Genomic DNA, 60948 nt, shown 5'->3' with positions numbered 1-60948 from the left:
AAGAATATTCAGGCTTGATTTCCTTTAGGATTGACTAGTTTGATCTCCTTGATGTCCAAGGGACTCTCAAGAGTCTTCTCTAGAACCATAATTCAAAAGTATCAATACTTGGGCACTCAACTTTCTTTATGGTCCAGCTCTCACATCTGTACATGACTACTGGAAAAACCATACCTTTGGCTATATGGACCTTTGTCGATAAGGTGATGTCTCTGTCTATGTTTGTCATAGCTTTTGTGTGTGCTTTTTGCCACAACAAGTGTGATTACAGTCATGGAAACAATTTGACACCTAAATGAAATATTTTATGTGCAAATAAACAGTGATTTGTTGCCATACTCGAGAAAAACTGGCTGCCTTGCTCCACAGGAGACAATATAGCAGTCTCTCAAGTGACATCTTCCTAAGGGATTTCATCAGGTAATTCGATCATAACTTTTGTCTAGTGCACAGGAATTAAAATGTAACTGCTGAATAAAGATGAGACCATGCAAAAATTGGCTAGTGAATACAGGGTGGGGGCCAGGAAAGGCTTTGCAGAGAAAGCTACATTGAGCTATCCCATAAAGGGTTACATAGGCAGACAATGACATGGAAAGTATTCCTACTGGTGGGGTTATCACACAGCCATAGACAAAAGAGGCTGGCTGACCTGGAGGACAAAGAGAATTTCAGGATGACTGAGAACTGGCTATTTCCAGAGCTACCATGAAGGATTTTGGCTTCAGGCAAGGACACACTAACCTCATCCTCAAATCAGCTTTAATTCGTGAACAGAACAGATGGGGGTTATCAATAACATACATTATCTGACAGTGTAGGTGGGAGGGTTTTTAATTGTGCTGCTGAAGGAGTGCCAATCAATCTTTTAAAGTCAGTGTCTCAATTTTTGTGCTAATTTTCAGCGCTTTCCTGCAAAGTCCCAGTTTTCTTGGTTACAGCTCTGGGCTAGATCAAAAGAAGGACCCAGAAGAGCAGAGTGATGTTGAAACAGGGCACAAACTTTAAAAGAATGTCCCGAGGACATGACATAAATTGCTGCTGCTGCTGCTAAGTCGCTTCAGTCGTGTCCGACTCTGTGCGACCGCATGGACAGCAGCCCACCAGGCTCCCCGGTCCCTGGGATTCTCCAGGCAAGAACACTGGAGTGGGTTGCCATTTCCTTCTCCAATGCATGAAAGGGAAAAGTGAAAGTGAAGTCGCTCAGTCGTGTCCAACTCCCAGCGACCCCATGGACTGCAGCCTACCAGGCTTCTCCATCCATGGGATTTTCCAGGCAAGAGTACTGGAGTGGGGTGCCATTGCCTTCTCCGTGACATAAACTGATTAGACCCAAGTAGGTCCAAGATGGTGGACAAGTCAACTTCCGCTAGACCTGGTGCCTCAATATACACTCATTTTAACACATCAGAAAGCTAAATGAACACCCACAGGCATCATGAGAGTTCTGAGACTGACCATCAAAGATCAAAAAGTGGGTATTGGCCCAATTCCTGTAACTCCTCACCCCTTTCCCCAAATAATTGGAATAATTCTCCCACTCATGAGCCTATGAAATTACCCAGCCCATAAAAAATAACCATGTCATATTTCAGGGTCTCTTGCTTCCTGAGATGGCCCAATCACTGTGTGTGGGGCGTGCTTCTCTCTAAACAAATCCATTTCTTACCTATCATGTTGTCTTTCACTGAATTCTTTCTGCTCTGAGACACAAAGAACCTGATCCTCAGTAAGTCCAGACACCAGGTAAGTGATTCTAATGAAAAGACCACGGATTCAAGTTCCAATCAGAGGTGCACCATTTCAATGTCAGGTAATGAAGGGCCTTAAATTTCATACCATTACTCTTGGAAATGGCCCAGTATAGGTTTTTAAACAGGGGAGTAACATAGATTTGGTAGTCTGTGCAGGAGACAGAGGATACAATGAGCTAGATGCAAAAGAAACTGATGGGGGTCACCTTGTTCCTGGCTCTCAGTTCCAGAAAAGATAGGTGATTCAACTACAATCATAAGAAATTGATACCAAATACTCTTTCCTAGTGGGGGAGGGTCATTCTTTTCTTGAGATCAAATCACTTATGTAAAATACATCAATTAAGAGATCTTGGATGCTTGGCAAGCAGAGAATCAAGGCAAAATAGGGAAAAGGTTTGAGAGCTACTTTACCATTCAGGTTAGATGGGGTACACGAACTACCTTAAACCAATGGCCACCACTCTAATAGAATCCTTGCTCACCAAATTCAGTCTCTCTGCTTTGGCAAAACCCAGACAACAGCCTGTTTTGAGGCTTCCATGTCAGTCTCCACACAGGCCAACCCATCTATTTTTTTTTTTTTTTGGTAGATGAAGGCTTGTTTTTTATTGATTGAGTGATCTATGCAATTGCTGAGGCCACTATGTACAGAGAAGAAGGGGAGAACTTTATTCCTTGGTCTCTTCCTTCTTGGACAGTCTTGATGATCTCCTCCTTTTAGGTCTGGAGATGCTCTTCATGGTGCTTGCAGGCTTCCTTGGTCTTAGACCTGTGGGCCTCAGCCTGGTTCACCAGAAGTTTCTTGTGAGTCTTATCTAACTTCAGCTTGTGGATATGTTCCATGGGGATCTGCTTATTTATGAACATGCTATCCTTCACCTTCAGGTCCAGGCTGTGATATATGTGGTGGTCAGTCTTCTTGGATTCACGGTATCAGCTGAGCAGCTGGCACAGAATTATCATCCTCCTCATCCAGGTTAGCTTCTTGGGCATTTGAGCATTCTTCCCATTCTGGCTCAGAGGGCAAACCATCTGCCTACAATGTGGGAGACCCGGGTTCAATCCCTGGGTCAGGAAGATCCCCTGGAGAAGGAAATGACAACCTACTCCAGTACTCTTGCCTGGAAAATCCCATGGACTGAGAAGCCTGGTAGGCTATAGTCCATGGGATCGCAAAGAGTCAGACACGACTGAGCGACTTCATTTTCAGTACCCTTTTGCTTACCTATGCCTATATGCTTGCCCTTCCAGCAAGCCAAGGTGTTTTTCCGGCATCAACCCCGGGAATGGACAGTCAAAGGCTTCCCCATGATCAGCCCATCTTGGATCAGCTTCCAGATCTGCTGATGGGAGTCGGCATTGGCGATTTCATTAGTCTCACTGGGGTCCAACCAGACCTTCTTTTTGCCACAGCAGAGGACCCTGGAGGCAAGCCTCTCCTGAAGTCTAAGCATACTCATGGCTGCAGCTGCAGCGGCCAAAAAAAAAGTATTTTTTTTCACTGATGAATTGACATTTTTGGAGCCCCTTTCTTGTGCCAGGTCAGGGCTAAAGTTACAAAGGATGAATAGGGGCTGCCTCATAGAGCTCTCCAGCCCATCTATCAATACTATTTTTCTGCAAAGGGGAACAAGTTATTACTCACTTTCCATGATTCACTTCTCTAGAGCTACACCCCTATCACCCAAGTCCCAGGCGCAAACATTTCTCACCTGGATCTTCTATGAATTGGGCTCCTAACTGGACTCCCTACTTTCATCTTTGTCCCCTTTCAATTTATTCTTTACAGAGTAGCTGAAAACGTCATATTACTCGTTTTATTAAAACTTTTAATGGCTTATTATTTCCTTCTGCGTAAAGGTCAAATTCTTAAGTGAAAGACTATGCATGATGGCATGACACACATTCCCCGCTCCTTCTTACTTTTCCCATTCTTTCCCCAGTCTCTTCCTTCTCAAATATGCTAAACATTGTCAGACCTCAGGGCCTTTTTGCTCTTGTTGTTCACTGTGCATGGCACACTTTTTCCAGCCCCACAGTTTTTCTCTTACTTTCTTTGGGTCTGTCTGTACTCAAATGTCAGCTAATCTTGTAAACAGATAACATATGGGGCCCTCAGAGAAAAAGAACCAGGCATGGCTTTCTTGACATAAGAGAATCCATTTTTGGCCTAAGCCATTTTGTGATCTAAGCCTGGCCAAAATGGTTGCCCTTAAACAGGTCTTGGTAATTAATGAGCTTAAGTCATGTTCAGATGTCAGATCTGGACCATAAAGAAGGCGAAATGCCAATTAATGATGCTTTTGAGCTGTGGAAAGTCCCTTGACAGCAAGCAGATGAAACCAGTCAATCCTAAAGCAAACTAACCCTGACTATTCACTAGAAGGACTGATGCTGAAGCTGAAGCTCCAATACTTTGGTCATGTGATGCAAAGAGTCAACTCAGTGGAAAAGACCCTGATACTGGGAAAGACTGAGGGCAAGAGAAGGGGGTGACAGGATTAGATGGTTGGATGGCATCACTGACGCAATGGACATGAGTTTGAGCAAACTCTGGGTAACTGTGAAGGACAGGGAAGCCTGACATGCCGCAGTTCATGGGGTCCCAAAGAATGGGACAGGACTTAGCGACTGAACAGCCACAACAAGGGAACAAAAGAAGGCAGAAACAAAGGAAAAGCAGTCAAGAAGCAATAGTTGAGTGCTAAAACAGTCTTTTAACAATCTGATATATATCTTTGAGCTATTCTTCAGGAACTGAGGTCTGCACCTTAGTGGCTTCTCTTGTGGATCAGATGGTAAGGAATCTGCCTGCAATGAGGGAGAGCTGGGTTCAATCCCTGAGCTGGTAAGATCCCCTGGAGAAGGTAATGGCTACCCACTCCTGCATTCTTGCCTGGAGAAGTTCATGGATAGAGGAGCCTGGTGGGCTTCAGTCTATGGGGTGGCAAAGAGTTGGACACAACTGAGCAACTAACACACAAGGTCTCCACCCAGGTGGAGGATGGTAACTGTCAATATATGCAAAGATCCCAAACTGGTTGGAACCCAAGGAATGATAATGTTGACCTGTTTTGACCCTCAATCAACTAAAGCTTGGGTTCTGGCAAGCTTTGCCCCAATTCTATGCTAAATTCTCTTTAGCTTGAGCCCCTTCATGAATATGCATGTTCCCATAGTTCAAAACTTCCCCAATTTTGCTGTTTGGGGAGATACTGCTGCAGGAAAAATCATGGTGTCCTCCTTACTTGCTGCAAGAAATAAATCATTCCTTCTCCCACTCTTTGGCTTGAAGTGAAGTGAAGTCACTCAGTCGTGTCTGACTCTTTATGACCCCATGGACTGTAGCCTACCAGGCTCCTCCCTCCATGGGATTCTCCAGGCAAGAGTACTGGAGTGGGTTGCCATTTCCTTCTCCAGGGGATCTTCCCGACCCAGGGATTGAACCCGGGTCTCCTGCATACCAGGCAGATGCTTTAACCTCTGAGCCACCAGAGAAGCTTTGTGTCTTTTTTGTTGTTTTTGCTTTTAGCTGCACCACATGGCTTGCAAGATCTTAGTTCTCTGACTAAGGATTGAACCTGGGTCCTCAGCAGTGAAAGCAAAGAGTCCTAACCACTGTGATAGGAATGTATGTGTGATAATTCACTTCAGTTGCGTCTGCCTCTTTTCGAACTTATACAATGAAGCCCTCTAGGCTCCTCTGTCCATCAGATTTCCCAGGCAAGAATACTGGAGTGTAAAAACAAACAAACAAAAGAATACTGGAGTGGGTTGCCAGGCCCTCCGCTAGGGGATCTTTCTCACCCAGGGATCGAACCTGCGTCTCTTATGTCTCCTGCACTGGCAGATGGATTCTTTACCACTATTGCCACCTGGGAATAGGAATGGAATAGAATAGTTATACAGGTAGCTGTGAAAGTTGCAGTTTCTCAGTCATGTCCAACTCTTTGTGACCCCCATGGATTGCAGCACACCAGGCTTCCTTGTCCTTCACTCTCTCCTAGAGTTTGCCCAAATTCATGTCCAGTGAGCTGGTGATGCTATCTAACCATCTCATCCTCTGTAACCCCCTTCTCCCTTTGCCTTCAATATTTCCTGGCATTGTTACCCAAAGGAGGTGTATGGGGGAGGCGGGCGGTGGCGGTCTGGTTGCTCAGCGCTCAAAAGCCAATAAGCAGACCAGGTTGGTGGAAAGTTAAGTTTGCTTTATTTCAGATGCCGGCAACTGGTGGGGGTGGGGGTGGGGAGGGTGGCAGACATCTATGCAAAGGCCAATTCCCCCAAGTTCAGTTCAGTTCAGTTCAGTCGCTCAGTCGTGTCCGACTCTTTGCGACCCCATGAATCGCAGCACACCAGGCCTCCCTGTCCATCACTATCTCCCGGAGTTCACTCAGACTCACATCCATCGAGTCAGTGATGCCATCCAGCCATCTCATCCTCTGTCATCCCCTTCTCCTCCTGCCCCTAATCCCTCCCAGCATCAGGGTCTTTTCCAATGAATCAACTCTTCACATGAGGTGGCCAAAGTACGGGAGTTTCAGCTTTAGCATCATTCCTTCCAAAGAAATCCTTCAGAATGGACTGGTTGGATCTCCTTGCAGTCCAAGGGACTCTTAAGAGTCTTCTCCAACACCACAGTTCGGAAGCATCAATGCCCCCCAACTCCCTGCCAATAAGGAGGCAGTGAGAGTTTTTATAAATAGAGTGGTTTGGGGGGCAGTGGGTTACATGCAGAAACAGCACAGTCATCTCTAACAGTCATGTTCAATTGGTCATCAGTGGTCTGACCAGCATCATCTTGGTTGTTTTAGGTATAGTTAAATCTTCAGTTCTAGGGTGCACTTGTTTCCATTTCTTTGAGGTCAGTTCTCAGAACTGTGGCAGCTCCAGTCCTGGGTACAGTCTGGTCAGCATGTAGTTAGCTTCTCCACCTGGTGTTTTGGTACCTGTAAGACAGCTCACGGGATATGGCTCAGAACATTATCTATAGCTCTTGAGAAAGAACTGAAGGCCCTTGACTATGCTTAAAGTCTATGCTTAGTGACTACATTATTATTAGTCTCCTTTGTTTTGTGTTGTTTCCACATTTCTCACTTCTCTGATTACACTTATTCTTTGGCTTAAGTTTTCCACAGGCAAAAGGCAGGCAGAGGACATGGTGTGGGGTCAAGGACCATATGGTCCTGCTCCGTTTCAACATCAGGGTCTTTTCCAATGAGTTGGCTGTTTGCATCTGTCGCTCAGTCGTGTCCGACTCTTTGCGACCCCATGAATCACAGCACTCCAGGCCTCCCTGTCCGTCACCAACTCCCGGAGTTCACTCATACTCACGTCCATCGAGTCAGTGATGCCATCCAGCCAGCTCATCCTCTGACGTCCCCTTCAAAGTATTGAAGCCACCTCCAATGAATATCCAGGGTTGATTTCCCTTAGGACTTTGGGAGACCACTGTATGTCAGTGATCGCTCAAGAAAGCTATCAGAACAAGGTCATGAAACTAAGTAGTCTTGCTTAACTGTAAAGCCAGTAAGAGCACAAGATATGCCTCCAGGTCATTAGGTGAAAGAAAAATGTCACTACCCTTCTACTGATTTGAGTAAGCGCTATGACAACCCTAGTTTGACCTCATAGGGTCAGACTCTGTCTTCTCAATATGAAGGAGGAGCTAATGGTGTAAACCTGATGTCAAATCAAACAAGGGGGTCTTTCCTACTCCAAAACTTTCATTTGATTATAAAATTGTAGCCCACTTAATCCTTGGGGCAGAGCTTCCTCGCCTGCCCCTTCATCTCTTGCAAGCTTCCTATATTAATAAATCTACTTCTTGCCTATCAGTTTGTCTCTCAAGGAATTCTTTCTGTGATGAGACATCAAGAACTTGAGCTTCACTAAGTCCTAAAATCAGGTGTGTGATCTTAGTTGGAAGACCATGGGTTTTGCCAGGGTTCAAGTCTCAATCTGACATGAACAGTTTCAACTGGACTGCCAGGGGATTCCCATTGGTTGTGTTCTTTGGCTCGATACCCACCATAAAGAGTGGTGACCCAGTCTTTTGCATAACAACCCGAGAGGTTATCCTTGACCATCTAATATGAAATAGTGCCCATCCCAACACACTGCATTCCTCTTTCCCTACTTTTTCTTCATATAACTTTTCACATCCTCAGCTTTTGCTGCTGTATATGTGCTTCTTAGCCATCAACTTGTCATCCACTTCAGTGCACTAAGAAAGTTAAGTTTCAAGAGAGAAAGGGGCTTTGTTTGGTTCACTGTAATATCCTCAGCACCTAGAACACTGTCTAGTACTTAGTAGACATAAATTTGTTAAATAAATGATTGCATTCCAGTTTGACTTTTAGAAACCTCATACCAGCTTTCTGATCCTCTGTCTACTCAGACTAATGGTGATAGATCAACTAAGGTGTGATTCTCCTAAGTATGGTGAGCTAGTAGTTAATCTTTATTGGGCACTAACTCAGGGCCAGATACATGACTAAGAGCTTTACATGATTTTCTTCATTTAATCCTCACAAAATGAGGGGGTAAATACCATAATTCTCATCTTACTGATAAGGAAATGATGCACACAGGTTTACGTTACTAATATGTGGTGTCGCTGTGAAGTCCTAGCATGCAAGCAGTGACTCTACATCTGTGCCCTTAGCCACACAGTCTTGGTGGCCGGGGCTTCTGGGAGGCTCTGAACTAAATGCAGCAGGCTGGATGGACCCAGAGAGAGGAGACAAGATTGAAGAGGACACAGCAATGAAAGTCCAAGAGGGTATTTTGAGAAAAATGTTTATCTCCTTTCATTTTTAAGTTGATATCTAATTTGTCTTCTAAAAGAAGGCTGACAACTGAACAATTGATGCTTTCAAACTGTGGTGCTGGAGAATACTCTTGAAAGTCCCTTGGACTGAAAGGAGATAAATTCAGTCAATCGTAAAAGAAATCAACCCTGAATATTCATTGGAAGGACTGATGCTGAAGCTGAAGTTCTAACACTTTGGCTACCTAACCTTGAAGAGCAGACTCATTAGAAAAGACCCTGATGCTGGGAAAGATTGAAGGCAAAAGAAGAGGGCGGCAGAGGATGAGATGGTTAGATAGCATCACTGACTCAATGGTCATGAATTTGAGCAAACTATGGGAGATAGTAAAGTAATGCTCAAAATTCTCCAAGCCAGGCTTCAGCAATACGTGAACCGTGAACTCCTTGATGTTCAAGCTGGTTTTAGAAAAGGCAGAGGAACCAGAGATCAAATTGCCAACATCTGCTGGATCATCGAAAAAGCAAGAGAGTTCCAAAAAAACATCTATTTCTGCTTTATTGACTATGCCAAAGCCTTTGACTGTGTGGATCACAATAAACTGTGGACAATTCTGAAAGAGATGGGAATACCAGACCACCTGACCTGCCTCTTGAGAAATCTGTATGCAGGTCAGGAAGTAACAGTTAGAACTGGACATGGAACAACAGACTGATTCCAAATAGGAAAAGGAGTATGTCAAGGCTGTATATTGTCACCCTGCTTATTTAACTTACACGCAGGGTACATCATGAGAAATGCTGGACTGGAAGAAACACAAGCTGGAATCAAGATTGCTGGGAGAAATATCAATCACCTCAGAGATGCAGATGACACCACCCTTATGGCAGAAAGTTGAAGAGGAACTAAAGAGCCTCTTGATGAAAGTGAAAGAGGAGAGTGAAAAAGTTGGCTTAAAGCTCAACATTCAGAAAATGAAGATCATGGCTTCCGGTCCCATCACTTCATGGGAAATAGATGGGGAAACAGTGGAAACAGTGTCAGACTTTATTTTTGGGGGCTCCAAAATCACTGCAGATGGTGATTGCAGCCATGAAATTAAAAGATGCTTCCTCCTTGGAAGAAAAGTTATGACCAACCTAGATAGCATATTCAAAAGCAGAGACATTACTTTGCTGACTAAGGTCCGTCTAGTCAAGGCTATGGTTTTTCCTGTGGTCATGTATGGATGTGAGAGTTGGACTGTGAAGAAGGCTGAGTGCTGAAGAATGGATGCTTTTGAACTGTGGTGTTGGGGAAAGACTCTTGATAGTTCCTTGGACTGCAAGGAGATCCAACCAGTCCATTCTGAAGGAGATCAGCCCTGGGATTTCTTTGGAAGGAATGATGCTAAAGCTGAAGCTCCAGTACTTTGGCCACCTCATGCGAAGAGTTGACTCATTGGAAAAGACTCTGATGCTGGGAGGGATTGGGGGCAGGAGGAGAAGGGGACAACCGAGGATGAGATGACTGGATGGTATCATGGACTCGATGGACGTGAGTCTGAGTGAACTCTGGGAGTTGGTGATGGACAGGGAGGCCTGGCGTGCTGCGATTCATGGGGTCGCAAAGAGTTGGACACGACTGAGCGACTGAACTGAACTGAACTGATGGGAGATAGTGAAGGACAGGGAAGGACAGCACACCAGGGGGTGCTGTTGACGGGGATGCAAAGAGTCAGATATGACCTAGTGACTGAACAACGTCTAACAGTTTTCATCATAAATTGAAATAGCTGCAAAGTATGTAAATCCTGGAAAAATGTCAGTCAGCTCAGTTGCTCAGTTGTGTCCAACTCTGCAATTCCATGGACTGCAGCACTACAGGCTTCGCTGTCCATCACCAACTCCCGGAGCTTGCTCAAACTCATGTCCATCGAGTTGGTGACGCCATCCAATCATCTCATCCTCTGTTGTCCCCTTCTCCTCCTGCCTTCAATCTTTCCCAGCATCAGGGTCTTTTCCAGTGAGTCATTTCTTCACATCAGGGGACCAAAGTATTGGAGTTTCAGCTTCAGCATCAGTCCTTCCAATGAATATTCAGGGCTGATTTGCTTTAGGATGGACTGGTTGGATCTCCTTGTAGTCCAAGGGACTCTCAAGAGTCTTCTCCAACACCACAGTTCAAAAGCATCAATTCTTTGGCGCTCAGTCTTTTTCAGGGTCCAACTCTCACATCCATACATGACTACTGGAAAAATCATAGCTTTGACTAGACAGACCTTTGTTCGCAAAGTAATGTCTCTGCTTTTTAATATGCTGTCTAGGTTGGTCATAATTTTTCTTCCAAGGAACAAGTGTCTTTTAATTTAATGGCTGCAGTCACCACCTGCAGTGATTTTGGAGCCCCCCAAAATAAAGTCTGTCACTGTTTCCATTGTTTCCCCATCTATTTGCCATGAAGTGATGGCATCACCGACTTGATGGACATGAGTTTGGGTAAATTCTGGGAGTTGGTGATGGACAGGGAGGCCTGGCATGCTGCAGTCCACGGGGTCACAAAGAGTCAGATACAACTGAACAACTGAACTGAACTGATGGGACCAGATGTCATGATCTTAGTTTTCTGAATATTGAGTTTTAAGCCAACTTTTTCCACCCTCCTCTCTCACTTTCATCAAGAAGCTCTTTAGTTCTTCTACACTTTCTGCCATTAGGGTGGTGTCATCTGCATATCTGAGGTGATTGATATTTCTCCTGGCAATCTTGATTCCAGCTTGTGCTTCATCCAGCCCAGCATTTCTCATGATGTAGTCTGCATAAAAGTTAAATAAGCAGGGTGACAGTATACAGCCTTGACGTACTCCTTCCCCGATTTAGAACTAGTCTGTTGTTCCCTGTCCGGTTCTAAGTGTTGCTTCTTGACCTACATACATATTTCTCAGGAGGCAGCTCAGGTGGTCTGATATTTCCGTCGCTTTAAGAATTTTCCAGGTTGCTGTGATCCACACAGTCAAAGGTTTTGGCATAGTCAATGAAGCAGAAGTAGATGTTTTTTTGGAACTCTCTTGCTTTTTCAATGTAATTGTAAATTGTAAATAATGACAATTTAAGATAAAATTTAAATCATTAGTCATAATATATCCAACAGGATCTACATAGCTGAATAACCATTATCCATTTAAAATTACATAAATGAGGTCGTCAGCATTCCATAATTCTACACTGTTTTTTTACAACTTATATTTATGTTCTACTTCCCCATAGAATGGTATCCAAATGTAATACATTTTATGTTTGAAAAACATTTTACTTATCACATCTTTACAATAAAAATATGTATATAGGTAAAATTTTAAAATATTTTGTGTAATTGTTTGTATTAAAAAGAATTCTTCTGAACTAATTATTATAGTCATCTTTAACATGTAACTGCTCAAAATGACATGATTACAAATTTGATAATACATAAACATAAAAGGTAAAATTCTACTGGAAATGCAACTCTTGGTGAGATAGATGGGGTTTCTCTACCAATTAATTCATGTATCTGAATGACTACTTCCTACTGTTAGATAAAAGGTTTCCCTTTCAATTTTATTTCTTCTTTGTTTTAGTTGATACAGTGCTGAGGAATATTACTCACAAAAATATATGATAACACTGGTAGTTTTGTTAGAAGATTATTGATCAGTTCTTTGGTTTTATGGACAAAAAAAATGCTGCCTGCTATTTCAGTAAACAAAGAATGTTACCTGTAAGAATTCCCTGCTGCCCCAGTGGTTAGGAATTTGTGCTTTCACTACAGTGGCACTGGGTTCAAATCCTGGTCAGGGAACTAAGATCCTGCAAGCTGCATGTGGTCAAAAAACAAGAAAACATCAACAGCAAAAACAGAGAATGTTGCCTGTCATCACATGATCAGCTACTGCAGCTGCCCCAACACTGAGAGGAATTTAGGATGGAGAAAATGAGCATACTGGCCCTAGATAGTAAGACATATAGCAAAAGGAATAATTACAATGAGCCCAGAGTCTTACATCTTCCCATTCATAGAGAATTGATGCTTTTGAACTGTGGTGTTGGAGAAGACTCTTGAGAGTCCCTTGGACTACAAAGAGATCCAACCAGTCCATCCTGAAGGAAATCAGTCCTGAATATTCATTGGAAGGACTGATGCTGAAGCTGAAACTCCAATACTTCGGGCACCTGATGCAAAGAACTGACTCATTGGGAAAAAACCCTGATGCTGGGAAAGATCGAAAGCAGGAGGAGAAGGGGATGACAGAGGATGAGATGATTGGATGGTATCACCAACTCGATGGACATGAGTTTGAGGAAGCTCCGGGAGTTGGAGATGGACAGGGAAGCCTGGCGTGCTGCAGGCCATGGGGTCGCAGAGTTGGACATGACTGAGTGATTGAACTGAACTGATTCACATAGAGAAGCACTGAAACCATTAACTTGAGATGCCTGCTTTTTGTGCTTAGCAGTAATCTTTTCGTGTTTGACTACATGTTTTGTTTTGTTTTTTTCTCCAGCAAAAACTCACTTATCCTGGCTTATCCCTTACTTCTTTGAAACAGTCCCTCAGTTTTGAGAGGCCTTCCCAGGTTATAGTCTTCAGCAATGTCCTCAAAAAACACATAATTCTCAGCTTTTAGGTTTTGCATTTTTTCTTTGGACAGTTTCCTTCTGACTTTATGTCAAAAATCCAATAGTGTTCCTTCATCAGCACAGTTCAATTAGCTCCACCACTAATTTTGTTGAAAGCAAAGAACTTATAACCATGTGACTTGCAAAAAAAATTGTTATGCTGTCATTAGATTCCTTAACTTTCTCAAGGGACCTTTAATTATACTGATCACTCTCACTGAGAGGCATTTAGGAAGAGATGAGAAATTTGAGAAACTGTTAATTGCAACACATCTTTAGCATTAAAATACCACTTTAAATATATCTTAGCTGCAGCTGCAGCTCAATTTATTGTAAATAAGAATCATGCAAATTAGCAAGGCCAGTCTCTTTGTCAAACTAGCTAAATCAGACTTCATTTAGAAAAATTTTCAAGTCAAATCAATGTGCTAACAGGTGTTACTGTGACCACAAGTCATTTGTAAATTTCAAGACACACATGGCACTGAGTTTTGATAGAAATCTGTTCTTAGATAAGGAGTAAAGCTCTTTCACTTTAGGTATTTTTTTTAACTTTTCATTTCATATTGGAGTATAACTGATAGAATGTTATTGACACTTTTGGAGGTGCACAGCAAAGCGACTCAGCTATATATATGTATATATTCTCCTCCTCCCCTGTAACCAATCATCAGTTTGTTCTCTAAGTCTGTGAGTCTGTTTTGCAAATAAGTTCATTTGTATCATTTCTTTTCAGGTTTTGCATATAAGCAATATCATATGGAAAATAGATGGGGAAACAGTGGAAAGAGTGTCAGACTTTATTTTTTGGAGCTCCAAAATCACTGCAGATGGTGACTTCATGAAATTAAAAGACACTTACTCCTTGGAAGAAAAGTTATGACCAACCTAGATAGCATATTCAAAAGCAGAGACATTACTTTGCCGACTAAGGTCCGTCTAGTCAAGGCAATGGTTTTTCCTGTGGTCATGTATAGACATGAGAGTTGGGCTGTGAAGAAGGCTGAGCGCTGAAGAATTGATGCTTTGAACTGTGGTGTTGGGGAAAGACTCTTGGGAGTCCCTTGGACTGCAAGGAGATCCAACCAGTCCATTCTGAAGGAGATCAGCCCTGGGATTTCTTTGGAAGGAATGATGCTAAAGCTGAAGCTCCAGTACTTTGGCCACCTCATGCGAAGAGTTGACTCATTGGAAAAGACTCTGATGCTGGGAGGGATTGGGGGTAGGAGGAGAAGGGGACGACAGGGGATGAGATGGCTGGATGGCATCACTGACTCGATGGACATGAGTCTGAGTGAACTCTGGGAGTTGGTGATGGACAGGGAGGCCTGGCGTGCTGCGATTCATGGGGTCACAAAGAGTCAGGACACGACTGAGCGACTGAACTGAATATCATATTAGGATACTCTTCTTTCTGTGACTTCAACTCAGTATGACAATCTCTTGGTCATGCATGTTGCTGCAAATGGCATTATTTCATTCTTTTTAATGGGTGCATAATATTCCATTACACACAGACACAAACACACACACACACAAACACACACACACACACACACACACGCCCCCACCATGTCTTCTTTATCCATTCCTCTGTTGGTTGATATTTAGGTTGCTTCCAGGCACTGCTGCTGCTGCTGCTAAGTCGCTTCAGTCATGTCCGACTCTGTGCGACCCCATAGACGGCAGCCCAACAGGCTCCCCCGTCCCTGGGATTCTCCAGGCAAGAACACTGGGGTGGGTTGCCATTTCCTTCTCCAATGAATGAAAGTGAAAAGTGAAAGTGAAGCCGCTCAGTCGTGTCTGACTCTTCGCGACACCATGGACTGCAGCCTACCAGGCTCCTCCGTCCGTGGGATTTTCCAGGCAAGAGTAATGGAGTGGGGTGCCATCGCCTTCTCCGTTTCAGGCACTGGCTATTGTAAACAGTGCTCCAGTTAACACTGGATATGTGTATCCTTTCAGATCGTGTTTTTCTCTGGATTATATGCCCAGGAATGGGACTGCAAGATATGGTAGCTGTTTTAAAAGGAATCTCCATACTGTTCTCCATAGTGGCTGCATTAATTTAAATTCCCAATTTAAATTTAAACAGTGTAGGAGAGTTCCTTCACTTCAGGTATGTCTAACCTAGCTCTTTGCTTTAATCCAGGGCACACTCTCTTTGGCAAAATGCCACCTCTGACTTCACTTGGGATGGGAGCGCTGAGATTTTTAAATGAAAATTCCCGCATGCTGCAACTACTGAGCCAGCCTGCTGCAACTAGCAAAACCCCCAGTTAGGTCTCAAGACTTTCACTGCTGTTGCCTGGGTTCAATTCCTCTAAGAGGTTGTTGTTTATTTATTTATTTTTTATTTTTACTTTATTTTACTTTACAATACTGTATTGGGTTTTGTTGTTTAGTCGCTAAGTGTTGTCCAACTCTTTTGAGACCCAATGGACTGTAGCGCGCCCCTCCAACCCCCGCCCCAGACTCCTCTGTCCATGGAATTTCCCAGGTGAGCATACTGGAGTGGGCTGCTATTTCCTCCTCCAAGGGATCCTCCAGACCCAGCGATTGAGCCTGCAACTCCGGTGTCTCCTACATCGGCAGGTGGATTCTTTACCACTAAGCCACCCGGTAGCCCATACCGTGCCTTACCACTTCCCATTTGGCTGTTCCTCAGTTGTATTCTTACAACAAACCTGTAATGTAAGTGAGGTGTTTTCCTTAATTCTGTGGGACGTTCTAGAAATTTTTTGAACCTAACCGGTACAAAGTGGCAAAAGAAAACAAATTCCTTACTACGGCCCACTCTCTAACATGCCTAAATTCAAAACAGCTCAATAAAGTAAAAATATTACACTTACAATGTCTACTCCCACTCTTAACTATTCCTTTAGTCTTAAAGTTTCCCCGGGATGAACACCATGGTCTGCGAAGCACCAGTTTAGAGGAATGATTTCTAGAGCCTGGGAAGCCAGCTCGTCTTCCGTTTTTCCTCAGGGCTGGAGCAGCGGTCCACTCTGTTCGTTCCCACTTAGCCCCAAATACAGTGGACCGGTCCTGGCCGCGGAAAGTACAGCAGAGACTGTAGCCCAACCAGGACAAGACCCGGAACAAGAAGTAATTTCCCCTCTGGAGGCTAAAAAGCGGAGATCCCACCACACTGCCTCGGATAGAAGGGAAACGGGAACCCTTAGGAGGCACCTGGCGTGGAATGGAGGGGGGAAATGTCGCGGCAGCGCAGCAACAGGGACGCTGAGGCTGGCGGAGGCCGGAAATCGGTATCTGGAGCTTCCTCGGGCCGGAAGTGAGAAAGGCGGGGCTTGTCCTTCTCCAGCAGACACTAGGCGGCCCTAGGGGGCGTCAGCATCGGGAAGAGTGTCTGTGTAACACTGCGGGCTGAGCGGAGGGAATGGGATGGGCGGGGTGTCGGTTTAGGGGCGTTCGGGAGGGACGCGTATTGCTGTGACACTGCGGGGACTCTCTGAGGGGACGGGTGTCGGTGTGGCACCAGTGCACGCTGAAGGAGCCGGCGGAACCGGGTGGCCGTGGGGATGTGGGCATTGCTGGACGCGATGTGGGAGATGCCGGCCGAGAAGCGTATCTTCGGGGCCGTGCTGCTCTTCTCCTGGACAGTGTATCTCTGGGAGACCTTCCTAGCACAGCGGCAGGTGAGCCTAGACAGGGCCCACCTGACCCCGACACCCGGCCTGCCCTAGGCCAGCCTCGATCTCCACTCCAAGTCCCTGGATGATTGCTGCGGCCAGAGCAGCAACCTTGACGTGATGGGTCCCTGTGAGCCTCCTAGCTTGGCCCGATGGCGGGGTAGGCCTTGAGAGAATCTGGTGCTTCAGAATGTTTTCCGCAACGTGGTCACGGGCCCCAGGCCGATTAGGGCCCGGTGAAAGGGAAATCAGGGCTTCCGCCTTGTCAGGCCTGAGCTCTTGTACCTACCCAACAGCTTCCTGAAGATTCTCGGACCTAAACTTACCTCCTTTATGTTTGGCAGCAACCCATAAGCCTTCAGAAGGAAGGTGCTAAAAGTTTAGAATCACAGCTTCCCCATGACATTTGTGTCTCGCTTAACCATAGGACTAGGAAGCCGTTTTTTGAAAATAAAGATTTCTCAGTCCTTCCAAGGACCTGAACTGTTCCCTTAAAAAAAGAAACAACTATGTTGGTTTTTGCCCAAAGAACAGTATTTTCTTAAAAGCATATTTATTGTTTTTGTTCAAACAGTAAAGTAGAAAGTGAAAGTTACCTAGTAACAGTTCCCTGGAGATAATCAGAATTAACAGTTTGATGGATTACAGATCAGAACACTTTTCTTTTTTCTGGCAGCACGGTACTGCTTGAGGGATCTTAGTTTCCCTACTCACCCTGGCAGTGGAAGGGCAGAAGTCCTAACCACTTAACCATCAGGGAATTCCTGAAATGTGAACTTTAAAATGAGATAGATTTTTAAGTGTAATTGACCATTTTAATTGACCTGTCTTTCACTGCTGGTTTTCTTCTATGTTGGCAATGAATTGTCAACTGTGATGGTTAGGAAAACCTTTCCTTTTTTAACTGCTGGAACCTTTTTCTTGAGCATTACATTCTTTTTCCTCTGCAAATTTTTCCTCTCAGATTGCATTCTGTATGAATCTTTAAATCGAAAATTTTAATTTTTCTATGTCTGTTAATGTCTGGATTCTATCGAAATTTCTTTTTTTTAGTCCACGATATTCAAAGAGGTGTTAAGCTGTATTGCACTAGATTCTCTGACTAAGCTCTTAGGATAGCTTCATTAGTACAAAATCTTTAGGCCTAGAGAAATACCTTTGCAGAAAGTAAGCACACAGAATGTAGTGTCTAAATTGAAGATAGGGTATTGAACATCTACCTATCTTTAATAATAAGCCTAGTTATAGTAACTACTTTTTGGCAGTCTTCTTTATTCAATTATGCTTTAATGTAACGCCAACTATCAAGGGTTTGTTAAAATATCCAACAATAAATAGAAAAACCATTTGTTATAAAACCATTGTAGAAAATGCTGTCCATTATATTATTTGGAATCTGTTCCCTCTGTTATGTACCATGGGCTGAAATGGCTTTTTAGAGTTTGGTATGATAAGAGTTTCTTTCTCGAAGACCTGATCTGTTTCTGTCATTTCTCAAATTTCCCTTAATTTGGCTTCTAGAAGCAAATTTAATGACTGGTCCCTGTAGCTGTTAATACCCGTGGTTAGCATATTTACTTTCTTCTATCTAGGGATTTGGTTTCTGTGTTATAGGATATATATTATTCCTGGAATGATTGGGAGCCTTTGTAAAGTTACAATTTTGGTTTACCTGTGCAAACTTAAGTGTGATGACAGCTTTGATTTTAATTTCACCTAGTCAACTAGTTTCAGGTTTTCTCCTTTTACTTTCTTCCACCAGTTTTTAGTGGTCAGTATATTTGATCAAATGCAGTATTTGTGCATGTATAGAGCAAATTCATCAGGCTTAAGTGGCAAGTTAATGTTATAAGCCAGTCAGTATTTGTAAACGACTATTGTAATAAGTAACAAGTTGGCTTGACTGTTTCCTTAAGGTGTTTTCTTCAAAATATTTCAGAGACGGGTATATAAAACTACAACTCATGTACCGCTGGAGTTAGGACAGATCATGGATTCAGAAACATTTGAGAAATCTCGACTGTATCAGCTGGATAAAAGTACTTTCAGCTTCTGGTCAGGACTCTATTCAGAGGTTGAAGGCACTGTGAGTACCTTACTTCTTGGAGAGACAATCTCTCAAATTATTTAATACCTTGTAATGTTTACTTTCATTTTTGTGTTTTGTGACACAAGAGGGTAGGTACCACACCTACAAATCCCAGAATACTTTCTTAACTTTTATTGTTGATAGTAATGAGTGGGAGCAAAGGAGGCAGAAACATAACTGTCAGCTGAAAATTGTGGAATATGGTAACTGTTACCCTGAGGCCACATACCAAAAAGACGCTTACATTGTAAGTTACTTTTGTAGCAATTTCTGCTTGTTTTCTTGCCTCACTCATGACTCTAACCCATCTTCCACATTGCAGCCCAAGGAATCCTGAAGCACCATTCTGATCGTGTTATTCTACGTAAAACCTTCTGCTGGCCCACTGTTGCTTTCAGAGTCAAGTCTAAATTTCCTGGCATGATTTAAGAGGTCCTTTTGACTGGGGCATTGCTTACTTGAGCCTCATCTTTTTATTCCTTCCCCCAGATTCTTCCCACTTCTTTATTGTCCATCTCACACCCAGATTGGTTTCTTATGACGAGTCTTTTCACATGCTGCTATCTCTGTCTGGGCCGCCCTTCCTGTCCCCCTTCATCTCCACTCTTGCACTGGGGCCTGATTAATCCCTACTCTTCCACTAGGATCCACCTGAGACATCATCTCTTCTGAGAAACTCTTTGAAATTTCCCCATCCCTCAAGTCTGCGTCAGGCAGCATCCCATCATTATTCCCATCAGAGTACTTACTTAGCACATTGTATTGAATTTGCCTGTTTGGATGACAGACTGGTAGTTCCTTAAAGACAGGGTACTTTAAAGTCTTGTTCATCATTTTATACCTAGTATCTGGCATATAATAAGCATATAATTCATATTTACTGAATGAAGTAATGAGTGACAGATAGTTTTTACTTAGTAAAACAGGGCCAGTCTTTCCCCATGCTAAAAGAAGAGAGGCTGTAAAGTACCAGGCCGTTTCTCTGTCTTCTTCTTGTGATCTTTCCTGGCCCCTGACCCTTGTGATTTTTCCTGGGTACTTTTTTAGCCAATTTTCCTAATTGCCCCTCCACAGATATCTGTATGTCTGTTTCTGTACTGTCTGTGTATATAAAACTGTGCTTTATACATAAAATGAGTAAGATTTTTTTCATACCGGCACCCATAAAACTAATTCTTGGTTTTCCACCCCTGAGAACCGTGGACCCTGGAGAAGGAAATGGCAGCCCACTGCAGTATTCTTGCCTGGAAAATCCCATGGACAGAGGAGCCTGACAGGCTATGTCCATGGGATCACAAAGAGTTGGACATGACTGAGCAAGTAAACAGCAGGAACAATGGAAAGTGCATGCTGTTGTGGTTAAGAGCTGACTGAACTGCAGTGGCTTGAGTTTGAATCTCAGCTCAGTCATACTAACTTTGTGACCTCAAGCAAGTCATTCAACATTTCTGTGCCTAAAATTTCCATTAAAATCGTATGGTAATAATAGTTCCTCATTCATGTGTTGTTGAGAGGATTGAAAATTAGTTAATATATGTAGGATGCTGAGAACAAGGCCAGATCCACTGTAAATGTTCAACACTGTGAGGGTTGTCTATTGTGTTTTTTATCATCATAGTCATGGTTATCACTAACCCCCCAGAACTCTTTTATTTATTCAGATTTTTATTATTTTTATTTATTCAGTTTTTTATTATTTTTATTTATTTATGTTTTAAAGACAGATCTGCTACTCTTTATCCATTTATAAAACTTAAAAACTCAGCACCATTCTGTTATTCTGAAATGTGACTCATTCTATGTATCTGTTAGGGACCAAACGACGGGCTCTAAGACCTGAGTCATGTTTACCAAAAAAAGACAGGATATGCGCTTATCTTGCCTGGCCAATCATGTAACGCCAGCTACTCCTGTAACTGAGACAAAGAACTGCCTGCATATAAGCCGCCATACTCCTTTGTTTGGGGCTCTTGTCGGATTCCCTTGTGTGGGATGAGACTTGGGCCCTAGCACGCTAGAGATAAACTCCCTTCTTGCCCTTGCATTACAGTGGTGAACTTGCTCTCTCTTCGGTCGGTTCGGAGATACGGGCTCGGAGCATAACAGTATCCATCATATATCTAACTGAGCCCAAACACCATACTCTACTTATTTCATTAGGCACAAAATTAAGTTATATATGTTAAATTTTGTTGAAGTTTTTAAGAACTACTATTGATAAATCGTACAGTATAGAGTGATATATACATGAATAGAATCCATAAGTTTATATTAATGAAAAATGGGTATATATTCTTTTTTGAAAAAAGACTAGACTGTTTTATGAGAGGAGTTTTAGGTTGACAGCAAAACTGAGTGAAAAGTACAGACATCCCCATATACCCTGAGCCCCCACATAGGTGCAGAACTCTCCCACTGTCAACATCCTGAGTCACAATGACATGTTCGTTTCAATGGATTAACCTACACTGACACGTCGCTATCACTCAGAATCCATAATTACATTACCATCGCCCTTGGTGTTTTCCATTCTGTAGGTTTGGACAAAAGTATAGTGACAAATATTCAGCATTACTGTACCATACAGAATAGTTTCACTGGCCTGTGCTCTGCCTGTTCGTCCCTGCCTGCCCTCTCATCCTTGGCAACAGCTGATTTCTTCTTATTCCCACAGTTTTGCCTTTTCCAGAATGTCATGAAATTGGAATCTTATAGCTTATAACCTTTTCAGATTGGCTTCTTTCACTTAGTAATAGGCACTCAAGTCTCTTGTGTCTTTTCATGGCTTGATTTTATGCTCTTTTTGAGAGAATATTCTGTCATAATTTCTCCAGAACTCTTTTAGATCCCTCAATATCACTAAGAGAAAGATTCCTAAATTGAAAATAAGGTTTTAGGTACTTTCACTGGTTTTAGGTACTTTCAAAGGTTTTAGGTACTTTCGTCTTTGCTGCAAACATTTTCTTCACATAACCAATTGACTGTAAGGCATTTTTGCCATAAAAGATAAAATAATGAAAAATAAAAGAGGGACATTAAAAAAGACATAATGAAGCATGTAAAATTGATACCAAAATTGAGAAGACATTATTGCAAAATGTAGAACATTTCAATGCATTTCAAATGTGTGTGAATTCGTGTCAATACTGTGTAATAACTAATATTTTGTAAATTGCACATAAGCATTTTTGTCTTCCAAGTCTTTTGTTCATAGTATTGTATACATTTTTTTCTTGTTAATTTGTCTAATTGTTTAGTGTTGCACTTTTTCACTAAAACTTATTCGTTTGTTAAGAGAAGTATTGGTTTACAAATACTAGGATGCATATTTGTAACTGAGCCCTGTACTGCTCTGTTAAAGACTCTATACTGTATTTTTTTCTGGTGTATTATAATATGTCCACTGATAGATGTTCCAAAATTCTATGGCAAATATGGGTTCAACTGTGCACCTTTGAGACCCTCAATGCCTCTTTCTCCTGTGAAGTAGTGTGTTTCAAAGTGAGAAGCCAATTCAGTAAAGCCATCAATAACATCACTAACTGCAGGTTATGGTAACTAATTTTGCAGTTGAAACCAAACTGTCAACCCCCAAACTGTCAACCAGTTGTTTTATCTTTCACAAGAAATTTCTTTACAGCCAGTTGGTTATGCAGTGAAAATGTTTGCAGCAACATATTTAAGGCAAAGAAGCTTATGGCAAAAATACAGACACGTGAAAGTAATTGAGATTGGCTACCATAATTGTTTCATCAGTTAAAGAAACCAGCTGTTTGTAGCTTTATTAAATGATTATAGAATTGTCTCAGTTCAGTTCAGTTGCTCAGTCGTGTCCGACCCTTTGCAACCCCATGAATCACAGCACGCCAGGCCTCCCTGTCCATCACCAGCTACTGGAATTCACTCAAACTCATGTCCATCGAGTCGGTGATCCCATCCAGCCATCTCATCCTCTGTCGTCCCCTTCTCCTGCCCTCAACCTTTCCCAGCATCAGGGTCTTTTCCAATGAGTCAGCTCTTCACATCAGGTGGACAAAGTATTGGAGTTTCAGCTTCAACATCAGTCCTTCCAATGAATACCCAGAACAGATCTCCTTTAGGATGGACTGGTTGGATCTCCTTGCAGTCCAAGGGACTCTCAAGAGTCTTCTCCAACACCACAGTTCAAAAGCATCAATTCTTCGGCACTCAGCTTTCTTCACAGTTCAACTCTCACATCCATACATGACCATTGGAAAAACCATAGCCTTGACTAGTAAGTCACAAAAATTGTGTTGACAAATATGTATTATTAAGACTAGTGTGGTTAGAACTGAGTTGTTAGGAACTTCTCTCATTTCCTGAAGATTATGGAAAGTGGCAAAGATTCTGGAAGAGGCATTTTAGAAAAATTAATAAATGGTCTGAATAAAATTATATTGCCTTTTGGGGTACACAGTGATTGTTAGTAATTAGTCTTTCAGAATTGACCTTTTATTATATTTTTACTAGTCCAAGCCAAGTTTATTTACTGAGATATTGAGGATTGATATTAAAACTCAGTGCCTTCCAGCCAAGCCAGGAAAGGTATACATGTGTGATATATGTGGATTGTATCTGGTTTTGGCTAATTTATCTGAAGCATTTCTTCTATTAGAGACATGGTCCAAGTAGGAAATCAGCCTTCAGATGCAAGTAGAGGGGTAGAATTAGACACTGTCCTCTTCCCTCACTGATGTTTGATGCTTTGAAATTCATTCACTTACCCCTACAAGGCCACTGTACAATGACAGGGAAAATATTTTCAGTCTCCTCGGCTGTCACGTAAACCATTCTAGGAAAGATGGGTGGTAGCTTGTTTATTATGCTTAGTGGCCATAGGAATGGCTCAGTTTGTTCTAGGAGATGACAGAGGTAGGGAGAATCCATATATAGAATGAGAGACCTTTGTAATGTGCTATGGCTCAAACTAGAAGCTGTACTGATGGGCTAAAGCTGGGGATAGTAACAGTCATCTTCATCATAATTGTATGAGTTGTGATTTTCACTTCATATATTGCTTTTATATTTATTGTTTTGTTTGATGTTTGCAACAGTGCATTGAGGTTCTAGAAGGGCTTCCCAGGTGGCGCTAGTAAAGAACTGGCCTGTCACTGCAGCAGATGTAAGAGACATGGGTTCAATCCCTTGGTCAGGAAGATCCTCTGGAGGAGGGCATGGAGCAAGACTACTCCAGTATTCTTGCCTGGAGAATCCCATGGACAGAGGAGCCTGGGGGTACAGTCCATAGGGTCACACAGAGTTGGACATGACTGAAGCGACTTAGCCACACACACACTGAGGTAGAAAGTATATAGGGGTTATTCTCTTTTTATGGATGAGAAAGCAAAGGCTCAGAGAAATTAAACAGCTTGACCATATAATGGCCAGGTGACCCTCACTGCCAAATGAGAGAACGGAGTTTCAGACTCTCTTCTTCTGAATCTAAAGAAGAAACCATTCTTGAAACTCTTGGACTGGCAACATGGATATAGTAAATTTATCCTTGGGGAATTAGTAAACTATATTTGCTATATTTGCCATTAGATAAGAAGCGTTTGTGTTACTTTGAAATCCTGTTCTGTTTGAAAGCAAGTTCATTAGTTCCCATTGTGTTGATTAAAATTAATTGGTTTGTAAGCTTTGGTCACAAAGAAAAAGTACAAAAATTAAATTAGACTTTTTTGCTGTGCTACTTTCTACCCAAGGGAACATAAGAGGCCCATGTGACCAATTACAGATGCCACTGTTCACACAAATGTGACAGAGCACCCAGATATAAAATGTCCCCCTCTCTGAGACGAACTTTCCTGATATCTCATAGGTGTCACTAAAGGGCCCTCTCAAGAAATGGAGTGGCTGGGGAGTAGAGTAGGGCAGAGCGGAAAATTTTCAAACTAGCTTCTCTAATTTCTGATCACTTCTGAGTGAGCAGTTCATCCTCTTTGAGTCTCATTTTTTCTCCTCTTTTAAGATGAGAAGCAGATAGATTAATATCGTATTTCATATGATTTGTGGCAAGGACTGAGTAAGATAAGATAAATGAAGCAATTAGTACAGTACTCAACACAAAGCAATGACTTAGTCACTGGGTTTCTCTGCGCAAGTTACTTTCACATTTCTGTGTGTCAGTCGCCTTATCTGTAAGACAGAGATTACTGTGCTCCCTAGCCTGGCTGCTTTTCAAGACTTTAGTGAAATAATATATGTGGAAGCAGGTGACTTGTCTTTCTTGGCATCTTTAGTTCTTTTTAAAGGACATCCTGTCTATACAGAGAAACTTTACTGTTGGCTGTGTTTTGTTTTTCGTTCCCCAAAGCATGCTAAACAACATTGGCAATAGCTGTTTCCAAATGCATTCAGAGTTCATATTAAAGCTACCCTTGATACTTACTTAAAAGCTGGGCTTTTAATCATAGGTGTTCCAGTCTTTTCCCCAAAGCGTTATAAATCCTTAATTCTGCATTATTTATTAGTATTGAGAAGAGGATGAAGGAAATGCCATTCCAAGTCAATTAGTTCAACAAGTGGAGCACATACCACACAGAGTGGTGCCAGAGCATGTCCTCTGGGAAAATAGTTTATATCCAGGATTGAGTGAGTTAAAATGGAAATGATGGCTATAGAGTTAAGGGGGCCTTACTTTTAAAAAGCAGTTTATTAAAATAGTGATTTTCAGACTTTGGTTGTATATCACATATAACTGGAGACTGACTCTTGGGCCCCTCTCCCAGTTTCTGATTCTGGTTCTAAGGTGGAGCCGGAGACGTATTTCTAACAGATTCCCAGACAATGCTGATGCTGTTCCAAAGACCATATTTGAAACCTGTGGTATTATATCAATCCCCTGCATACTGGTAAAACTCTAAAAGATGGGTACTTCTCTCGTGGTCCAGCGGTTAAGAATCCGCCTTGCACTGCAGGGAATGTGAGTTCGATCCCTGGTTGGGGAACTAAGATCTCACATGCCCCTGGGCAGCTAAGCCCATACAGCATAACTATTGAGCCCATGTGCTGCAACAAAAGATCCCACATGCTGCAACTAAGACCTGAGGTAGCCAAATAAATACTTTTAAAAATCTGAAAGATGAATAGATCAAGTATGAGAGAGAGAGTGGGGAAAACAGGAATGCTCTAATGGAAGTATAATTTGGTATAAACACTTTAGAGAACAGGCTGATAATGCCAAATAAAGTTAAAACTCACCACATATGGATCTAAAAAGATGTGGAGTGTAAAAAGCAAGTTGTAGAATGATAAATACAATATGATCTCATTTATATATATTCTTAAAAAGCATAGGTAAACCACTATATTAGGCTTCCCTGGTGGCTCCAGTGGTGAAGAATCCTCCTGCCAGGCAGGAGATGCAGGTTTGATCCCTGGGTTGAGAAGATCCCGTGGAGAAGGAAATGGCAACCCACCCCAGTATTCTTGCCTGGGAAATCCCGTGGACAGAGTAGCCTGGCAAACTACAGTCTGTGGGGTCAGACAGAGTCAGACATGACTTAGCAACTAAGCAACAATACCACTAGCACCAAACCACTGTTATTTATGGATACATATATAAAAATGGAAAGTGGATTGGAAGAACACCTGTGCAATATATGATAATGCCCCAAATTCTCAAAGCCACAAGGAACCATGTCTGAATGAATGGCAATATTGTGCTTCTAACCGAGGAGTATGATCATTGTGTTTCCAAGGCTTCATGGGTGAAAAAACAATATATTGACTCCTCTTGGCCAAAATGCTTCCACAAACTTGGTATCTGTTGTGAGAAGTCATGTTTCGTAAGCGTATATTCTTTTCACATTTTTAAAAGCTGCTCCCTCATTCATATGTCTTGGTTTGGTGAATATCTCTGTTCACTTTATCTGCTCAAGACAAAGGGTGGTGCTGAGAAAGGGACCTACTCCTGTGAAACCTTGATTCCCACCTCAGGATTCACTTTTTCCTATCCAGAGATGGCTCTGATAGCCTATTCTGTCCCCCAGTTTGGTAGGTGGACATGTTTAGTTACACCAATACTAAAACTTTGTCCTAACCAAGAGAGCTGTTTCCTTTCAAGGAGAAACCAGTTATGGAGCCATAGAGCCTGGCTTAAATCCCATTTCTGTCACTCATAGGATTTTTGATAAGTTGACTCAGTCATGCTAAGCTTAGTTCCTGATTCTTAAGATCTTTTGTGGTCTTTTGATAAAAGTTTTTTTTTTTTTTTCCTCTCTCTCTCTAAACAGCTTTATTGAGATAAAATAACATATACAATTCATCCATATAAAATGTATAGGTGAAAAACTTTTGCTTAATGGTCTAACCTTAGTATCTCAGTTGGTTTCTATTTGTCTAAATGTATATTTTATCCTAAATAAGATAAGTCTCTCTCTCTTTTTTTTTTTAACATACTCTCATATGGTAGTTTCTAGTACTGCTTGAGTGTGACCAACATATGCGTTGTTTTACAGCTTATTCTTCTCTTTGGAGGAATTCCGTACCTCTGGAGACTCTCAGGGCGCTTCTGTGGTTATGCTGGCTTTGGACCAGAATATGAGGTATGTCATTCATTAGCATATATTTGTCAGTCTTTTCTTCTTCCTTGGCCAGCTTTCTACTTAAGTTAATTTTTTGGCTTCTACTTAATGAAGGCTTCTCTGTGTAGTTCTCATCCACTTACATTAAGATAATGTACATTACTGTAGTAAACTCCAGAATTTCAATGGCTTATCACAGTAGTTTATTTCTCAATGACATAATAGTCCAGTGTGAGTATTTGGGGAGTCAACAGGTGACATCCTTTTATGTGGTAAGCCAGAGACCCAGTCTCTTCTTATATGGCTCTGCCACTGCCTAAGTGCACCTATGTTCTCTGCATCCAACAGGCAGAAGGAATGAGAGGGTGGGGAAGGTGCATCCCCTTCTTAACTCCCTTGGCTCCGAAGTGATACCTGTCCTTGGCATTCACATTTCATTGGTGAACCAGTCATTTAGTCTCAGACGCAAGGGAGCTAGGTACTGTAGCCTCTGTACTGTAGCTGATTCTTAGAAACTGCTCTGTGCAATCAGTGAAAAGTGAAGCATGAATTTTGTTGAACTTATGCTAAGCAGATCCCTGTGCTACACATGTATAGCAGATACTTTCAACAGAGACAGAATGTATCTCCTAGTATCTCCACTGAGCTCCTTGAGTTGGCGGCCCACTTCTGGGAATTCTAGGTACAGTGTTGGAATCAAAGCCTTAGACCTGAGACTTTGCCTATAACGGATGCTGGGACACTCTTTTTGACTTTTTCTCAGTTATTGGTCTGTTCTGTCCTTCCTGTGTATATGAAATGATGCATCTCTTCAACATGACATGTGTAGGTACCTTGGGCTTTAATTCAGCTCATCCTGCATCGCTTTTTGTATACCATTTTCTAAGGAAGCCAAACTCTTTTAAGACCTCCTCTTCCTGTGATATCTCTGTATTTTTGTAGACATGTCCTGACCTGCCATTGCACTATTGCTGTTTACTTGCTTGTTCTCTGCATTGTTTCGTAAACCGTTTAAGGTGGTTTTCTGTAAACATGACTGGTTCCTAAGAGGCCTTCTTTGACCACTATCAGCTATAACATCATCCTTCTGTCACTCTTTAGTGAAGCATATCACCTTATTTTATTTTCTTTACAAATGCATTTACCACTGTCTGCATTTATCTTTACTGTCTGAGCCACCAGGGAAGCCCTCCATTTATCTTATTGTTTATTTGTTTTCTTTTGATCTATCACCCTGACAAAACTTTTAGGTTATAAGGGGACAGAGACCTTACATATTTTCTTCACTGCTGTGACTTGTGCCTAGAACAGTGCTAGTCACAGTGTAGGTACTTCATAAATATTTATTGAATTAATGAACCCAATCTATATACATACATATAAAAATATTCCTTACCTTAACAGGAGGTTTTTTATATAATGTTCTTAGACATTATCTTTGCATTTAACAATGTTTTAGAGCTCTCTTTCTGTCTGTGTATATAGATCTTCATTTTCTTTGATGGGTGCCTGGTACTGGCAGCAGTCCTCACTCTGTACCATTCTGATATACACACATTTCAGTTTCCCTGGTTTAGTTAATAACACCAGCCCCTCAGCAGTTTCAAATTTCACTTACCACAATGTTATGTGTGTCACTGCATAAAGTACAAGTTCCTTGCCAGCTCTTCAGTTCACAAATCACTGTGCAAATAACAGATGCTCATACAGTGACTGATCACATCACTCTTCAAATTCTGCCAGTGGCTGGTCACTGCCCAACTGCTGTTCAGTGATTCGGAGTGTGCAGTTGTGTTGTCTCCTGTCTGCCAGCTGTAAACCCACCTGACATTTCACAAAGATGGATCACTGAAAGAGGGAGTTGGCCAACAAAGGTGAAAGTATAGGGACTTGCCAGGTGGCTCAGTGGTTAACAGTCTGCCTTCCAATGCAGGGGACTTGGGTTCCACCCCTGCTCTGGGAAGATCTCACATGTCACGAAGTAACTAAGCCTGTGTGTGACACGACTGGAGAGTCCATGTGCTCTGAAGCCCGTGTGCTGCAACTGAAGAAAAGCCTGCAGGCTGCAACAAAGAGCCGGTGGGCCACAGCTAAGACTTGATGCAGCCAGATGGATAAATACTTAAAAAAGAGTAGAGAAGGGAAAGATTGGTATTGAAATTCACATCTAATGTACATGGTATAGAGGAAAGAGCTGACCAAATTTTTACCTAAAACAACTCTTCTTGGTTTATGTGTTTTCATAGTGTATGAAGTACTAAAATACCTCTTTCTTGGATCCCAATAGTACTTATTATATACATGATATTCTTATTTTTGCCAGTTGGACAGGGAGAAAATATTATTGTACTATTATTTCATATAACTTATTGTTGAATGGAAAAGTCAGTAATGAAGCAGCATATGAAAGTAAAATTATGTGAATGTCCATACAGATTTTTCATATAACAACTGTCCTAGTGATGAATATTTAAGGTGGTTCAATTTTTCTTGATTGCATATAGAGGTGTCCGTTGTTGTAGACAGGTTTCACATCTATAAGAAACCTGAACTAGTACATACCAAAATTTGAAAAGTAGTTTCCTCTGGAGAGAATTTTGGCAATTTTTATTTCCTTATTTTTGCTTATCTCTTAAGAAAATTCAGTAATGAGCATGTAATTCTTATATAATGAAGACCAATTTCTTCACTAAAAAAAAGAAGAGAACTAAGTGGACCTCAACATATCTTTAGGGATAGGTAGTGTGTTTTTCGACAGGACTTTCTGCTTTCTGGGATTCCCTGATAGCTCAGTTGGTAAAGAATCCACTTGCATTATGGGAGACCTAGGTTCAATCCCTGGGATGGGAAGATCCCCTGGAGAAGGGAAAGGCTATCCACTCCAGTAAACTGGCCTAGAGAATTCCATGGACTGTATAGTCCAGGGGGTTGCAAAGAGTCAGACACGATTGAGTGACTTGCACTCACTTTTCTGCTTTCAAGAATACCAACAAGTGGCCTCATAATTTGCATCCTTACTTTTTGACAGTGAGATTTGGCCCAGCCTTTTCCAGCAAGTGCTCAACTTAAAGACTCAGAATGCTCCAGAGTTCCGTTCCCTTGTTATAAATATGAGCTGGAATGAGTAGGTTCATCTCAGACAAGAGATGAAGTGTGCCATCAGGCCATTTTGGTCTGGATCACTCCACCCTCGTGGCGCAGGACTTTATAATGTTCTGTGTCCTGGAACCTTAAGTTATTCACTTATGGGGCTAGAGCCCAGATCTTGTTGCCTTTGAGAAGCTATAAGTCAAAACCCTTTCCCCTCACTGCCCAGTAGATCTTGTTTCTAAGATGTTTTCTCCTTTCTGAGTTAGAATTAGGGTTCTTCTGAGAAAAGGTCCTGAGTGTTTGTGTATTCTCCAGTTTTCCCAGTGTGACTGTCACACCTCCTTTTTTCAACTAGAGCATTAATATCTTCCTTAACTCAATCATCTTTCTAAATGCTAGCTTACAGTTATCTGTTAGGAGTAGAAGGGTCTTAGAAAAGCGTAGTGAAAAGTAGCATTTGGGGATTGAATTATGAAAATCGTTAAAAGCGTGATGAGTTTGCAGTCTTTTAGAGCCATTACAAATTTTTTAAGTAGAGAAGTGGCATTTTTAGATTCATCTGATGTGTATATAGAATGGATTGGAAGGGGTGGGATTGATAATAGGCAGGGAATGGTGCTGACTGTTTTAGTGTTTAAGGCAAAATAATTTAAAACACACATGGAATCATAGTGTTTAAGGGGGAAATAAGCCCAGTGATTAGGGAATTAGACTTATTAATTAATTATTTGGTTACATCACACGTGGGATCTTTTTGGCAGCACCCAGACTCTCTAGTTGTGGCACATGGGCTCTGGAGCTTTTGAGCTTCAGAAGTTGCAGCAAGCATATCCTATACCAAGATTATGTTACACGCTGTTATTTAATATGGTTATGTTTTTTGAAGATGGGATTCTGACTCAGTAGTTTTGAAGAAGGTCCTGGAATCTGTTTTGTTTGTTTGTTTGTTTTTTAATATCTCATTTCCCATTTGGGGACAAATGCTGAAATGAATCACCTGCATGTTGTAGCCAAATCTCCTTTCTTCCTCTTCCCTTCTCCCTTTTTCTATGTTTAGAAACATAGTGGCTGCATCTTTACTAACAAATCAAATATGCTTTGGTGGTATACTCCCATTTAAAAGAATTCAGTTTTAGGGGCTTCCCTCGTGGCACATTGGATAAGAACCTGCCTGCCAGTGTAGGAGACCCAGGTTTAATCCTAGTCCAGGAAGATCCCACATGCCTTGGGGCAACTAAGCCCAAGTACCGCAACTCTAGAGCCAGTGAGCTGCAACTACTGAGTCTGCCTGCTGCAGCTGCTGAAGCCTGCAAGCCCTGTAGCCTGTGCTCCACAAGAGAAGCCCCTGCATTGAGAAGCCCACACATTGCAACTGGAGAGTCGCCCCTGCTCACAGCAACTAGAGAAAAACTCACGCATCAGTGAGGACCCAGCACAGCAAAAAATTAATTAATGTTTTTTAAAAAAGAAAGAATTCAGTTGTCCACTGGGGAGTAAGAGGGGGAGTGATAATGTGGTGGGAGGGAAAGAGAGGGTTCTGTTTGCTTCAGTGCCCTTTCCCCATCCCCACAAGTCCCTTTGTGCTAATTAGTCCTTGTCTTCCACTATCTTAGGAAAACACTTGTGAGAGAAATGAGGCAGTTCTTAGCTTTTGATTTCCTAAGGATCTGTTGTAAAGGCAATGAAAGGAATCCTTGAGAACAACTGTCTCTATTGGATTTGGGCTCTGTGAAAATTTCAGCACACTTTGCCCCACCTGCCCTGGCCCAGCTTTTCTGATGCCCCATTGTGTTTCTCCAGGCCCATCGTCTTGTCATCTTTTGCTTTCAGGGTGCTCTTTTCTTTCTCCTTGCTTTTACAAATTCTGTGGAATTCCTCTGTCTCTTCTGTTCCACTAATTTATCTCTTTCTTCAGAGTAGCACTCCCAGTCTCATCAGCTTTGTAAGCCTCTTGAATTCATCAGCATATGTGACTGTCTCTCATTTTTAAGTTCTTTTAACCATTTTGTCTGTATGACTTCAAGTTAACTTTCATATGGTGCCCGTGTAATTAAAGAAGTATTTTATTGCCTCCCCATCTTACAAATAAGCCGAGGGTGGAGCTGATGTTTTAGACCTTGTGTTAGCCATAGAATCAAGCACATTGCTCTAGTTATAGTAAGTACTTAGTGTATACTCATTGACTTGTTGCCTAGTAATTTGTTTGAGGAATCAATTAATATTTAAAAACTGCCTTTTTTCTCTTGTGTTTAGATCACTCAGTCCTTGGTGTTTCTGCTGTTGGCTACACTTTTCAGTGCATTGACTGGTTTGCCATGGAGTCTTTATAATACTTTTGTGATAGAAGAAAAACATGGTTTCAATCAACAGGTAAAATAAAGAATACAATGTTCTCTTTTCAGTGTGAAGATCTTTTGTGCTTTTGTCCTCTACTGGTAGTAATTAAAACATAATTTGCTATTTTGGAGAAGGAGATGGCAACCCACTCCAGTATTCTTGCCTGGACAATCCCATGGACAGAGGAACCTGCCAGGCTACAGTCCATGGGGTCACAAACTGGACCGCATTGGACACAACTGAGTGACTAACAACAACAACAGTTTGCTATTTTACAGCATGAATTAATCTAGAAAAAAGGAACTGCAGATATGGTAAAGATCATAGTTTAAGGTCTTGCCATAAACTCTTCTACTAACATCTAGTGTTTTTCAGCTAATAACATTTAAATAAGTTTATTTTAAATTGTAAAATGCAAGGCATTGATTTACTGTCTTAGGCTACCTGTTGTCATATAGTCTTTATATGACTGCCTTTTCATTTTTAAAATTGCTTTAATAATGTATCCTTTCTATTCACTGATTATTTTAAAAAGCAGTTTCTTAGTTTCTTGTGATGACTTTTTATTTTTTCAGACTTTGGGGTTCTTCATGAAAGATGCAATCAAGAAATTTGTTGTGACTCAGTGCATTTTATTACCTGTATCTTCACTTCTACTTTACATTATTAAAATTGGGGGAGACTATTTTTTTATTTATGCCTGGCTGTTCACGCTAGTTGTGTCTCTGGTGAGTGAAATATTTGTTTCGATTTTCTTTTACAAAGCATACCTTGATGGGATAACTGTGAGTTAATCTTTGTTAGCATCTGTACGGTTCTTAAGAAGCAGAAGAAATATAAATAAGTACTCATATAAATTCCCCTTTTGTTTTCTGCTTTTAGCTATAGAAATAGGAGAGCTGACTCTGACCATAGATTTTCCTCTCCTTATACTGACTCTTACAAATTCTAGAAGCTAGTTGTTAGTTACTTTTGATTATCCAGTTGTCAGGCAGTTTGGGGCTGTGCATTTGTGAGTTGCCACCAGAGTGATGACTGACAATTTTGATGACCTTTGACTGAGCTCCAGTGTCTAAAAACCGTGGATATTTTGAAGAGAGAATAGATATAAGTGGGATAAGAAGAAGAAAGCGTAACCGTAGTTGCTTTCTTCTGCCCTCCTTCCCCGCCTTTCCCTTCCTCCTTCTTCCCTTTTCCCTCTACCTCTTCTTCTCCGTCCCCCGTGCCCCTCCCTTCTCCCTGTCTCCTCCCTTTTCTCCCCCAGCTCCCTCTTCTTCCTTCTCATCCTCCTCCCTACCCTTCTTCCTCTCCTCTCCCCCATTCTCCCTGCCTCATGTCTTCTTTTCCTCTTCTCTTTCCCAAATTCTAAACTGCTTCTGGCACAAACACTATGTACAACACAATCAAAATGGTCCATTAACAGCCCCCAGAAAATACCACCTATCAGCTCTTCAGCTGCACTCATGATGAGGTTACCATGATGCTCATCGCTTCACTTCCAGCCAGTGGATTATAACTGCAAAACGGGTGCTAGTTGGACTTACAAATATATGTTGTATGGCTAATTGAAATGAGAGGAGAGAGAGCACAAGAAATGCTCCCAAAATGCTTAAAGAGGTGCTGTTTCAGCCAGTGTGTACAGTTGTGAACTGCAAGTCATTAGTGTTACCAGGCAAATTCAGCTCTAGTAGTTCTTTTTTTAGCAAACGCTTTAAGTCTATTATGATTACCCTGAAAGAATTCCAAGTTATGATGGGCTTATGAAGTGTCAGAAATACCCAAGGTAGTTTTGAACAGACCATTTGGCTTCTTAATTATTATCATCTAGGGATTACTCATTTTGATTTATTTCATCAAACACATATTAAGTGCTTACTGTCTGGTACCATTTGGGGCTGGGGATACCAGAACAAATAAGATAAGGTCCCTGTTTTCAGGGCCGGGAATTACATAATTGTTTCTGTATTGAATTTGTACAGTGAGTCATTTCTCTTTAAGGACATAATCAGGTTGTTCTAACATTTGCTTTCCAGGTGCTTGTCACCATCTATGCTGATTACATTGCCCCTTTATTTGACAAATTCACCCCTCTTCCTGAGGGAAAGCTAAAACAAGAAATCGAAGTCATGGCGAAGAGTATTGACTTCCCTTTGACTAAGGTGTATGTTGTTGAAGGTAAGGCTCCCTGGGGTAAGAAGGTTTTATTTGAGTAATTTGTTTTAGTTGAGTACTTTATTCTTAAAACTTTCATAAAAGAGCACATCAGTTGGTTTGGGGGGGGGGGGTTGTTTGTTTTTGTTATTTAAAGATTAAGAGTTTCCACTTTGGCTTTTGAAGATTTATAAGAGTTGATACCATAGTCCAGGGATAGAAACTGGTGGCCTGATGCCAAATCCTGCTCTTGCCTCTAGCTGCGTTTGTTTGGCTTTACAGTATTGTTCATTCTGGGCCGAGGCCTTCTTCACTCCTTGTTATGTCATGATACTAGACTGATTTATTCACTCCTGTTACCTACCTGGCTTCTTTAGATAATGGAACTGGACTCTGGCTTTGTCAGATCCGTTGGCACTGGTTTGGGGGCTTGGAAACAAAACCAGTGTTATTGGCTTTATCTCCCCCAAGAAGACTTCCAGTGTTCTGCTAGACTCTGATTTCACCTGCAAATTACCCAAGGCTGGTACCGCTGAGTACTTTATATTAGTTATATTCTGCTTTTCTGATGACTACCTTTGAGAGTTAAGCTATCTATGTTAGCTTGTGTAAGACTACTAAAGTCTCAAGGAGTCTTTCATCAAGGAAAGATGAATTAACAGTAACCAGAAGAGTAAAGAAATCTTAGACATTTGGTGGCCAGCTGAAGGCACAACTGGAACATGTCTGTGGGGAAATGGTAGAAAAATAAACCAACGCATACTACTTCTTTAGCCTCTGAGATTATTATTCTTTTAATTAATATTAAACTAGTAGCACAATGATGAGTATAGTAGAACAATCTCTGAGGCACTTTTACTGAGGGAGCAACCTAAGTTGCTGACCACTGAAGTTATAATCAGAAAATGTGAATGCTGATGCTATGACAATAGAGGTAATTGAGAAGATAAGTGAAATATACTATCAGTACTATATGATTTTAGCTGAAATAGAGAAAGCTTTATGGAGGGTTATATGGGACTTTATGGGAAAATCAAGATTTAAGGAGGTGGGGGTAGCATTTCAGAGGACAGGTTGTGGAGCCAATAGGCTTGGGTTTAAATTCTAGTTCTATGACACAGTCCCTTTTTGACTTTGGGGAACTTACCTCTGCTAAACAGTAGGTACTCATCTGTAATGCATATTTTTGTTGTTGTTAATAATGGTAATAATCCTCAAAAATATTTTGAGTGAATGAATGTTGTCACTAACAGTAGCAACACATATTATGGATTTGTAAACTGAAAGGAAAAATCAAGTGAAAAACTAGTAGTCTTGCTCTCAGAAAATATCAGAGAGCAGGTGCTGCACAGAGAGTTAAACTGATGTGAAATGACGAAGAATGGCTGAGTAGATACTTTAGATTAGGTCATTAGACAAGACTTCTCCAAGCAAATGAATTTAAACTGAGATCTGAAGGAAGGAGCCATCCGTGGGGAGTCCAGAGCTTGATATCTTCAGGAAACAGAAAAAAGTTCATTGTGGCTGCCACATGGCAGAAAAGTGTTTTGACATAAAATCTGAGACATAGGCAAGAGTCAGACCACATAGGCCTTTGTAAATCAGGATAAGAATCTTGAATTTTCAGTCCACAGATAAAGCTATGGAAGGTTTTAGGCAGGAAAGTGACATGGCCTTGGTTTTTACTTTTTAACCTATCTTAGGTTGCCATATAGAGAAGTTGATAGGGAGGCAAGAGTAGAAGCAGGGTGAGCAGTCAGAAGGCTGGTGCCGTTCAGGAGGAGAGAATGGTTAATTAGAAGAGAGTAGTCTATCCTGATGGATCAGTGGTAAAGAGTCCACCTGCCAGTGTAGGAGACCTGGGTTCGATCCCTGGATCAGAAAGATTCCCTGGAGGAAGAAATAGCAGCCCACTCCAGTATGCTTGCCTGGGAAGTCCCATGGACAGAGGAGCCTGGTGGGCTACAGTCCATGGGGTTGCAAGGAATTGGACACAATTTAGCGACTGAACCACACAACAGTAGTAACTGATGGAGAGGAGTGGGTGTATCGAGGATGTGTTTTAGAGGTAGGGTTGATGGAATTTGATAATAGATGACATGTAAAGGAATAAGGGAGCAAGAAACCTCAAAGATAATGACTTAGATTTTTGGCCTAAGCAGTTGGATGAATGGTAGGCTACTGAGATGGCAGAAAACTGGGAGAAGAACAAGTGTGTGAGAGTTGAAGTTCTGCTAGGTGTGTTATAATTTGAGATACCTATTCAATATCATACCAGAGTTCTTCAAGCAATAATTCGTTCCAAGTCAGCCATAGAAACCAACTATGGTTAATTTAACATGAAAAATTCCTTATTGAAACAATATTTGATAAGTCACAAGGTCACAGGAAAGTTAAATTTGCCAAATATGGGAAATGGGCTCTTCACTGGGAGACTAGGAACTCAGAATCACCCTGAAGAACCAGTCTGGTGAGGACACTGCTGCTGGAGTTTAGCAGTTTGCATCTCTAACACCCTCCCACTAGCACCTGCAGAATTAATTTCTCACTGCCCTGCCCTGCTTCCTTGTGTAATTAGCTACTATTCAGAGTCCCCAGTGGGTGCATCTGATGGACTGAGCCAGGGCACTGGGCTGGGGAAGCACTATCCAGCTTTTTTGGATTTCTTAAATGAGAAACAGTCTCTTACAAGGCTTGCATGATGCTAAATTCCCTAAACTCTGCAAGGGGATTCTAATCCTGGTCAGGGAGAAAATGACAGGTGAGAATATAAACAACAAAGATGCACTATAGACATCCTTGTGGAGATGTAGGCTTGTCAAATAGGCAGCTGGATATATGAGTCCAGAGTTCTAGGGAGAGGCCAGGGCTGGACATAGTGGTCTGGAAAGTATCTGGCATGTAGATACTTCTATGCACGAGGGCGTTCAGAGAAGAGAAGGGGACTCAGGTCAGGGTTAGCTGAGGGGGAAGAGCGGGCAAAGGGGACTGAGGAGGAGAGATCACTGAGGTAGGAAGAAAATGAGGAGAAGATGTTGTTTCTTTTGGGATAAGAGAAGAAAGTGTGTCAAGGAGGGAATGGTCAACTGTATCAGATGCTGCTGAGAGGTTGATTAAGATAAGACATCATAAACAAAGATGAAGAGACAGCTGGCAGTGCCGTACAATCACATAGGACATTTTGGTGTTCAGAATTCTCAAATACATTACTTCATACCTCAAATGGTATGATAAATCTATTCAGTAAACAAGCATTATTGAGTAAATGCTACATGCAAGGCACAGTGATACAAGAGCTTATGGTCTTAAAGTTCATTGAGTATAAGAATTCCCCGGAGAATCTGTTAAAAGATTCCTTGGCCCCATTCCCAGACATTTTGACTTACTGGATGTTTCTACCGTTTATGTCTAACAAGTACCTGTAGGTGATTTAGGTGTAGGCATTCTTTGGGCCATACTTTGAGATCCTTGGGCCAGTGGGAGATACTAAGACATTAATTTTGTTTTGCTTATCTGCCTACTTCCATAGATAACTTTAGGTAACTTCTAAGAAATATTTTTAAATTAATTAAAAAATTAGGAAAGATAGAAATGAGATAGAAATATAAAATGCAGATAAACAACTTTCCAGATGCTAAGATCCTATATCATTGATAAAATTGGACCACATGTTTGGCTCTTAACTTCCAGGCAATCAAACCAAAAAGTCCTAGCCTCATATCATGAACAGGAAAATAAAGCTTAAAGAAATTAAGAAAGTTTCTTGCATTTATACAAATAATACATGGCAGAGCCAAGACTGGAACTTAAAGTTTATTGTTAACCAATAAATTCACTACACATGGCAGAACATAAAATATAATGAAAATAAAGAAAAATATAAAGAAGAAAATAAATATTAACCATAGTTTAGCTACTGTTAGCCACTACTAAAAATTTAGGGCCTTTTTTTCCAGTTGATTTTAAGATAGTTTTAATTTTTTCTGATTAAATAAGTATGCTGCTAAGTCGCTTGTCGTGTCCGACTCTGTGCGACCCCATAGACGGCAGCCCATCAGGCTCCCCCGTCCCTGGGATTCTCCAGGCAAGAACACTGGAGTGGGTTGCCATTTCCTTCTCCAGTGCATGAAGGTGAAAAGAGAAAGTGAAGTTGCTCAGTCGTGTCTGACTCTTAGCGACCCCATGGACTGCAGCCTACCAGGCTCCTCCGCCCATGGGATTCTCCAGGCAAGAGTACTGAGTATGGTACTGGGGTGCCATACTTACTTTAATAGCTTTGGAAGAGAAGAAAGTATAAAGGAGGGAACAAAAATCCATGTTTCTATAAGCCAGTGATAAACACTTCAGTACTTTAATATATTTCTTAATAGGTTTGTGTTAGGCTTTTCTTTTACATGTACGTTTTTTTACAACAGTAATGGAACTTTGTATACACAAGGTTTTATATCCTTTTCAGTATGTTGGTGAGCTTTTCCTATCTTGTTAAAATATTTTAAAAGTATAGTTTTTTTCTGGCTGCTTAAAATTCCAACTCATAGCTTTATCATAATTGAATCATTCCACGACCATTGGATATTTAGGCTTTATTTATTTATTTATTTATTTTGTTAGAAAGCTGCAGTGAGCATAAATATTTGTTGTTAAGACTGAAGAGAAACAGACACTCTCCACTGCTGGTGGTGATTTATGTTGATATAATATTCTTCAGGTATTAAACAATTTGAAAATGTTAACATCCTTTCCAGTAATTCAGTTTCTAGGCATCTCTCCAAAAGACCCCAGACTTTTTAATTATTTTCCATGCTTTGAACTGTCTTTTCCTTAGGATCTAAACGCTCTTCCCACAGCAATGCTTATTTTTATGGCTTCTTCAAGAACAAGCGAATAGTTTTGTTTGACACTCTACTAGAAGAGTATTCTGTACTAAACAGAGAAATCCAGGAGGAGTCTGGCATGGAAGCCCGCAATGATGGAGAAGGGGACAGTGAAGAAATAAAAGCTAAAGTTAAAGTGAGTTCTTCTTTTCCTAAGAGACCCTGGCTTAGTTTTTATAAACAGTTTCTGTGACAGCTCAAAATAACCTTAATTTCTATGTAGTGAGTGTTGAACTCAGGGAGACTGTCAAATAAAAATATAACTGCCCCTTTATAATTGTGGTATTTGGGAAAGAATATCACTGTTGTTACATGTTAACTATCTTTCAAGCTTTCACAGAATGTTCACAAGTATAAGATAGGAAAATTTGTATGATTATAAACTGTTTTTAAAACAGGGACTTTATATATAATTCCTGATATGTTTATGATTGAAGAATTCCCACAGACAAGATAAAGAGGAGATAATAATCATTTCATTTTTAACTTCACTGAGATGTAGTAATTATAGGCTTTGGTGATGGAGAGACTTCAGTCTGAATCCTGTTGTCATTTAGTAGCTGTGCATTTTGGAGTATACTGTGTAACTTGGTCAGTTTTCTTTTGTTTGCTTAACAAACATTTATGAATTGTAAACTCTGCTGAGATACTTTCTTTGGAATTCAGAAACAAAGAGGGAGACCTTGCTGTCAAGGAGCTAATAGTCTAAAGGGGAGAAAGTCATACAAGCACAGCTCCATATGGTAGTTGCTGCAGCAAAGCCATATGTACTGGATGCAGTGATAGCATAAGAGAAGATATTTCTTTAATCTGACCTTATAGTCTGAGAAAGCTTCTTCTGAATCTTCTCCTAGATGAGGTCAACTGATGGTAATTAGCAAAATCTAAAGTATACCAAGACTAAATGGGGAAGGGGAGATAGTGATAAGAAAACAATGTATGTTTAATCAAAAACAGTCTCTAGCAGTTGCATATGTGATGGGACATGTCATTGGCTTTGATGGCATTCAGAGATGATCTGAGATCTGTGTAACTGTGCAAATAAGTTAAGCTCTCTAAATCTTTGATTTCTTAACTGATAGACAATGCCAGCAGGGGCTCTCATCTTGAAACTATTGACATCTGGACCAGATAGTTTTTCTCTGTGGGAGCCTGTCTTGTGTCTCATGAGATGTTTAGCAGCATCCTTGGCCTCTCCCTACCAGGTGCCAGTATCAATCCCTCCTTTCCCAGCAATTGTGACAATGGAAAATGTCACTAGATATTCCCAGATGGCCCCAGGGTTGGGAGAGAGGAGGCAAGATCACTGCTAGTTGAAAAACACTGAGATAAAGATGCCTACCTTTTAGGGTTGTGAAGATTAAATGAAATAATACATGAGAAAAACTTGTGTACTCTGAGTACCAGTGTAAAAACCTATTATCATTGAGCATCTGTTTTGATTTTAAAGAGACGGTCTAATAGATATCTTCTAATAGAGTGCCTGGACTGTTATAAATATCTAGATGGAACAAAATGTGAACAGGTTAAATAGCACTGGATGAGGGTTAACTCTTTGGATTGTATTTTTTTTTTAAGTAGATTTATTTTATCAGGCTATTGGGATAAAAGTCATTTTGGTCTGACCAAGAATCATAGGATTTTAAGCTAGTAAGAGCTCTTACGGTCATTTTATAGATAGGAAAACTGAAGTCCAGAAAGAGTAACCAGGTAAGAACACTGAGGAATCATGCATGTTCAGCAAGTCAATTTGCTGAAGTGGTATCTATATACAGGGTAGATGACGATAGCCAGACCTGTGTGTTAGATAGTAGTCTGCTGGTTTCAAGCAATCTAATGAAATTACTGACCTTTAGTATCTATGAGACCCTGGAGGAGGAAATGACAACCCACTCCAGTATTCTTGCCTGGAGAATCCCATGGGCAGAGGAGCCTGGTGGGCTACAGTCCATGGGGTCTCAAAGAGTCAGACATGACTGAAGTGACTTAACACATATAACACAGTATCTATGGGAACAGTATTCTTTGGTTTAGATCTTAGAAAAGGTAAGTCTTTTGAACTGTGTTGAGTGTAGTTTGAGTTATTTTGCTAGCTTCTTGAAGAGCCTGCTCTATTTCATTGATAGCTGCAAAAATTTTATTTTTTTAAATTAAAAAAAATTATTTTGTTTGTGGTTGAGCCAGGTCTTCACTGCTGCATGCAGGCTTTCTCTAGTTGTGGTGGATGGAGGCTACTCTTTGTTGTGGTGTGCAGCCTTCTCATTGCTTCTCTTGTTGTGGAGCACAGGCTTCAGTAGCTGTGGCACGTGGGTTCAGTAGTTACGGCATACAGGCTTAATTGCTTCTCAGTACGTGGAATCTTCCCAGACCAGGAACTGAACCGGTGTCCCCTGCTTTGGCAGCCGGATTCTTATCCACTGTACCATGAGGAAATCCAGATGCAAATATTTTAGCATCTATGTATAAATTGCATAGTCTTGCCCTAGAGAACCTGTAGTAGAGGAGACTAGATATAGCTCATAGTTTAAGGCAGGGGGTGGTAAATAAGTGGCTGAAATAGTGTGACTTTTAGAAATTAAGAAATGAATGCAGATTCTAATGGTCAGACAGATTTCTTAAAAGAGAGGAAATATTTGAATTTTGACTTGGGGCTGGGGCTTTTCAGGATGAAGATATGTAATGAATAAAGCTATAAAAACAACTGCACAATGGCTATTCTAAGACTAATGAATAAATGGATTCTTGTAGAAGGGGATAGAAAGGTAGGCCGGGACCATTTTGTAAAGTACTTCTTCCTGAAGACATTCTAGTGGTTTGCTGCTGCTGCTGCTGCTGCTAAGTCGCTTCAGTCGTGTCTGACTCTGTGCGACCCCATAGATGGCAGCCAGCCAGGCTCCGCCATCCCTGGGATTCTCCAGGCAAGAACACTGGATTTGGTTGCCATTGCCTTCTCCAATGCATGAAAGTGAAAAGTGAAAGTGAGGTCACTCAGTCGTGTCTGACTCTTAGTGACCCCATGGACTGCAGCCTACCAGGCTCCTCTGTCCATGGGATTTTCCAGGCAAGAGTACTGGAGTGGGGTGCCATTGCCTTCTCCGAGTGGTTGTCTGCAGTGACCTGGAAAGTTTCGATTGATTTGGGTAGAGGCCAAGGGGCTTCCCTGGTGTTTCAGATGGTAAAGAATCTGTCTGCAATGCAGGAGACCCAGGTTCGATCCCTGTGTCAGGAAGATCCCTTGGGAGAAAGACGCCAAAGCTTGTTTTAGGAAGTTTAAGATTTGATGGCAACATATATGATAGAGCAAAGATTAGAGGCAAAGGGGGCTGCTAGAGACTTACTGGATCAAGATAGGCATGAAATAAGGGCCTACACTAGAGTGAGAGGTCAGAGTAAGTGTGGAGTCATAACAAAAGATGGATTTAAAGGACTTATGGTGATTGCTGTTGTGGAGACTGAAGGAGAAAGTTAAAGACTGACCCAGATCTCATGTACTGCTTTTCAGTGCATGTATACAGGTGAGGTGATTTTGGTAGGATATCAATATTTGGAATTTGAATGGCTATATGTGTATTAATGAATATTAGGAAAAAGATCAAACTACTGTATCATGATTTCATGAAAATTGTTATTTGGGATAAGGCTAAGTTGTAAAAAGTGAATTTATTTTTAAAAAGATATTAAATAATCACACAGCAAATATACAAGTGTGGCAGAAGTTTAGGACATAGTGGTTTATTCAGCACCTGCTACTGTACACCTACTACATATTGATACAGCACAGTGGGGAAAGCAGGAATGTTTTTAAGTCTGGACAGTGTAGAGAGGATGAAGTGTTTCAATTTGAGCAGATGTTTAAAGAAGAAAACTAAATCCTTCTTCTTAGAGATAACTATTATTAACATTTCGATGAGTATCTCCATACTGGCCATTCACATTTTAAAAAATGTCCAGGAGACTTTCTTCCTGCAGTTTATCCTTCAGAATACAAATTCAATAATTAGAACAACCTGTCTCAAAAGCATTTTAAGTGAAAGGAAAAATTTAAATATATAAAAACTGTCCTTTTATAGAAGAAAACAAGTATTTCCCCAGCAAGAGCTAGGGTCATGTGAATGTCTTCCCAGTTGATAAGTATAATAGAAAGAGGACAAGATCCGTAGGTGTGAGTTTGGGTTTTACCCACTGCTTATTAGCATGATAATCTTAAGACATTTTAACTTCCTGGCATCCATCATCTCTAAAATGAAGATAATACTTCCCATCTTGCCCAGCTTGCTGTTGTAAGGATCAAATGAATCAGCATGTGAATTTTATTTTATGAAAAGGAAAGTGCTATAGAAAAGAGAAAGATACTTATTTTTTTTTCTTATATGTAAAATTAGCATGGGAAGAAAAGAAAATCCAATTTTATCTTAAGAATCTACCACAAATAAATGTTTCGTTTTTGCAAAAAATGACCCTTATTTAAGCTCTTGTCATTCCGTATCTTTGAATATGACTCCTTGAGTTCTGAATAGCTTCCTAAACCCAGACATCAAACCAAGATACAAGAGCCTATGTTTTCTAATAGAGACCTGCTTGTTTTATAAAAGGTTTAATTCATAGTTCATATTAAGAAGCAATGAGGCTGATGATATCTGCCTTGTAGTAGTGGAGCTTAACAAACTGTTTGTAAAGTATCTAATAATACAATGTCAGGTACATAGGTCATTTAATGAATGGAAGCTATTATTATTATTAAACATAGCAGCCTATTTTGCTTATTACTAAAGTAATAGATAAATTAGAAAACATGAGTAATCCAACTAACTATAAACATCTTACTATATGTTTCTGGTTTTTTTTAATTAAAAATCATTTTCCCTCTTATGGGGTATATGGGTTTCCAGTTTTTTACTGTTAAAAATATTCTTGCAATGAATATTTTTGTGTTGCATCTCTAAGAATAGGTGTCTATTAATTAGTGCTTTGTTCTTCCCTCTTGATGGCCATTCCCTGAAGGTACAGGTACACGTGTCTTTTAGCCATTTAAGAAACTAGGCTAGTTAGCTTTCTCTTTACTTTCTCTACCAAGTGTATTCTGACCTAGATTCTGATGTTTAAAAGGAAAAGAGATAGTAAATGTAAACGCTGTCTTGCCAGTCACTTTTAATCTATCCCTCTTTTTCATGCATCTACCCAGCCTCGTTTTGAAGTGGTCATTTTCCTTACAGATGAGGAATTGGTGAAGAAATGGAAAACTGGTAGAATATCTAGATTCCAGTATTTTGCTGCCTGTGTTCCCATTAGGTTGTGTTTTTCTAAGGTGTATAAAACAAAATCAGTTCCATGCTCATCTGTTTGTACTTCACTCTTTTAAGGAGCTGGAGTTTATTTCAAAACTGTTAGCCTTCACTTTTTGGAATATATATTCTCTCCTTGCTTGCTGCAGAACTAATAAGTCTCCCATAGATGAGCTCTTTTTTTAAGCCGTTTTTTATTATTTACCTTCGTTGACATTTTATTTGCTTGATGTCTTTTAATTGATAATGATGTGTTAACATTCTCTATTATGATACATTTGTCAGATTTTCTTTGTAAATCTGATAATTTTGAATGAATATATCTGAGGCGTTAGTATTAGGAACATATAAATTTAGAATTATGTGTCCTCCAGGTAAATTGAATCTTTTATCATTCTTTTGTGACTTTCTTTAATAATCCTTTTTGCCTTTAAGTTGATGTTTTCTGGTGTTAATATTGATTAATATTTGCTGGATGTCATCCTTTAACTTTTTAAAAATAGTATTGATATAGAATTTACCATTGTAACCATTTTAAAGTGTACAATTTAGTGTTTTTTAAGTATATTCTTAATGTGTAGCCATCACCATATCACTTTCATCCTTTTCCTTTTAACCTTACCATGTATCTTTGTCTCATACATAGATATACTTTGTTGTTATGATTGCTTTTAAATCCAAACTGACACTATCTTTTTTTTTACTAGCTTTGTGTGTTCATATATATTGTGATTACTGATATATTTTGAATTATTTCTGCCATCTTATTTTATGGCCTTTTTTCCCCTTTATCCTTTTCATATCCCCTCACCCCACCTCCGCCCCAAACACACCCCAAACACACCTCCTTCTGCTTTAGTTTTAGAACTGATGAAAGGTTTTAAAAAAATTATATTTGAGTTTTCATTTGGGTTTGAAGTTCATATGTGACTGTTCTTTTACGGTTGCTGTTAAAAATAAATCATGCCCACAAAGCCTAAAATCTTAAAATATACAGTGTCTTCACTGCTTCCTAAACAATCCGGGAACCTTAAATAAACAGTTTGATCTAATTAGCCCTTTCATATTATATTTTAGTTTTATCTTGTTTATTTTTCTCTTCTTTTTTCGTTTTGGCCGCATGCAGCATGTGTGATCTTAGCTCCCCGACCAGGGAGCAAACCCACGTCCCCTGCAGTGGAAGCATGGAGTCTTAACCACTGGATCACCAGGGGGGTCCCTCACACCTTCCTTTTAGAAATTACTTTGCTTCTTCCAGAAGTATCTGCTTTAGAAATTTCTTTGGAAAATTCTGGTTTTGTTTTTATTTTGCTCTCATTCTTGATGTCAATTCAAGATTGACAACTATTTATCCTAGCACTTTAACGATACCATTCGATTTTGTCCTGGTTTCCTTTGTTCCTGTTAAAAAAGTCTGCTCTGAGCTTAGTTGTCTTTTACTTATTTATTTTTTAGTTCTTTCTGGTTATTCTTAAGATTTCTCTTTGATTTTTGTGTTGTGCAAGTATGAACTTTATCCCAGTCCTGCTTGGGATATAAGGACTATAAGGACTCATGTCTTTTCCTGAAGTTTAAAATTTTTTTTCCATTATATCTTTTTTTGTTTTATTTATTTATTTATTTTAAAATGTATTTATTTTAATTGGAGGCTTACTTTACAGTATTGTATTGGTTTTGCCATACATTGGCATGAATCTGACACGAGTTATATCTTTGAGTATTGCTTCTTTCCCATTCTCCCCAGTTTACCTTTCTGGAATTCCAGTTAGATGAATGTTATACCATCTCATTCTATCTCCCACAGATGCTGACACTTTTAAATTTGTCTCTTAGAGCTCCACATTCCAGTTCATAGATTATTTCTTTAGCTATATTCAGTCTGTTCTTTGACCAGTCCATTGTGTTTTAAAGTTCTGTTTGGTTCTTTTTCAAATCAGTCATTTCTGGTGGCCTCTTTTTCCTTTCTCATGTTTTTAGTTCCCTTGTTTGTATGTGTGCTGTGCTAAGTTGCTTCAGTCGTGTCCGACTCTTTGCGACCCGGGGGACTGTAGCCTGCCAGGCTTCTCTGTCCATGGAGTTCTCCAGGCAAGAATACTGGAGTGGGTAGTCATTCCCTTCTCTAGGGAATCTTCCCGACCCAGGGATTGAACCTGCGTCTCTTACACTTCTGCATTAGCAGGCAGGTTCTTTACCACTAGCGCCACCTGGGAAGCCCACCCTTCTTTATGTAAAACATGTTTATTTCCTATTCTGTATCTGATGGTTCCATTATCTGAAGTCTTAAGGAACTACTGCAACCCTGTATTGTTTCTGCTAACTCTTACTGTGGCTTGTTTTCTGAAGTATTTGATAAGTAAATTCATAATAGTTCAGTGATCTTAATCTTCAGGAATCTTGAGGGGTCTGGGTTTAGGGTACATTCCTCAATAGAGCATTTGCATTTGCTTCTATCAGTTGCCCCTAGTGCTACCAAGCCAGCTTGGCATTTTCTGGTCCATGCAGATAATGTTCTTGATTTTTTTTTTTTTTTTTTGCCACGCATGCCATTGGGCATGCAGAATCTTAGTTCCCCAACCAGGAATCGAATCCACACCCCCTGCAATGGAAGTGTGGAGTCTTAACCACTGGACTACCAGGGAAGTCCCATGTTTTTAATTTCAATGAGAGACTTTTGTTTTTCTCCACTTTAGGTGAGCTTGACACAGTTGGGTTATTTTGCCAGCAGTTTTTTCCTCTAGCTCGCTCTTTGACTCAGAGTATAGCCATTCATAGTTTTATACAAGGAATGTTAATTTCAACTCCTCAGCTTTGGCTTTTCCTTACTTTAAAATAAACTAAACTGTATGTTTAAAAGGATATTTGTTTTACCTTATTAAGCATTTTTTAGATGTTTTTCAGAGTGTGTGTGTGTATTGGTGAGTGAATGTAGGTATGCACATGTGAGTGTGTGTGTAAGAAATTGTTCATTGTGTCTTGGCACTATTTAAATTGAACCTGGAAAGTTTATAAACCATGAGAGTTTTATTTGGCTTTGTAAACATTATATTGTGTCATTCATATGACCACCTACCATTTATGTTTATTTTAAAAGCAATACTATAACAATATACAAATGATTACATATCTGTTAACTAAAAATTGTTTATTTGATAAATGTTGAATAATTTATTTTTCTATCTATACTTGTGTGAAAGTTGAAAGCACAGGTCTCTGGCATCAGACTACTTGGCTTCCAATCCCAGGTTTTCTGTTTATTGGCTGTGTGGCCATAGGAAAATTAGCTAACTTCTCTGTACCTAGATTTTCTCATCTGTAAAGTGGTAATAAGTATACTTATTTCATATCATGATTATGATGTATAAATAATACAGTATATAACACAGAGGGTCTGGTACATAGTCAGTGTTTGGTACATGTTAGCAACATTTGTTGTTATTTTTTTAATCTTTCCTGGCCTATTCTTCATGTGTATTGAAAGAGAAAAATAGATGTATGCATGTGTGTAGGTATATTTTTGTGTATATATATATATATGTATTTACATATATGTATTTTTAATGTTGGTTTGAGGAGCTATGGTGAAATTAGGGAAGTAGAACGCCAATAAATTTTAACATTAAACTTAACTTTATTAAAGTAATATAAACATATTGTTTAAAAGTTAAGAGTACAAAAAGGCATATAATGAAATATAGTAGTTTCATGTTCCTCCCTTCTCTATGCCTCTCACCCCCTCAGGCTCCTCTCCTTACAGATATCAACTCTGTTAGCTTCTTCTGACATTTATGTGTATCATTTATATATACAATATGTGTATACTATCATCTACTGACACTACCTTGCCTGTTGATCATGGTAGACGAGGATTTAGCTCTTGGCCTAACGTGTGCTCTGCTCCTGCCTTCCCCCAGTTCTTCCAGTATAGTCCAGTTGCAGTGCTTGTGTGTGTGTATGTTTAATTTATTTAGTTTTAATTGAGGGGTAATTGCTTTACAATATTGTGTTGGTTTCTGCCATACAGCAACATGAGTCAGCTGTAGGTATACATATGTCCCCTTTCTCTTGAACCTCCCTCCCACCTCCCGCCCCATCCTGTTCCTCTAGGTTGTCACAGAGCCCCAGTTTGAGTTCCCTGAGCCATACAGCACGTTCCCACTGGCTATCTTCTTCTGTATACGGCAGTGTGCTGTGTCCACGCTACTCTCCATTCATCCCACTCTTTCCTTCCACCCCCCCCACGCACCCCACCCCCACCCCATCCATAAGTCTGTTTTCTATGTCTGTCTTTCAACCAGTATCAAAACAGTATTGAAAACATTATTGTTAAATAATATTGTACCTTTTCACTGCTGAGAATATGTTACCTTTTTTTTCCCTCTTGCTTAATAATTGCTTTAAAAAAAAAGTGCTTAGTGTTCCTTTTTCTTTCTGGTAATTCTTCGCACAACTTCTGCTGTCTCTCAGTATAATTTCCTACAAGGTTAATTGCATCATTAACCTTATTAGTTTTAGTCCCCCTCATCCCTCCTACACCCTGGGAGAGAGCTCTGTTCTCTTTCTTTGGGGTATTTCTCTAAGTCCTGCTCTCCAGCTCTCATATAGACTTCCCCTGTGGTTATTCTTTTATATTTGGCTGTGCCAGCTCTTAGTTGCGGCGTGTGGGGTGGCATGTGGGATCTAGTTCCCTGACCAGGGGTCAAACCCAGGCCCCCTGCTTTGGGAGCACTGAGTCTTAGCCGCAGGACCACCAGGTCACTCTTGTCCTTTTCCTTTTCTTTAGGTTGAAATCCATGTTGATCTACTGTGTTCTCTCAATAGTGTATGTCTTCTACAAGTTTCTGCAGGTTAAAAGGGTGCTATGGTGACTGAGAGAGTGCGGTCACGGCAGTCCTCAAGACTGTCTTTTGAGCCACATTGTGTAAATCTGAATGGGCCTCCCCCTTTTATCTGGTGTGCAGGTGTCATCCTAAGCTTGCCCTTCACCGCTAGAGATTCCCTTCACTTCTCTCCTTCACTGGGTCTCCTCTGTCCTGTATTCCATGACTTTTTGTTCTTAATTTACTGCTTCATTTTACTAAAGATCATCCTCCAGCGCCTTCCTGAGAAAGGTTGCATAGTAAAGTTTTTGAGTTCTTGCATCAAAATGCCTTCATTTTTCTGTCACGTTTTTTTCCTGTCACCTGATTGGGGTTTAGATTTCTAGATTGAAAATACTTTTTCTTCAGGATTGTGAAGGCACTGTTCCATCACCGTCTTGATTCCAACATTGCTGGTGAGGTGTCTGAAACCATTCAAATTACTGATCCTTAGTATGTTACCTTATTTTATTCTTCTGGAAAATTGTTGAATCTTTTCTCTGTGTTCTGAAATTTCACATACCTTGGTGTGTGGCTTTTGTTTTTTAAAACTGAAGTATAGTTGATATACAATATTATACTAGTTTCCAGTGTACAACCTTGTGAGTCTGTATTTACCCATTGTGCTGGGTATGTATTTGGCCCTTTTAATTTGGAAATTGAAGTTCATTGGTTCTAGGAGATTTATTAGAATTGTTTTGTTGATGATTTTCTCCTCTCTATTTTTTCTGTTCGTTCTTTTCAGAGTTCCTATTATTTGAAGGTTGGCTTCCTTATACTGAACTTTCTTACTTTTTCTTCCATGCTTTTCCATTTGCTTATCTCTTTCTTCTATTTTCTGGGAGATACATCATCTTCCAATCATTCTATTAAGCTTTAATTTCTAAGCATTATTTTTCTCTGTCCCTTTTTTTAAAATTTATTTTTAGGGTTTTTTTTGGCTGCTGTAAGTCCTTGTTGCTGCATACACGCTTGCTCTAGTTGCGACCTGCGAGGGCTGCTCTCTAGTTGCGCTGCACAGGCTTCTCACTGCAGTGCCTTCTCACTGCAGAGCACACGCTTTCAAGCACAGGCTCAGTGGTCGTGGTGCACAGGCTCAGTGGTCGTGGTGCACAGACTCAGTAGCCCTGAGATGTGTGGAATCTTCCTGTGTCCTCTGCATTGGCAGTTGGATTCTTAACCACTGGACCACCAGGGAAGTCCTGAATTTCCCATTTTTTATAGTATCTTCAGTTTTTCCATGAAAGCAGTATCTCTCTAAATTTTCTCCTTAGGTAATTTGTTTCTTCCACATTGCATTTTTTCTGTATCTGGTCTTCCATCTTGACCCTTACCTTGTACATCTTATAATATACACAGTTGTTTGTCTACTCCTTAGTAAGAGAATGGGCTTCCCTAGTGGCTCAGTTGGGAAAGAATCTGCCCACAGTGCAGGAGACCTGGGTTCAATCCCTGGGTCGGAAAGATCCTCCGGAGAAGGAAATGGCAACCCACTCCAATACTCTTGCCTGGAAAATTCCATGGACAGGAGAGCCAGGCAGGCTGCGGTTCATGGATCACAAAGAGTCATACACGACTGTGCAACTTTGACTTTCTTTCAGTTTAGTAAGAGAGTGGGACTAAAACCTGGTTGGATTCTCTGGGCCTGTAGATAAGGCTTATGAACTTTGAGATTCACTGTGGTATGTCCTAGGGGTGCTTGCAGTTGGGGAATTCCTGGTCTTTCCTGGTAGAGGGATCAGAGTTCCCAAGGAGGACTCTTCCAGTCTTTTGCTGGGAGGGCAGTGTTTTGAGAGCCAGGTATGGGGAGAGGGCTAGCTTGGGAGAGGGAGTGCCCAGTAGTCAGTGTACCATACATACCGTTAGGTAAGCAAATCCATGGTCTGTTGCTAGTGTACCCAGGCCTTCAATTATGTCGAACTTCCAGTTGAAGTGTCCTTTTCTTTGCCCTATCCAAAGTGAGCTTTCAGGCTTTTGCCAGGATGAGGGACAAGCAATTGCCTTTTGCTTGAGTGTGGAGTTGGAGAGGAATCTGTACCATTTCTCAAACAGCTCTCACCCAGTTCTTATATTTGCCATAACCTCTTTCCTGTTCCTCCCATTTCAGAAGTATCTGGGTCCTTTGAAGACACTGCAGTGTAGATCTGACTGGTTCTATATATTTTCTCCACTGCTGGCTTATGATTCAACTTTCTTGACCTGCCTAGTCCATTTTTATTTATCTGTCTGCTTTCCTGCTTCCAAAATCTTGTTACTATTGCCAGCTCTCCTGTTTTCCCTATCCTATTTCCCCTATCCTGTTTATGTCTTAAAACAAAACAAAACAAAACAAACTCTTGGTTGTAGTTTTACTGGGGTTTTTGGAGGACATAAAATTAGATGCAAATGTTCCTTCTGCCATTTTAACTTGGAGGTCTCAGTTTTTAAAATGGCAATTCATGGTGTTTTTGAAGGTCACAAGTGACATGTACTTATTTGTAGATAATTTGGAAAGTAGGAATAATCTGAGATAGTTAAACATCACTGTATTTCTACCATACAGAAAAAACTGGTAACATTTTGATATACTCTCAGTCTGTTTTCTTTATTTGTGTATTCTTACATATACATTGGTCTTTTTCATAATTGGAATCATACTATTTATTTTTAGTTTTGTTTCCTGCTTTCTTCACCTAATGAACCATTTTCCCATGTCAGAACATACTCTTTCAAAACATTTCTAATGGATGTATAATATAAATGTTGTTTGGCACTATCATGAGCAGTTTCCCATGTTGTAACGGTCTTTGAAAGGAAAATTTCCAGTGGGATTATAATATGGCTGTTACATGACTTTGTCATGATTTATTTAACTCTTGTCCTATTGATATATATTTTTTCTAACCTAAATTAGACTCATGCAGTCAGAATATGTGTGTCTTGTTCATGATTCTATATTTGAGCTTAACCCAGTATCTAATGTGGAGTGGCTGGAGGAGTGTTTTGTTCAGTGAATGAACAGTTTTACACGAAAGTCTGATTGTTTCCTTAAGTTAGACTCTAAAAAGGACTCTTACTTGGTTAAAAGGTATAAACTTTTTGAAGCTTCTTGGTAGTTTATTTTCAATTTGTTCTTTGATTCAGAATAAGAAACAAGGATGTAAAAACGAGGAGGTGCTTGCCGTACTAGGCCATGAACTGGGGCACTGGAAGTTGGGACACACAGTCAAAAATATCATTATTAGCCAGGTAAGTCTGGAGTAATTCTCTCTCTACCGCTTTTTCTTGGCCACACTGCCAGCTTCTCCAACCAGGGATCGAATCCATGCCCCCTGCAGTAGAAACACAGAGTCTTAACTACTGGACCACTAGGGAAGTCCTGACAATTCTCTTTTTATGGCAGGAGAGTCAAATAATAAGTATAGCAGGCATGAGAGTTCACATAGTAGAGAAGTGAAGACAGACTCTGTAGCCAAGCTTCATATCACAGCTTGCTGACTTACTACCTTTGTGACCTCAGGCAAGTTCCTGAGCCTCTCTCTGCTTCCATTCCCTTGTTGAATGATGATACCTCATAAGACTGAAAGAATTAAATGAGTTAATACATGTAAAGAGTCTGGAGTAGTACCTGAAATGTGGCAATTACTACATAAATATTTATTGTTGTTACCAGTTGCTCAGCTGCAGGAGCTGTGAAGATCAAAAGGAGTGAGCCTAGATAAGTTGGGCATTAAAATGTTTTTTAAAAAACATTTCTTCTCTTTTAAAAAAGTCATTGTATAAACATTGAAAAGAAATTGCAAAAAGTAGTAAATATAAAGAAGAAAATACTTTCTGTAACATTCCTCTTTGGGTATTTATACTGCTAAACCAACAGAATGACGATAGTTTTCAGGCTCTGAGTGAAATAGCACTCTTGTTTTTTGGACTGATTCTGAGCATGTATGGTCTCTGATGCGTCTTTAATGGTCTTTGTAGCTTTCTAAAAGGTCAGCTGGTTCTGGGTGATGGATCACATGGGAAGGCTTGTGTACCTGCTCCTATAGGCACTCTTCTGTTGCCTTACGTCTGTAGGTATAAAAATGAGCGCCTTGGCTGGAAGCTATGTTGTATGGATACATGGCAGTGAGTAAGACATTAAATAAGTCCAAATGCAAGTGTATTTAAGTACTCAGTTTAATAAGGAAAATCACTGCTCCATTCATGAAAGAAGGGGTCCAGTAGCCTACTGTGAGGGTAGTGGGCTGATCCCAGAGGTGCCTCATCAGGGCTGGAGTTGATTGCCTCTTCTAATAGATGGGGCACTTCAGCTGGAGCCAGTGGGGAAGGTCTGCGTTGTTGATTAATCATTGACTCCATCCCTGTCACCATGGCCCCTCTGTTCATGAGCAGTTGGCCAAGTCCTAGAGTGGCTGGGCACAGAAGCTGGCCAACATCCACAGGCATCTTCTCCACCTGAGTGTTGACAGAGCCTCCCCTGCTGTGGAATAGTTTCGGTGAAGATTCTTATTAGACCTAAGTATTATCATACTCTGGGCTAGTTTTGAAAGTTTTCCCACATACCTCTTTCCCACATCTGCTTGTTATCCATCCTCTAGTTTGCTCCAAGGCCCTAATCACCCAGCTAAACCAATATTTGCTCACTAATAACAAATAAGTATGTATATACCCTCAACTCAGACCCTCTCTACTTCTAGAATAAAAGTAAAACTATAAAACCACCTAAGTAACTTTTTCTATGGTCACGCTAACATTGTTCTTAAAATCACATCTTGATGTCTTGTTCTACTGATCCCACAATGAAATTAGCTTAGTAATAACTTAGAAATTTTGTATCCTTCTTTCTAGATGAATTCTTTCCTGTGTTTCTTCTTGTTTGCTGTATTAATTGGTCGAAAGGAGCTGTTTGTTGCATTTGGTTTTAATGACAGCCAGCCCACTCTGATTGGACTATTGATCATCTTCCAGTTTATTTTTTCACCATATAATGAGGTAATGTATAATCTTTAAAATTATCTCACATATACTCTTATCTATTTCAAATCTAGAACCTTGAGAGTAGTGAAAAAAGAAACAAACAAAACTATAGTTTCAACAAGCAAGTTTAGTCCCTTGATTTACTGGCCAGTATAAGAATGTAGCAGAAAAACCCAGTCCCAAATAAAAGGTGCTTCTATATTGTTAGGGGGAAAAAAGTGGAGAATTAGACTTTAGTGGTGAAAACCTCGATGTAGCATGTACCTCAGAGACTTGGTAGATGGAAATTAACTATTGGAACACTATGTCCTAGACCACATTTCGTCAAGTGCTGGCGAAAATCTGTATGTGAGGGGACTAAACAACCGATAATGGAGTGTGTGTGTGACTGGATGAGAGAGACTGTATGACAGTGTTCCTCTGGTTGCATTTCCTGACCACCTGCTTCAGAACAGACTTAGCATCTGACTCCAGACCCTCTGAAGCAAAGTTGGATGTTTTATGGTAAGCAGAGTTTGAGAACCACTGCTCCATGACTGCTCAGTAGGTTCAAGGGACAGCTGCCCTGGGACACTTGAAGTCAGGAGACACATAGACAGACAGATTAGTTAATGATTATAACCCAAAAAGTACATTCAAGATTTGGAAAGACATTTCAGGTAGGAGCCAGATATTAGCTTTGAACATGTCTAAGAAGATATCAGGAGCTCCCAGACTTTATGTTGAAGCTCTGGATCTGCTGATGGCAATATGAGGTACAGTTGAGAGACTTTAAACTTTCTTTTTGCTTTATTGCCTGATGTATTTTAAGGTAAGAAATAGACATCATGTCATCCAACTTATAATATTAATACTTCAGTATGCAAATAAATAATTTTTCCCTCAAAAATTTCTATTTTTAAATGAAACTTGTCCCCTTCCTAGTAGTCACCCTCAGAGACTGAATATTTATTTTAATGAAGCTACCATAGCTCAGAACACTCTAAAAAATTCTATTTTGAGGCCATCATTAGAGGCTATAGTATGTGTGTATACATGTATATACATCTATACATGTATACTTGTATATGTATATTAGAATATTCTCAGTGAAGACTGTTGTTAACATCTAAAGGTGGATAAGTAGGCAAGATTATTTTTCTTTTAATGGAAAAAAGAGTCTGAGTATAAACCACCACATCTTACCTCTGAGAAACATGGTGTCATGGGCTTTGGAGTCATCAAGAATGTCAGCACTACCACCTTCTAGTTGTGTGACCACAAATAAGTTGTCTCGCTTCTGAGATACCCCTTCTTCATCTGTAAAACAGGAGTAAGAGTCATCACCTTGTAGGGTTGCTGGAGGATGTAAAACGCCGACTCAGTGCTTGGCCCATGGCAGGTCCTCAGAAGTATCTCTTCATTAAGATTGACGTGTCTTTGGATATATATCTGTTTCTGGTCTATTTGCTTAAAGAGGGAAAGGCTCAATTTCTAGTAATTCCCCCACCCTAGGGTCTCCTAAATACAAGTGAGCTTTCTTTTGGCTTGCTGTTTCTCTTGTCCTGAGCTGAACTTCCTCTGCAGTATTGGCTCATGAAAGCTTTAGCGACAACAAAGAGGGGAAGTGGTTAAAATGCTTTTATTTCCTTTTTCAGGTTCTTTCTTTTTGCCTAACAGTCCTCAGCCGCAGATTTGAGTTTCAAGCCGATGCATTTGCCAAGAAACTTGGGAAGGCCAAAGACTTATATTCTGCTTTAATCAAACTAAACAAAGACAACTTGGGATTCCCTGTTTCTGACTGGTTGTTTTCCATGTGGCATTATTCTCATCCTCCACTACTAGAGAGACTTCAAGCTCTGAAAAATTCAAAACAAGACTGAGTTGCCCAGGGTCTGCAACTGAAGACATTTCTGATTATTTTCTGTCCTGGCAGCATGTTCTGGCTCTTGATGTTTTTAACTTTTTTTTTTTTAAGGAAAAATGATTAAGTACAGAAAAGCGAAGCTTTAAATACATTTAATATCTCATTTCAAAAATGATTTTAATAATCCATTTCTTAAAGAAAACACTGGATGAAATTTTGAGGCTTAATGTTTTTAAAGGCATAGTTTTATCTTTAAAATCTAGTTTACCATCCACTTGTAAAATTATTTCAGAAAATACAGAACTTGTTTTATTTACATGTTTATACGGAACCTGCATATAAGGTATTTGGGGGCATATGTTTAAAAGGGAACACCACCTCTGAATTCTCTCTGTAAGGCAGAAACAGTGGTCCCAAATCACTGTGCTCATACCTAAGTTGAAACTTATTTCTACTTTTATGCTGTTATGATTTAAGCTGGCCAATCAGTGTTTTAAATAAGGAAAAAAAATTAATAATTCATAAGGCTGATGTTATACAACTGAAAGTAGTTAGAAATATGTACAGAGTATTTTAAATCATTGGGTTTTCTTTTTTTTTTTTATAAAATTTCAGTCTTTTTCTTTCTTTCCACCTGGTGGGTATGATCCCATTAGGGATAATATAGTATTATCCCAAACATTCAGTTTTTTTCATTCATACTCTTAAGTATTCAATAAATAGTGCATCCTTTTACTTAGCAGAAATAGCCATATTGAACAGGTTTTGCTGTTAAAAGTGGGAGAATTGTGGAAAGAAGAAGAAGTGACATTTTAAGAGATATAAGAGTGAAATATGATGATTCTCTTATGATGTTACAGGAAAAAATATAATTTTCTATCTCTTTGGACAGAAAAGTTTGTTTTTATTTTTCTAATTTTTATCAGTAAGTCATGAGTACTATTTTATTTAATCAGGCATAATTCCATTTTAGAAAATTATAGTTCTTGATATGCAGGCAGTTTTTATTTTCAAAACAAACGTCATGAAAGATTTCCAGTTTCTGAAACTGCATGTTTGACTCAAATCTCTGTTCACTTTCCGAATGAGACCCAACTTTGTGCCCAGAGTCCCACCCACTGGTGATGTATATACCTTCTGGGCATTTATTCCAAAGTGGGATCAACTGTGTGCGCTTGGCCTCTGGCCAGAAAGTCTTTTGGTTTTGGATGATGTCTCTACATGGAAACATAATAAAAACAAGCCTCTAGTTTAGTACCGCATTATTTATTTTCCTAAGGAACAGTCCTGTGACTTTATCCAGCATCTTTTACCTATGAATTCATGCTGTGATAACTGCCTTTCCTTCCTTTCTTGCCTTTAAATACAGTTCTACACCAGTGAAACATTAAAAATTGCCAATGCAGATTGATGTACTTTGTCTGTGATTTGACAAAATCTGTCTGTCATTTGTTACCTAGGATGTATGATTATTACCCTAGAGGAGCTGAGTGCTAGTAGCAAAGAGTAGAAGGGACAGCCATCATGCTGCGTGGTGGCAGGACCATTGCTGTACCTCCCTCAGAGCCCTCTTCACTGCCTTCCTCCTGCTCCAGTCCAGAGCATTACCAGTTCTTGCCGACGTCTGCTCAGAAGCGTCATTCAGAACCATCCTTCTCCATTCCCGTAACTTCTCATTGTCTTGGTCTGTTTGGTCTACTCCAGCTGCCTCTCCGGCCTTCCTTTCATGTGGCAACAGTAACTAGCTTTTTAATGCGCGATTGTTTTGACCTGGTCCCCTACAATTTATGGGAGGCCTAGGGATGGCCAGAGGCTACTACTGGTAGGTTCCTGAGGTATTGGCCAGTCAAGGGAGGGAGAAAGGCCAGCCAAGGAGGGAAGGAGGTTGCACTCTGTACGCTAATACTTGGTGGACAGAATGCAGTAGATAAGGCCTCAGATAAAATGGTATGACCTCAGCGGGGTTGATTTCTGAATCTAAGGCAGAGTCCTTGCTGTGTGTATATACTGCCTTTGTCTGACTTGGTCCTATGCTAAAGTCTGAGAGCTACTAGTAAGTGATACCTCTGTTTAGGATAGGAGCTGGGATCAAGTCAGTGATTTTAATACCAATGATGGTCCCAGCTTGCCCTTTGACCTGTATATCCTCATGGTCACCCCTAATCCTTTGTGTGATGACTCCCCTCCCTGAGGTCTCCTTCTTCCACTTGGTCTTTGTCATCCGTCTTTTTTGTGTGTGTGTGCATATGTACTTCATGTAGTTTTGATTGTTTTGAGAGTTCTGCCATCATTTGCAGAAAAGTTTTCCCATAGCAGAAAGCTTACCTTGCGGGCCTTAAGTTCTGTCTTAGAGGCCATACAAAGAAAAAGTACAGAGAACCCCTTTCCAAAAACTCCTGATTCAGGATCATGATGATGTGAGCAAGTAACTTCTGTACCAGGCTATGTACAGTCTGGTGGATGAGCAGGAACAATCCACAGTGGGGTGGTATAGCCCTGTTCAGATAATATGGATAGGGAGACCTCTGCCCTTCTCTTATTATCCAGGATGGTTTCCAGGGAGGAGGGTTTCTCAAACAATTTGAACAGATAGGAAGATACCTCCATGTGTCCTAAAACCCTGTGAAGCCAGGACTGTTCCCACCCAGTGAGGAGGATGAAGCCTGCACCTTCAGGAGAGAGCTCTCCTCTGGCTCTCTGCCTGATGACCGACCAACAGGGAAGCTTCACTTAGGCTTAGGATCCAGGGCAGGGCTCTAGAATGTAACACACCACTTACTAGGAAGACCTTGGGTAAGAAGCTGACTGAGCTTTTATGTCTCTCATCTGTTATTTAGTCAGCACATACGGTGCCCCCACAGGGTACCAAGCTCTCCTCTGGGTGCTGCAGGATGCATGAGCAAATAAACCACAGAAAGAGCCCCACCTCATGGAGTTTACATTCTAGGGTGGAGAAACAGACAATCAGAATAGAAATTCAATAGTGATACATGTCTTAGAGAAAAAGGAAGGCCTGAGGTGTTTGTGGGGTAGGAGGGAAGTTGTGGAAGTTGTAATTTTAAACAGGATGGTTGTAAAAAGGTGCCACTGAAGGTAATGTTTGGACAAAGCCCTGGAGGAAGGGAGTGAGTGATCCCTACAGGTGTTTGGGGGAAGAGCGTTCTAGGAAGAGTGAGCACGAACAGCAAGTGTAAAAGCCTTTATGTGGGAGTGAGGCGGTGTTTTAGAGACACCACGAGGCCAGAGAGGCTGGGATGGGCTGTTCTAAGGAGATGCGGCAGGAAATAGTCTGAGGGGCAGACATGCACAGACTTAGAGGGCCCCATAGGCCACTGGCGGGACTCAGGCTTTGATTAGACTGCAGAGGGGAAGACACTGGAGGGCTTGGGGCCAGGGATTGGCATGATCTAAGTGTTAACTGGCTACTAGGGTGAGGAGCAAAGGTACCAGCTAGGGACTAGTTGGGAAGCTCTTGCAATACTTCCAGCAAAAAAAGTAAAAATGGATGCTAGGGTAGTAGGGAAGTGATGAGAAGTGGTTGGATTCTGGAAATATTTTGAAGGCTGAGCCAACAGGATTTGCTGATGCATCAGACAGAGGTACAAGAAAGAGTGGAGTAGAGAATGCCTCTAGCATATTTAGCTTGTCACAGAGAGAATGGCGTTGCCAGTAACTGAGGTGGCGAGCAGGGGGATTTTGGAGGGGCAGAGCATCTTAACATTTTCCTCGTGTGAAAATTGAGATATCTACTAGACATCTAAGGAGGGATGTTGAGTGAGCAGTCCGATAAATGAATTAAGGGGAGAGATTCAAGCTAGGGAGTTATAGGTGGAATTTAAAGCCACTGAACTGAATGAGACCACAAGAGGAGTGAGAGAAAAAGATGTGCCATGTGGTCCTCTGACTTTCACATGCTGGGGAGACGAGAGACCCAGCAAAGGAATCTGAGTAGGACAGGGTGGTGAGCTAGAAGCCGAAGTTTGTTTTAACTTGTTTAAAACAACTTTATTCCCATAAAAAGGAGCAAAAATATGGGATGGTAGCTGTAAGGAGACGTGGGATTGAGAGAGACTCATTTTTTAACATGACAAATGGGGATAA

The 60948-nt window shown here is 40.5% G+C and overlaps 1 protein-coding gene and 1 pseudogene across 1 annotated transcript; one reads left to right on the top strand and one right to left on the bottom strand.

The window, feature by feature from the left end:
• Positions 1 to 2425: 2425 nt before the first annotated feature.
• On the bottom strand, positions 2426 to 3217 carry LOC138095797 (large ribosomal subunit protein eL19-like; annotated as a pseudogene).
• Positions 3218 to 16379: 13162 nt separating this feature from the next.
• Positions 16380 to 58196, top strand: ZMPSTE24 (zinc metallopeptidase STE24). The gene is made up of 11 exons (XM_068961876.1): positions 16380 to 16459; positions 16679 to 16823; positions 18757 to 18903; positions 27390 to 27476; positions 32799 to 32915; positions 33458 to 33610; positions 34916 to 35057; positions 39859 to 40043; positions 53169 to 53273; positions 54873 to 55016; positions 56639 to 58196. Exons 1-11 carry the CDS (start codon positions 16380 to 16382, stop codon positions 56861 to 56863), a joined length of 1530 nt encoding a protein of 509 aa, XP_068817977.1. The 3' UTR covers positions 56864 to 58196.
• The last annotated feature ends 2752 nt before the right edge of the window (positions 58197 to 60948 follow it).

The sequence above is a fragment of the Capricornis sumatraensis genome, chromosome 2 (assembly GCF_032405125.1).
Source record: "Capricornis sumatraensis isolate serow.1 chromosome 2, serow.2, whole genome shotgun sequence".
NCBI classification, from domain to species: Eukaryota; Metazoa; Chordata; class Mammalia; order Artiodactyla; family Bovidae; genus Capricornis; species Capricornis sumatraensis.
The sequence above is the reverse complement of the archived record's forward strand: the minus strand, read 5'-3'. Positions and strand labels throughout refer to the sequence as shown.

Excerpts from the sequence above, each read along its gene's own strand:
- ZMPSTE24 (XM_068961876.1), top strand. The coding sequence starts at position 16,380 with ATGTCGCGGCAGCGCAGCAACAGGGACGCTGAGGCTGGCGGAGGCCGG. Across the intron at positions 16,460-16,678 it reads GGAGCTTCCTCGGGCCGGAA|GAGCCGGCGGAACCGGGTGG; the intron begins GTGAGAAAGGCG and ends TGCACGCTGAAG. Across the intron at positions 55,017-56,638 it reads TTTTTTCACCATATAATGAG|GTTCTTTCTTTTTGCCTAAC; the intron begins GTAATGTATAAT and ends TTCCTTTTTCAG.